This window comes from Xenopus laevis, chromosome 8L (genome assembly GCF_017654675.1).
Source record: "Xenopus laevis strain J_2021 chromosome 8L, Xenopus_laevis_v10.1, whole genome shotgun sequence".
NCBI classification, from domain to species: Eukaryota; Metazoa; Chordata; class Amphibia; order Anura; family Pipidae; genus Xenopus; species Xenopus laevis.
Window position 1 is genome coordinate 79,259,237 of NC_054385.1, and position 56,939 is coordinate 79,316,175.

At 36.5% G+C, this 56,939-nt stretch overlaps 1 protein-coding gene and 1 long non-coding RNA gene across 2 annotated transcripts; one reads left to right on the top strand and one right to left on the bottom strand.

Moving 5' to 3' along the window:
- Positions 1 to 2,947: 2,947 nt before the first annotated feature.
- serpina1.L (serpin peptidase inhibitor, clade A (alpha-1 antiproteinase, antitrypsin), member 1 L homeolog) lies at positions 2,948 to 10,317 on the bottom strand. The gene is given in 5 exon segments (NM_001087889.1): positions 2,948 to 3,178; positions 5,488 to 5,635; positions 7,029 to 7,299; positions 9,267 to 9,976; positions 10,287 to 10,317. Coding segments are annotated over 4 exon segments (1,302 nt in total). The 5' UTR covers positions 9,961 to 9,976; positions 10,287 to 10,317; the 3' UTR covers positions 2,948 to 2,989.
- A 144-nt stretch (positions 10,318 to 10,461) lies between these two features.
- LOC121397083 lies at positions 10,462 to 47,411 on the top strand. The gene is made up of 3 exons (XR_005963429.1): positions 10,462 to 10,684; positions 11,012 to 11,112; positions 45,418 to 47,411. It is a non-coding gene; the product is annotated as an uncharacterized LOC121397083 (long non-coding RNA).
- Positions 47,412 to 56,939: the final 9,528 nt, after the last annotated feature.

Below are 56,939 nucleotides of genomic sequence, written 5' to 3' on the forward strand. Positions count from 1 at the left end.
GAATGGGGAGAGGAAACTTCTGCACCCAAATGGAGCTCCCCTTCTCCATTTCGGCTTGGAAGTTTCCTGGCCTCTTAGGACATAGATTTAGAAAATGCAAAGACCCAAATTACGCCTACGGGCCTTTTCCTCAGGAGTTAGATGGGACATGCCCAGTTGCATAGGTTCATGCTGAGGTAAAGGCACAGAGGGAATAGGGGGTTTGACATGAGTAACTACATTAGGAAGGAAAGACTTAACATTAGAAATCCCAGAATGAAAAGAAGTTCCCCTCTCACCCCTTCTCTCCCTCTGTCTTCTATCTACTTGGATGGCTAGAGACATGAGGTCATCCAGGTTAGTAGATAGCGGGTAATTTACTAGGCTGTCTTTGACAGAGTCTGAGAGCCCTATCCAGAACTGGCTACGAAGAGCCATGTCGTTCCACCCAGTTTCTACTGCCCATCTGCAGTACACCTCCGAATCCCGCTTTCCCTGGCGCAGCTTACGAATCGCGGAATCGGCAGAGGAAGTACGATCCGGGTCATCGTAGAGAATTGCCATAGACTTAAAGAAAGTTTCTAAAGAAAAGCAGGCAGGGTCAGTGGGAAGTAACCTCAGGGCCCAAATTTGGGGATCACCCTGTAACAGGGTCATTACGAACTTCACTTTTTCTTCACCAGTAGCGAAAGAGTGGTGGAAAAAGCTGAGGTATAATTTGCATGCCTCTTGGAAAACAAAGAATTTAGATCTGTCCCCATTAAACTTATCGGGGAACACAATCTTGGGTTCATGGGTTTTAGGTATGTTACACATAATGGCAGAAGAACCCACAGGAGCGGCCATAGGAAGGGTGACTGCTTTGTTGGCGCATTGCGTCAGCGCACATGCGCCAACAAAGCAGCAGGAGCGCGCCCTAGTTACCGGCGCCGAGTAAGGAAGAAGAATGCGGCGGGCGTCCCTGCCGTCCCCCCACTAGACTACCAGGGTGAGTTCTTACAGTAATCTGATCAGGTTGAGCAGAGCATCACATATCCTGAAATGTATGCCATGTTCCAAAATTCTTCTTAATGTCTCCTTATTTACACATGAAGGAAGTTGCAGTTCACCTAAACTGTAGCTTGTTGACAGAAATGTTCATGTATGAATTTTGCTCCAAGCTTTATCAAATAAAAAGAGTCAGAGAGTTCTCTGTAGGCATGATAAATGCCCATGGGAAATGGCTTTCAGTGGTATGGTAAATTTAACATTATGTCAACAAATGACCTTTTGCACAGAAATGAATGCACCTTATTTTTCTCTTTAGGGCTTATTTATGTATGCAAACTAAGTACAAGACCGAGTGTAAAACTTTGAGCAACTATAAAAACAGTGTGCATTATGGAATGCCGACCCTTACTACTCTTTAGAGGAGCCATCTTGCCTGCTCTACCAAGTGTCCAATGCAGTGTTGCCATCCTAGTGTATGTGCATTATATTATTTCCTCAGCTTGTGAGAACAAACAAGATGGTACTTATGTGCCAGGATCCAGACCATCACTGGGTGTCAACCTTTGCTTGCCATTTAATAGAAACGTATATTGAGCTTTAATAACTTGGAGATTTCTACTTTGTATTTACAGCAGAAATTCGATTTTCAGTTTTTTTTGTGGCAAAATAGTGTAAATTCCAGGGGAAAAAACACTTCTTGCCTTTATGGGCCAACAAAAGGCCTCAATTCCAGCTACGTGAAATCAGGGGTCTACTATATTTTCTTTAACCTAATATCTATATAAGGACATGCCCCCAATATTTTTGCCAATCATTGTATGTAATAAGTTGGAAAGTTAGCATTTTTATATACAGTATTAAATATTAGATTTGTTTTCCAGTAAATATTTATTGAAATATGTTTGTGTATTTAGGCAAAGAGCTCTTCTTCACCATGTTGTGAAGAGGAAAGCATTATTAGTATAGAGACTGTGACACAGCTGTTATTTGCACACTCTATGTCAATGATCCTAAACCAGTGGCTCACGAGTAACATGTTGCTCTCCATCTCCTTGGATGTTGCTCTCAGTGGCCTCAAAGCCAGTGTTTATTTTTGAAATCCAGGCTTAAAGGCAAGCTTTAGTTGCATAAAAACCATGTGTACTGCCAAACAGAACCTCTTGTCAGCTACAAGTCCACATGGGGTTACCAATAGCCAATTACAGTCTATATTTGGCACCCCCAGAAACTTTTACAAGCTTGTGTTGCTCCCCAGCATTTTTTACATTTGAATGTGGAAAAAAGTTGGGGATCCCTACTCTATGTGAGCAGCAACCACTGTTACAACATTATGCAAATGATGCAACTCTTGCAGGGTTTTGACAAGTACAGTAACTAATTTAATACAAAATATCTCTATGGGTGGAAAGTTCATACCGTAAGTGCAGGCAAATTAGATGAGTTCTCAAGGCTCTGATAAACTGAACCTGGGCACCCATAAATAACAGGTCTGTGGCATAACAATGTAGTCTTTATTCCCTAATTATATAATTTATTATTAAGCTATATATATAGTGCAATACTTTGTAGAGGTATGGGGTCTGTTATCTGGATACCTGTTATCCAGAAAGCTACAATTTATGGGAAGGCCATCTCCTATAGACTCCATTTTAATCAATTTACTCAGATTTTTTTTTTTTTTTTTTTTAAAGTACCTTGTACTTGATCCTAACTAAGATATAATTAATTCTTATTGGAAGCAAAACAATCCCACTGGTTTTAAATTATTTTTTAAATTATTTGTTAGCAGACAGGTTTGGAGATCACTTTCAGAAAAATACCTTATCTGGAAATTCCCAAGTCCCAGGGCAGTTAGCATAAATACTCAAATACGGCAAAGAACTCCCTCAGGAGATGTGTGGAGAACATGCATCAAATTAGGTCCTATAGTAAGCATACTTCTGTCTAAGACTTATAAGAATGATAGACAAATCCATGAAATATGTTATTTTATTGCACAAACAATGACATGTACTCTAAACTAATTCTTAGGGTTTGCAATTCTTCCAAGAAAGAGGGTGTGTTTTGTCTCCATATCGTAAATAGTCAACAGGAAAGGCCTATTATATTGGATGTTTGGTGGGAGCATCATGGGCATAATCTCAAAAGCGGTAGCTGCTGCAGCCTCTGTTCCTTTCTCATCAATACTCAAAACAGCCTTATGAACTGCCTGTGGGAAGGAATTCAAAGAATAGAATGTCTGTATTAATTTGTATTTGATTAAATTTCTTGATTTAATATTAGTGTGTATTTTTAAAGGGGAACTATCGTGAAAATGAAAGTTTAATAAACGCTTCCTCATACTGAAGTAAGAAACTTTCTAAATACAATTAATTAAATATTCGGCTTCCTTTCCTAGCAGACGAATTAGAGCTTACTCAAACAACTGATTCCAGTACATACAAAATCTAACGAAATAACTGCCTTTTGCACAAATTCTGCATGTAGAGAGACAGGACGTCTGGCGATTTTAATAGAGTGAGCTCTAATACATCTTCTAGGCAAAAGGAGTCCCTATAAGATATATTGGATCTAACTGTCAATGATTATCTGACACCCAACTGCTGAAGAGAGAATAAAGAGAAACAGATGCTTAGAGAGGGATAGTGAACATAAACTTGATTATTTCAGAAACGGTACAAAATTTTTAATTGATTGTATTTCAGTATGCTGAAGCTAATATTAAATTCTCATTTTCGCGATAGTTACCCTTTAATTATAATGATAATATGCACTCAGTATTTAATAATGTGTGTTATTAGTAGTTATTAAGTCAGTTCAACATTCAATCTATTTTGTCTTTGACAAATGTAAGAAGTAGCTGTATGCACATGTTTTTGCAAAATGCCAGACAGAAATGTCACAGCCTAAGAGGAATCAATTTAGGACTAGGAAAGATATTTCAAACTATTTACCCCCAGGTAACAAAGCTTTTACTCTTTCCATACCTTACTACAAAAAACTGTGGGTGATACAAGATACAGTACACTTTCAAACTTGAACGCAAAAATTGAAGCAGAAGGCAAGGTTGTATTGTATGTACCGTATGTCTATCTTTATTCAGAGGAAAGACACAATGTTTTGGAACAGATCCCATCATCAGGTATGATACAGCTTGAATAAAGTTTTGCATCCTTTAGGCAGTGCTAGTAATGAGCAAAATTTTTACCAGGTTTTGCCACAAAAAAAATGCCTATAGACTCCAATGGTGGTCATTGACTTAAATGTAGCAGATCTGACTCCGATTACCTATACACCTGTGTATGAGATGTATCTTATACTATACAATATGATGGCTTTCCAATTTAATTGTCCTTTATTGCTATGCTTATTCTAAGGTGTGGCTTATAATATGTGTTATACCCATTCCTGATTCTGATCCAGAGTGCTGCTGTATCAGTACCACAGAGTGAGGCCCTATTCATTATACTTAAAGAAATAAGCACCTAAATGCTTGGTATGAATATGGCTTGGCACATAAACTTTGTGGAGATTAGTAGATAAAGTATACTGTATAAATTTCACATAATTTTTGACATGACATTTAATATCATTGATGATGTAAAATATTCTTTTGCAGCTATCTTCCTAGCATAGCTGCCAACTACACTACCTTCAGAGACTTACCCTTATTTGTGATAAATACCACTAAGTTTGCCCAGGTACTGTAACCCATTTTAATAGGTTACTACAAATTGGAAAGCCTGGTGTTTTTTTTTAAAGAAACAGTAACATCAAAAAATGGTTTGCCCTGTGCTGGTAAAACTGCTGTGTTTGCTTCAGAAACACTACTATTGTTTATATAAATAAGCTGCTGTGTAGCCATGGGGGCAGCCACTCAAAGGAGAAAAGGCTCAAGTTACACAGCAGATACCAGATAAGCTCTGTAGAACATAATGGTGTTACAGTATCTGTTAACCTGTGTCAAATAGGCTTTTTTCAATTTCTGCCATGGTCATACAGCAACTTGTTTATATGAACTGTAGTAGAGTTTCTGAAGCAAACAGATCAGTTTTACCAGTGCAGGACAACAGTACATCATATTTTCATTACTTTAAAACACTTTCAGTTTTTCGTGTTACTGTTCCTTTAAATTAAATGAATACTTTAATTTAAATTATTAATAAATTAAAGACTGCTACTCAGCTGTAAAACTCCTTCAAAATATTATGTGCTGTGTTTACTTCCCCTGAAAATAGTAAAGAATGTCATAGATATCTAAAAGCCTTGGGTGAATGTGGATGTTTCACCTATTTTATTAAATGACATTTCTTATTTGTATTATATAAAATAATAACTGACTATTCCTCTATTATCCAAAGCAAATTGAATTATATAATCATTTTATTTCCTTAGGATTTCTCCTGTTAATAGAGAGAGAGAGAGAACAACTATACTGTCTTTAAGCAAAATGTAGAACATCGCAACATTTCACAGATACTAATATATTTATTTCCTTCAATGTATTTAATATCTTACCTTAGACACCTTGAGTTTAGCTTCTTCCACAATTCCAGTAAGATCAGCTTCATCTGAAAAAACATCTGTCACTCCAAGTTTTTTAAACACCTCTATAAGATCCAGTTCTGCCGAAATTGAGAATTTGGGAATAGATAATCGTACAGATCTGTGAAAAAGGGTGAAAAACAGAAGGAGTATGTTAATAATATTATGAATTAAGAATACACTATAATGATGCGTTTCCAGAAGCTCTTCAAGTCTCATTCCTAGCAAGAATCATTACATTTATTAATGAAACATTAACATGTACAGTAAGGAACACGAAGGGGCATATTTATCAAGGGTCGAATTGAAAATTCAAATTGAAAATTCTAATTTTCTAATTTTTTTATGGTCAAATCGGTCACATTTGACTAGGGAATTATTCAAATTTTAGAGTTTTTTAAAAAAAATCCAAATTAGATTGTCGAGATTTATCATACTCGTGCTCTTTAAGAACTAGAATTCCACTATTCGCCATCTAAAATCTGCCAAATTGCTGTTTAAGTCAATGGAAGATGTTTACAGCCTTCCTGACATTCAGGTTTTTTTGGAGAAAAAAACTTGAATCGAGTTTTTAAATTCGGGTTTTCGGGGGCGATTTTATTCATCGGAATTTTAAAAATTCTACTTTTTTCATACATTTTGATTGGTTGAATTTCGAATTTATTGGCGTTAAGGGAAGTTTTTAAAAATTCACATGAATTCAAAATTCGACCTTTGATAAATGTGCCTTTACAAGCATTTTTGCTCCCATTTTTTTTATACAATGTGCACTGTGCATTTTATAACAAATTTTGATGCTTGGTTGTATTTAGTTAATCTCAGGGCTAATAACCCAATTAATACAACAGGCTAAATTTCTAAATTTCCATGCATTGTGAACATTCCATTCCTGTATGATGCATTCTGATCATATCGAATTATACTTAGTTGACACACAATTGAAATTTTAAAGTGTCATGACCAATTACAAAGATGCAGAGGGCACGGTTATGTTGAATGGGGGAAATGCCCCTAACGTTTTACTTACCCCACGGTGCAGATTCAGGCATCGGAGTTTACGGGCGCCATCTTCTTCTCTTCGGAAATCTTCTAAATGAGACCGGTGTGGCGGTGCATGCGCAGTTGGAGCAATTATCGCGACAACCGTGCATGCGAAACGCACAAAAATTGTTGAATCGCCGGTCTCATTGTGAAGATTACTAACGTGAACTCTGATGCCTGAATCTGGACCGAGGGGTAAGTAAAACGTTAGGGGAATTTGCCTGGGGTAACACTTAGGCTAGGGGGAGGAGGGAGGGGGGTCTATGTAGGGTAGGGGGATAAGGGTCTTTTAACTTTAGGGTTTAGTTCTCCTTTAAGTTAGAAATATTTTCATTGTGCAGGGACAGAAATTTTCCACAGTTGCCTTATGATAGGGTAGAAATCAGATAAGGTAAATAATAAAAATAAATGGGGGAATAGCTGGTTTTCAGTAAAAACTATACATTGAAGTGTTAGAAGCAGTAATTCCTTACTGATATCTAAACAGCTTTTTCCAGGACATTATTGTTGGCTTTTCTAGCGCTGCTTCCACCTGTTTGAGCTTCCCTTCATCTGGTAAAATAAAGAGTGCTGATGCATTCCCTTTGTATGGGATCTGTACCACAGTGCAGCCCAGTTTTCTATCAAATGCCACATTGTACATGCCAGTTCTGCGCATCATTGGCACTGTCACATTGGTGTTCTCATCCACGTAGAAGATTCCATCCTGTGTTAACTCTTCATCGAAAGGCTTATCCCACTTTCCTTAAAACATAAAAATACAGGGTTTAGCAAACAATCACAACCTGATCTATCAGAGGATTAAACATATTGCATCATTCTCTGGAAGGACTTCCTACTTATATGGTTATGCATTTGAAACCAAAACTCAAATAATTTTGAACATGAATTGGCAAATTGCCAAATCTATGCCATGTGTAAAATGCATTAAAAATGGCACCCACAGAAGACAATTTAGTCTTAACAATTGAGTTATTTAAGCTATGTACAGTGTAGGACCTCATTTGTTCTACTTTAACACATTTAAACATTGTAGAAAAAATATGTGGCATCAGTTTGTTGTTATTCTGCTTTATATCAGTAACAATACTTTACTTTTACCGAGGAGCTGCAAGAAGAGGTATACACACCAGTGCAGTGTAGCTTTGACTAAATTACAAGCATGTAAACAAGTTTTACACTGCAAACTGCCTACATTTATATGGCATGAAAAAAAGGTGAAAACTCTGACACTCTCTAACACTTTCATTTCCTCATTTCCTAATTGAGGTCCAGACTTATGTTGCATTCTATACTGCATACAAATCAATAGACTGAGTGTAATTCAGAGTGCTGGTGCATGTTTATGGTATATGGACCTGAATCCTGGACAGATAATTATACATTTGTGCTAAAGAGGGATGATTCAACTGTTAGAGCTCTCAGTCCAAAAGATCTATATTAAAACACAGTGGTACATGACTCTGATAGATCATGCTGTTACCAATATAAAAGAAGATTTTAATTTTAAGGTTGAAGGGGTTAAAGTTTATTATGTTATAGAGTGGCCAATTTTCACAACTTTTTGATTGTTTTTTTTTTTTATAGTTTAATTATTTGCCTTTTTCTGACTCTTTTCAGCTTTCAAATAAGGGTCACTGACCCCATCTAAAAACAAATGTTCTGTAAGGCTACAAATGTGTTGTTATTGATACTTTTAATTACTCATCTTTCTATTCATATTCCAGTCTCTTACTCAAATCAATGCATGGTTGTTAGATTAATTTGGACTCTAGCAACCAGATTGCTGAAATTGCCAACTGGAGAGTTGCTGAATAAAAAGCGAAATAATTCAAAAGCCACAAATAAAAATTAAAAAAATGAAAAACAATTGCAAATTGTCTCAGAATATCACTCTCTACATCATGCTAGAAGTTAACACAAATGTGAACACCAATTTTTAAAACTACAAACATAAAATTCTGGGAAGACTTAGTAGCTATCAGTGTAATCAGTTTTAATCCCACATTTGCATAAGAAAAAAATACTTTAATTAAAGCTTTTTTGAGAGTTTATAGTTGTTTTACGATTATTTGTTAATAAACTGCTGGTTTTGACTGTTAATACAATGTAGCAGAAACCAACTCTCCTCCAGCAATGCCTTGCTTTTTTTTTTTTTTAAGCTCGAGTGAATAGTTCGATTGCAAAAATATTCAGATTTCAAAGTATTTTTTTTGGGTACTTCGACCATCGAATTGGTCAAATTCGATCGAATCGAATGATTCGAACGATTCAAAGTAAAAATTGTTCGACTATTCGACCATTCGATAATCAAAGTACTGTCTCTTTAAAGAAAACTTTGACTTCATACTTTGCCACATTAAAGCTACCGAAGTGCAATGTTAGCCTATGGGGACCTTCCTTCGTTCGATTTGAAGGATTTAAATGTTCGAATGATTTTTATTTATTTTTTTATTTTATTTTGCGCTAAAATCCTTCAAATTCGATATTCGAATTAGAAGGATTTTACTTCGAGGGTCGAATTCAAGGGTTTTTAAACCCTTGAAATTAGACCCTTGATAAATCTGCCCCTTAGAGTCAGAACCAAGGGACAAATACAGCTTACAGTAGCAATTACATTTAAAAATAAACGTAAAACAAATAAAAATGCTTAAACTTTTGCAATATATGTAGTTATAAAATGACACTAGCAACTCTGTCACCTTGCTTACCTCTGAAGTAAATGTAGTTAATAAGAATTAAAGCAGTGCTTTCGTCAACACTGCTGAGCAGGTCAGTGATTTTGCCATGAGTTTTCTTCTCCACATAGCTGTTAATCTGTTTTTTCGCTTCCTCTGTATTTTGGAAGTCTGTAGAAAAAGCTTCTGAGCCATAGATATTTTTAACATCTTCTAAGAATTTCTGGATTAGCTTCAGGTTATTGCGGATGAAGAGGGCATTTCCACTATTCAGCTGCAATTCACTGTCTGGGTCATTGAGCATGTGAAGGAGATGCTGGAAACCTTTATGGATATCCTCCTCTGATATTTCGGTTGTGTTAAAGTCCAGACCTTCTACAATCTGGTTTAAAGTTTGGCCTTTTGCACCTAATGAGAGCAAAGCAAGTGAAGTGGAAATACTCACTGGAGAAAAGAAAATGTTTTCCGATGGATGGTCTACAGCCACTTGCCTGTAGAATTCGAAAGCAAATTGGGCATTGAATGGAGCTATTTTGTGGCAAGACATGTGTTCATCAGAATGGTGGTGGTGCTTGTGATCATGGTCTTTTCCTTTACCATTGTGATGGTCATGGCCATGATCTCCGTGGTCATGGCCGTTATGGCCATTGTCTTTACCATGTTTATGATGATCAGCCAAGACCCCTGCACAAAGCAGAGCTAGGCTAACAGCCAAAAAGACCTTCATCTTCTTATGTATAATCCTGCAACAAAAAGAAAAGCAAGGTTTTGATAGGGCCTCATGGGAATATAACAACAAGATGGAAAAAATATAACATGTTTATGTAATAAAACCAGGTTATCCAACGTTGGCTGTGTGCATCTCTGTTTTTTTTATCATCATTACTGGGTTCTTTTGGATCATTAACAATTTAGGAAACATAAGAATATGTAAGAATATCTTTTAGCTTGCAGATTAATCTATGTATGGACAATCGTTCTGTATACATCAGCATTTGCATTTCTACAAAAACAGTAAATGTTATAAGTAGCTTGTGGTGTCAGTGTACTTACTGGCTGTATCCAGAAATCTACCCCAGATCAGAGTGTACCACGGCTTAGACTTCTTTTATACAAAACATGCTCAAGATATTGTGAAAGAACAAACCCACCTCTAAAGATTAACCAAATAACCTTTGAACTACCTGATGTCAGAAGGAAAATCCAACTATTCTGTGACACTGTCAGCTGGAGTACATTATATACATTGAATAGCAGTAACAGTACGGGGAGCATTTATATACCAATATACTAACCTGGAGTTTTGTTAACTCTGACTGAATTTAAGAAAAATATTCAGTTCCTATTCAGATTCTATTGATTTTAAACCTATTTGATGCAAGTTCCTGAATGGGATTTTTGGTGCAGCACACTGCAGGGAAATTTGCAGGACCACAACTGGACTAGCGGAGGTAAATGACCCCTCTATCAGTCAGTTAAATAATTCAGTAATGTTACATTATGCATCTTTTAAATCATCTTGTGAATATGTAGAGCTGCCCCCTAGTATAAAATGAATCAACATTTTATATACTTAATTATACAATTTTTTAGGCAGACAGGACCCGCTACAAAAGGAATATAATATATCAGCAGTAGTTGCCTCATCTATAATCACATCTGCTGGGCAATATAGTAATAACAACATAAAGTCTGTAACTGAACATAATTGTATGTTGCACTGGTGGAAGATGCAAAAAACAAACATAATTGCATTCATTCATTTTCATTGCGGACAGGCCCACGTGGATTTTGGGGCTAAAACCCAAGGGTTTGCATTCTGGCACTGAAAATCAGCCATGTGTGCCTGCACCCAGGCCAACTCAATGGTTCCGGCAAGGTAAGGAGCAGATTGCAGCCTGCGTTTTTCACCAGGCTAAGTTTTAGCCCAGTGTGGCATTAGCCTAAGGCACATTTCTGCCACATTATGTATGGCATTTAATATGGGCAATTATCCATACAGTGTAACAGCAAGCTGTGACTACAAACATTAAGGGGCAGATTTACCCTAGCGACAATTCACCAGAAATCCCATCCACAGGGACATCGCCAATTTACTAACAGCCGTAGAGGACAATACCATAGCAAAAGAGACTATCACTAGCGTACGTTCACACCATATCACCACTTTCTGCTCTGGTGAATGGTCATTAATGCGCAGATTCACTAAAGTGAGAATTTTACCGAAAGTTTCCTTCGCCACCTCAGACCAGGCGAACTGATAAAACGAATCTACATCTTCCTCAATCTTATGTCAGTGACATCACATCCTGCATGCCGAGAAATTCATAAAAGTTGTAAAAAATGCTGGCGACTTTTATCTTTTTTAAAGTGGGATTGCCTTCAAAAGTCCTAACTATTAAAGATTTGTTGTTAACATTTTTTTCCAGACATTGGAGGGGCATGCCACATTTGTTCTAGGGTAGGCTCATGCCTAGGGCATTAGAGGATCTTTTAGGTCTTTATTATGGCTCCTTGGACATTTGTAATAAAAAGTGGCCACTTCAAGCATTTGCACCAACACTAATAAAGACACCCATGTGACTTTTACATACCCGCCCTATTAAAATTGATCATAAGAGTACTAACGAAGTTTCGCTAGGAAGAAATGAACACTAGAGAATCTTCGCTTGCACTGCCGAAGTAATGCTGGCAAAAATTTGCTAGTGTTCGGCTGCTGAGGTGCAACTTTACATTTTAGTGAATTAGTGTAGTGGTAGCAAATTTTGCACCTGGCAAAGTAGCCCAGAAGTGTGGCAAACCCATCGCTGGCAAAAATTCACCCTAAATTCTAATTTTTCGGATTGTTTGAATAAAAAAACTCCAACCAACTAAAGTCTATGATTGGACCTTATTTTATTATTAAAAAAGCTAAATTTAATGAGATCGGGGGAAAACTCTATAAAATTGACCCCCAAATCATGTGAATTTTTTGGGCCTTTTACGCCAAAGGCCTGAATTTTTCAGATTTTTGTCTGAAATGCCCGAAATAGTTGTTTTTTAGGGCTAATTCCAATGCAGACCACAGAAACTTCTAAATAGGATTGGGACTTCTCCCATTCACTTATATAAAACCTTGGAGGATTTTCGGATTCAAACTTTTAGCAGCATCGAACTTTAATAAATCCTGAAAAATTTGAGTTTAAAAAAATATGCTTATACATACATGAATAAGGTTACTGCATATTTTAGACTGTGGCGTTATCAGTAGACAAATGGTTACTCTCTGCTGGAGTTGTCAGAAACCTTGACCTGCCTCTGATAGTAATGTTATCTAAAGTGGTACAAAGATCCTGTACTTTATGATAAATACATAGACATTTTGTTTGTGTTTAACAAATGCAAATATTTATTTCCAACGACCTAAAATTTGCTTTGCTTTAAAAAAATGTTCGGCACAAAATCTAATTTACTCTTTGGAAGGCAAAGTACTCAGGGAAGAGGAAGAAGGATAATTAGAAGAAAATGCAAAAACAGAATTGGATGAAATAATTCTTGGGTGGGAAGGGGTAATGAAAAGAGAAAATGTCATACGAGGATGAGGGTAAATCATCTGACGGACCATGGACAAAAGAAGGGAGAAGTCAGACTCCAATACACAATGGCAGTGATGGTCATGTAACTCACATCTCAGACGAAGAGCAAGAAGGGGGGTTCAGAATGCAGCAGTGCCAGTAGATGGTTAAATTGTAATGTTCCAGCTGCCTGTTAAGAAAAAATGTCCTTAATAATAGCATTAGCATATTCATGTATATTTTAGTCAGTTACACGCAGTCCCCGGATTACATACAAGATAGGGTCTGTAGGTTGGTTCTTAAGTTGAACTTGTATGTAAGTTGAAACATATATATTTACTTATTAAATGCAGCAAGACAGATGTTTGTATTACCATTGTATTTATTTTTACCCTTCTGTGTATATGTAGTTTTACCTTTCTGTGCTCTGCAGTAGACAACACACACTAGAGGGGATTGGGACATGTGGTTAATTAAAGTTAAGTGCTAATAAAGGCCAAGAAAACCACAGTGCATTACTGTAATAGCCTCTGAATGTAAGTTTGAGTTGTATGTAAGTTGTGTGTATGTAACTTAAGGACTCCGTGTATTACATTGCCAATGTTGTTTGCGCATAGGGCTGCTTTAAGGTGACGTATTTTTGATGGATAATTTATCATGTTTTCAGCCAGAAGTTCTATTACAAACACTGCATAATTTAGCGAATCCGCAGGAAAATGTACAACTTTTTCCATGCATTATACATTGAAGTCCTGGGGCATTTTTTTTTCGCAGCAACTTTTTGGTTGCGCAAAATATTATAATGGGGTCTTTTTTAAGGGCACATGTTGTCACTACAAAAAAAGGTTTGCTGTAGTTTTACAAAAAAATTCACAGCGAATCCATATTTTACAAAATGGCATCACTATACCACCATTTATAAAAGTCATTAAATGAAAAATTATGTGCAAAAACTCCAAAAGTATTTAACAGCCCCATCTGCCCTGGCATCTGACTGATTTACTCTAGTAAAGGACTTTCTAAGACAAATATTTTAAGAAATATCAGATTTTCTTTTTACCTTGAAATCAGTATTAATCTAATAATTATTATGTTATGTTAATTTGTATAGAGGTTGTGTTGCTCAAAACAATCAACTAATTTTAATGTAGAACAAACAGTTTTTTTAAAACAAATATGCTTGCAGTTGAAATAGTTTCCATCTAACACTCTACAATGAACAACCACATGAATACACTCATGAAATGGAAGCCTTTGCACCTGACTGATAAGGATTTGGAGGACATTGACATAAGGGGTAGGAGTAACTGATATACAAAAACAATATTTATCATATCAGGTGATCATGTCTGATCCCTATTCCCTGTATTTGGAAAGACTTAATATTAGTTACAGGAGGTGAAAAGCCTTTATTAATGAAATATGCTCAAGAGTCTACAGTCATCCTGTTAGAATAAAAGCCTGTACATTTTTTCAACACATAAAAAACCAATTACAAAAGATCTCAGGAGAGCATCTTTGGAATATTGAATGTAGTGTAATTCTGAGAGCTTTTCATAGCCCTTTAAGGTTTCAAGGATTCATGCTTTTCAGGCAAATCATCAGAAATCAGTGTAGGCTGAAAGACCTAGGATTATGTCACATATATGAGTTGTTACATGTAGCCAGGGCCGCCATCAGGGGGGGACAGGGGGGACAAGCGTACCGGGCCCGGGCATGAAGGGGGGCCCGGCAGCGCTGCATTTTTTGAAGATCCGGGCCCCCCTTACGAGCGCCCGAGCCGTACGTCTTGCCTCTTGCGTGGCGAATGCGGAAGTGCCGAAAAGCCGAAGCCGATGCGCCGAAAAGACCCGAAGTCACGGAAAAAGCCGAAGTCACGAAGCGCCGAAAAGACCCGAAGTCACGAAAATAGCCGAAGTCCTGAAGCAGCGCAAAGACCCGAAGTCCCGAAAACAGCCGAAATTGAAGTCCTGAAGCGGTGAAAAGACCCGAAGTCACGAAAGGAGGCGAAGTTGAAGTACTGAAGCCATGAGTTCAATCCTACTGAACACCAGTTTGTGGTTTTTTTTTTTTTTTAATCCCCTGGCCACCAATGTATTATTTTAATATTCTATAGGCCCCTGCCACCAATCTTTTTTTTAAAACTTTTTTTTTGGGGCCCCAATTTTTTTTTTAACTCGTAAGGGGCCCCTTGCCACCATTGTTTTTTTTTTTAAAGAAAAAAAAAATTAATTTTCTTTTTGGTGGCTCCAAATTTTTTTAACTTGTAAGGGGGCCCCTGCCACCAGTTTTTTTTTTCAAAAAAAAATTATTATTTTTTTCAAATTTTTTTTTGGGGCCCCAATTTGTTTTTAACTTATAAGGGGGCCCCTACCACCAGTTTTTTTTTTATTCAAAAAAAATTTTTTTTTTCCAATTTTTTTTTGGGGCCCCAATTTGTTTTTAACTTTTAAGGGGGCCCCTGCCACCAATGTTTGTTTATTTTTTAGTTTTTTTTACATTTTTTTTTGTTGGGGCCCCAAGTTTTTTTTAACTTATAAGGGGGCCCCTGCCACCAATGTTTTTTTAAAAAAAAATACAACCATACAACTTGTGTGGGGGGGGGGTTACTTTTTTAGCGCTGATGTCTGTGTGGTCTTTTAACTGCGATGTGGAGTGGGCGGGATATGGGGTGGAGCTTGGTCGTCAGTGTGGGCGGGGCCCAGGGGGCCCCAAAAATTTTGTTGTACGGGGCCCCGTGATTTCTAATGGCGGCCCTGCATGTAGCTATCTATAAATAGTTTTCATTGTTTCCTATGGAGACGTAGTATCAAAGGAAACAATGATACATTTTTCTACAATAAGCAGTTAGTAAGTGTCACGCATTCCATGCTTAAGGCTTAAGGTTTACTCCAGAAAAGAGCTTCAAAATTATTAGAAGAGAGCAGTCCACTAGCATGTTTCTATCTATGCAGACCCTATAGTCAAACCTACAATACAACAAATGCAAGCTGTCCACGTGTACTGGCAGTAGTTTAAAAGCTGACTCAATGTCAACTTTTGCCAGAAAGTCACCAGGGCCACAGTGAGGCACAAAGCCTATAACTAAATCAAATGATGTGTATGAAACGTTTGCCAGAACCTCATCTATGTCATTATTAACCGACGTCCCACTGGGGGAGACAGATGATTGATTAAACAAAATGTTCCAGTTTCTTTTCTTGTAACAACCCCCAGGGGAGATATACATAAGTTGAACACTTCGGTAGTCATGATGCACATCCAAAGGCTTATGTCCTTGTGTCTCCTTAGTGTTATGGTTGTTAATGAAGAGTTTCTGTACACAACTGGCAAGAGACAAAACACTGTATGGGAATCAGTACCATAAAGTCCATGGCATTTGTACAACCTGCACAATATTTTGGAAAAGCTATTGTATTTGTAGGCATAAGGCTCATTTCATTCATGCACTGCTGCTACCAAGTAGTGACTTGTGTTCATTTCTAGATCACAAAAAGAAAATTTTCCTTTGTGTCTTAGAGAAATGGAATCGACTTAAAAACAGCTTTAAGGGTAATGGCACAAATGACAATTGCAATGGTACTATGTGGTGGCTTTTGCTAGTAAAAAAAGTGCATGTTGCAATGTAATGTTCTTCATTAGGCTTTTACTGCATTGCACATCTTTATTGTGCATTGCGAACCTTTAACACCTGCTTGAAGGTGGCGTAAACTTTTGGAGCAAACATAAATTTTTCATTAAAAAGGTTTTATTACATACACTGCACACTGGTGAAAACTATACTATTCACAATCACTATCCTGTGTGAAGGGAAAAGTGTTCGCAAAGGCAAAATTGTTCACTTTGTGCACATTTATTTGCATTGTGAACAATTTTTGTGTTAGCAACAAATATTACATTTCCCCCATAGAGCTTAAATCAGACACCCCAGTCCTTTGATCCAATGCCCTTATGAATCATTTTTACATCTTTCATCTGAACATGTCTGCCCACTTGTCTGCGCAGTCCATTGTTTTCATAATGCCTAGATCATTCCACTTAAAATGTGTAGAAATTTGACATATGTAATCTATTATGGTCAAAAGTTCCACTCATCATGGTGATTATCTTTAAGTATTTTTATTTGTGAATTATAGTTATGCAAATTATATATCTGCCTGCACAAACACTAAGGGGCAGGACGTCCTCTTGCACTTCTAAAATGCAGTTTCATTCTTAGTAACCCTATAAATATACGTAAATAAGCCTTTTTCCTGCACAACAAATACTCAAGGGCATAGCACATTGCAGTCAATTCCCTGTCTGATGGTTTGTCCCTGTTCTTTGCCAGTTTCAGATGAGTTGCACTTGGGGTGTGACTGTGGTCATTGTAAATTACCCACTATATCAGTTTGTTGAAGTTCAGAGTGTGGAGAGTATGGCATCTTTCTTTTTTTGTATGTGTTGGATGGATTATTCCTTGTGTTGCTATGGCAAAACAAATTCAGTAAAAAGTCCAGGAGGATGATCCTTAGCTGGATGAGATCCTCCAATGCATATTTATGGTATGCAGTGAGTAGCTTAATAGACTTATAGGGGCAAATTTACTAAAGGGCGAAGTGACTAACGTGGGCAAAAATTTGCTAGCAAAGGAAATAGCCTCTAGCGGTACTTCGCTACCTAACGCCTGGCGAATTTGCCTCTGGCGAATGGACGTAACTACACAAATTCACTAAGATGCGGATTTTACTGAACGTTACATCTTGCACCAGACTTGCCTTTACCACCTCAGACCAGGCGAATTGCAATAGAGTAGATAGGAGTTGGTCAAAAAATAGTTGAAAAAACTCTAGTGTCTTTTCCTTTTTTCCGCTGAAAAAGAGCGTAAAAATTATTTTGGGTTAACCAGCTTCCCCCCTACATTTCCTAACATATGGCACATAAACTATACACTGGGATCATGTGTAGGGCAATATAACAACTTTATTTTCTTTTATTAAGGTTTCCTGGGCTTGTGTAGTGTAATGTATTTGCTGCTACATATACGTTCATTGAACTCTAACTTCCCACCATATGCAAATTAGGCAACGCTAGCGCAACTTCGCTTCGGTTGGCACAGTAACGCTAGCGCAACTTTGCCAGCGTTCGACGCCGTGGGAGCAAATTTGTTCCGGCGAATCTATGCCTGTCGAAGTGTTGCAATGTTAGCGAAGCCATAGCTGGCAAAATTTTCGGAGGTTAGTGATTTTGCCCCATAGACTTATTTTCATTTAATTTATATTTAATTTTAATACTTTTTGTCCACATTATAGGGGTTACTTATGACCCACAAGTGCACAACACAACTGCACTTGTGGCAAGAAAATTACTTTCATTAGTTACAAATGAAGTTTACACAATCAAAAGGACTGTGAGGCTTAAATTTTGTTTTTATTGTAATTTTTTTCTAATATTTTTATTTTTCTGCCATTTAACTTCCATCCTGGCATTCAAAATGCTGCCTGTTTGCTTGGGTTATTAATCCCTAGCAACCAAATAGAAGTTAAAGTGGCAATCCCGAGAAACAGTGTTATTGGAAAGGGACACAGACCTTGAACAGAGGCCAAGATTAAAGTAGTTGCTCAATTTCAGCAAACAGTTAATATTGGCTATAGCTCAGGCTCAACAAATTGTTAACCTATAAACTAAGCACCAGTATGATCTTTGGTACTTATGATACAATTTAGTGAACACAAATCTCTTTTTGGAATAAAAGCCTTAATAGGCTTTTAGCACTGTTCTGCCACTGAAACTTGCAATTAATTATTGATATCCATTTGCAGTAGAGCACCTATACAACATCTTTTCTATCATATATATAACTAGTATAGGTAAATCTAAAAACAACTGGACTTGCTGAATAATTTACTCAGCAAGTCCAGTTGTTTTTAGATTTACCTATACTAGATATACCATGACCTGGATGAATGGAAATCTTCATAGTCATCATATATATAACATTATACAAGAATGATTTTCTGTACATGTGACCAAACCCAGTAGTAAAACTAACATTGCAGGGCTCCATTAAAATTCCACCAAATGTTTTCTCTTAACTCTGCTTTTCCCAAATTAAAATGAACATCGCAGACAACATTACTAACAGCATTGTCCATGACATCTTATTTAGCACTAATTAAGCTGCACAATGTCTGGAATCTAGGATGTATGTTTATGAAGAAATATAGAGACCTGTACATTGCATAATTTATTTATAATATTGGAGGAAAAGTCCTGTACTGGTCTGGTTGGACAATCCAATGCCATCTTTTGGAGCTCTGTGGCTATTGGGGTTCCATACTTATATATAAAATTGTATTTTGCAGAGCTAAAGCTGAAGTCAGCCTAAACTCATGAGACATCATAAGCCTATAACAAACAGGTCAACATATGATAAATAATTCTTTGCTTTGCTTCAAGTAAAACACTCAGCTCAAAAGCATCTAATACCATGGCGATTTTTTTTTATTATTATGGCTACACTCTTTAACAAGATCAAATCCACAGTTATTCGAAGAAGTCATCTGATACTTGAAAAAAAGCTTTTAGGATAATAGTAGAAGAACTTAAATATGTGGTTAGTACAAAAAGCTGTGGCTTAATTGCTCAAGAAAACTAGATGGAAAAAGTGTAGAAAGGGCCCCAGACATTATTCATTTTGCAATAAAAACATCAAACATACATTCATGACTCATTATGTTAAAATACATATGGCTTGAAGACATCCCAGGTGTTTCCTTTATTTGTGTATTCAGAAAGTTCATGTTCAGGAGAAATTAGAGGTTTAAAATGATTAAAGGCTAATGTGTGAATTATTGCATTTAATAAACTGCTAATGCTATTTAATCTATCCTATTTGTTTTGGTGACATTCAGCTATCTCATGTGGCTAACCCCGCAGAAATGTATCAGTTCCTCTCAGTTTTTTTCCCCAGTTCAGCAACCAGAGATATATACATTTATCTGATGGTTGTTGGGCTAAAATGCTAAATTGAATAGGAAATAACAAAGAATTAAATAAACTAAAGCTGTGAGAACAAATTTGACCAAGCTAAATTCTTACAGAAACTGATTTGTTTAAAAGGAGTTGATTTGTACAAAAGAACATTGTTAAACAGTCCTTAATAAAGACATCCAGTGCCAGCAGAAACAAATGGAGCTCCAACTAGATCTCCAGAGCCTGGATCATGGTGAATAGACAATAATAATACGCTCAACTAATTTTATGTGCAGAAAGGCTCCTTAAATTCTGGCTGTGCTACAACACTCCCTAGGTGCTATGTCTATAGCATAATTTAGTACTTTGGAGAGATAGGTATGAGAATGTAAAGTCTCATTTAAAGAGACCTTAAAAGAGCAAATTTTGACTGTGACAAATAACATCTTCCGCATATGCTTTACAACAATTTTTGAAGCTTAGTTGTGTCCATATCTGAAAACGAGTCATTTAAGAGTACACTGAAGGGAAACTAAATAATTTGAGTCTCATCCAAACTATCACTCATGTTAATACATGTTTTTTTCAACATTAAAGAAATATAAAGTAAAAGAAGAGAAAAGTTTCAAGTGTAATATAAATTATTTTGCACAGACACATCATCAATCTTGAATGTGATGTTTATTGCACATTTTTACTACTTGTATTATCAAGACTGTTGCTATTATGTAATGAATAGGTAAAAACCCCTATCCTCACATTACCCTGCCCTCTGATTATACTGCTTTGTCTAAAATGCAATCAAGTTGAAAATTCTTGCAGATCCTGATCTTTCAAGATACTCAAAAACTATATTTCATGTTTTTTTTAAGTTCTTCTCTGCTCTACACTTCTGAATAGTGATGGGCGAATTTATTCGCCAGGCGCAAATTCGCGGTGAATTTGCGCGACTCGCCGCCAGCGAATAAATTCGGGAAACGCCCGCGAAAATTCGCGGCAAAAATTCGCCGGCGTCAACATTTTTTTCCTAAAAAACCGACGCCGGCTTCTAAAACGGGCGCTGGCGCAAAAGAACTAATTTTTCGTGAATTTCGCCCGAAATTCGCCCGAAATTCGTCCGAAATTCGCGAATTTTTCGGCGAAGCGAAACGACGCAAATTCGCCCATCACTACTTCTGAATGCTAAACCACTTGGTAAGGATAACCTAGAACTGCAAATTACAGCAAAGGGCTTATGACCAGGTGGGACAAGCCTGCCTAGCAAAGTATTAGCAGTAGAGGCTTAGGATAAAGTGACCAGATTTTTAGAGTTAAATCCAGGGATGGAGGCAAAGGATGGAGGAAAATGATGGAGGTGCACTCTGTGCGCTTTGGTACTTTTTGACCATGCCCACTTTGGGAGACATACCCCCAATAAACCACTCCCTATTTTGCAGATAAACCTTCCAAAAATATATAAATATATAAATTAATACAGTGGCAATTTCATGTATGATACCCAGAACTCATAGCAGGATGACACAGTGGCAATTCCATGCATAACATACCCTGTACTCATAGAAGGATGGCACAGCAGCAATTTCATGCATAAATATCCCCTCTACTCATAGCAGGATGGCACAGTGGCAATTCCATGTAGAACAGCCCCTGTATTCATAGCAGGATGGCACAGTGGCAATATCACATATAAATGAACTCATAGCAGGATAACACATTTGCAATTCCATGTATTATAGCCCCAGAACTCATAGCAGGATGGCACAGTGGCAATTCCATGTATAACAGCCCCTCTACTCATAGCAGGATGACACAGTGGCAACTTCATGTATAAATACCCCAGAGCTCATAGCAGGATGGCATAGTGGCAATTCCATGTTTAATAGCCCCAGAACTAATAGCAAGATGGCACAGTGGCAATTCCGTGTATAAATACACCAGAACACATAGCAGAATGGTACAGTGGCAATTCAATATATAAATACCCCAGAACTTATAGCAGGATGGCACAGTGCCAATTTCATGTATAATACCCCTGTTACAGTGGCAATTCAGTGTATAATACCCCCAGATGATAAAAGATGATAAAATTCAGAATGGCTAATTAAGGCAAGTAATGAGTTAATGGCTTTAGTACAGGAGAAACAGAAAGAGCCAAATTGCTGCTGCAAGATAAGGGAAGTTGGAATAAATTAACACCCCACAGTAAGTATTAATAAAGCTGGAGTAATTCTTTTTAACAACATTCTCTCTCTCTCTGTCTGGCTCATGTGCCAAATACAGGCTTCTGCTTGCTCTTCTGCACCCTCTAGCTGAAAAAAAAAAATCCAGTGCAAGCTCTGATATTTCTGCATGGGCATTGTTATTCTGCCAGACGGGGATGCTTCAATCATGGGGTAATTCTCTATGGGCCCACAGTCCTGAAATAAGGTCTGTCTCTGTGGGATGGGGACAGATATATTATGCTGTGTAAATGAAATTCGCAGTTAAAAAACAGTGTATAAATCTATGTAACATAAATGGAATTTATCAAGGTGTGTTTTATTTTATGCCATACGAACACCAGATTTGCTCCCATTACTGTATATTGCTTTTGCAGTTTTTTACACAGCGAAGCCTGGTGATGTGTGATGTATTATCCTGCTGTTTTTTACACCACATAAAAAATATGCCACAGTTGTGTTGGATGGAATTTAAGGGGTTTTGAACCTTTGTCAGCTAAGAACAGCATCTATTTTGAGAAGAGCAAATGTGAGCCCCAGCTAACCTCACCTTGTTTTCCATTGTGTTAGTGGCCTAAGATAATCGTATACAAGTTATGTCTATGATTTATTCTGGATAGGGGCTGGTCACAGGTTATGGGCATTATCTGGCAACGGGAATACCATTTTCAAATATCCAGTTTAATTGTTTAGGATCTGATTCAGCATTATACTACTTTCGGTTTCCTCTCTGAGAATGATGGATCTCTGGAAGGTGGCAGGCTCGATATCTTTCAGGCATATAACCCTACATGCTGGAGTATTAAAATGGCTGGTGGTCTGGTACTATGGTCATTTCCAGGGACTCAGGAGTTAATTTGTTATTATTGTTAATTTATGGTTGTTATTCAATATCTGTTAATTATTCTTATCTTGTTATATTGCCTTCTTTACTTAATGTCACCAACAAAGCTGTGGCTATTATATTATTATTCCATCAGATTTTAAAGGTATAATTTTCAACTATTTTTAGGTTGTGGGATAGTTTGGGACAGTCGTGTGGTGTGCTGGGCCTTGTAGTTTAAAGGGGAAGGTCAATGGTTATTTGTAATTACAGTTGCAAGCAATCACAATTAGACTTTCCCTTAGAAATATGTTTCCTTCAGACAGATGTGCCACACAGCACATACACTATATATCAAGGGGTAAAGATTATGACTAGTGATGGGTGAATTTATTCGCCAGACGAATTTGCGCGATTCGCCGCCAGCGAATAAATTCGCGAAACGCCTGCGAAAATTCGGCGTCAAAAACGGGCACCGGCGTCAAAAACGAGATGCCGGCGCCGTTTCGCAAATTTTTCGCCCATCACTAATTATGACCATGTGTGGCAGATGAGTAATTAAGCTTGGCTTAATCTGTATATTTGCATGTATGTATGTGTATCTATATAACGCAAAAGCCATAACAACTTGTAAAATGTATCTTTATAAATGGTGTTCTTATTTGTCTCCTTTAAAGGAAAAGGAAAGGCATCCTGCATTTGGTGTTGCCAAATGTTAGGCACCCCCAAGTGATTGTGTTGACTTACCTGAAAACCATGGGCCAGAGCTCCTATCAGCAGAAAACTGAACCGGCCCGGGGTTGTACCAGTTAGCACCACAGAGCAATCCTCTTCCGGCTTCTTCTTGTTTTAAATGCGCAGTTGAACAAAATAGCCGACTTTTTAGTTAAAGTTCAGCTTTTCATTCCACTGCACATGTGCAGCCGCGTGAAGAAAGCAGAAGATGGAAGAGAAGTGCTCCATGGTGCTCACTGGTATAACCCTGGGCCGGTGCAGTTTTCTGCTGATAGGAGCATCGGCCCTGGGTTTCAGGTAAGTCAATACAATCACTTGGGGGTGCCTAACATTTGGCACCCCCAAGTGCAGTATGCCTTTCCTTCTCCTTTAAATTCCATAAAATGTAGCTTTCTGCCATCAAAGGTTTTGGAACTCTTATTTAATTTAAGAGGGTACACAAATAGCTAGAACTAGAATGGATGCAGTGTCGCAGTGTAACCCTTACTAGGAACATGTAATCATAGCAAATACAGTTTTTTGCCATTTTACCCTAGATATATACAACCTCATTCCACAATGTAACATTTTCCCATAATTTTGGAGTGTTGCATCTGCTGCCACTGTACCCAGTGAACTCAATTGTTGTGCCATTTTTACATATCAGGTGCAAATATTGTAAGAGTGATGAATACATCACATTAGTTGAGTGAGGTTAAAACAGCATTAGCATGAGATTCTTTTGGCACAGGTCTATTGCGGCTATTGATGCAATCTGATGTGGGAATATTGGAATTATGATCATGTTTGGGCAATATCTCTAAGGTTCTCTAATGTTAATAGAGCAGACTGGACAGAAGTGCAAGGAGCATGTTTGGATGCAAGTCATCAATTTGTGTAACATTTGTATCCATTTTATTGCATTAAGAAATGAGGCTTAAACAGTGCTCTGATATTAGGATATACAAAATAATTCACTTTTAATGCAGGCTGTTCCACTAAACAAATTTTTTTGGCTCCAATAAAGGAATTCTTTTACTAATTCCGAATGTAAAAATGTTTTCTCTGTCTCAGTGATGGATGTGTGTGCTGCTCAGTATGGTGTCTAAGGACAAAAGCTACATTAAGCAGACACCTTCTTTGCTAGTAGAAATACCCTCTGAGCATTTTGTTGTTATTAAGGCAAGTATTGATCCAAGGGATGAGGACAGAGCAAGTAGAGCCAAAAAATGAACTCAGAAACAAGCGCTAACCACAGAAAAATGGAACATGTCCCAAACACAAAATTAAGATATAATTGTAGTTGAAAATATCATTAAAAAATATTTAACACCTTATGCCATAAACCTGAAATTGTATCTTAATGGAATGGCTAATAGGACTGGTTTTAAAGCAATGCAGAAAGCGAATTCAAGCGAATTTAAGTGCATGTAGCCAGAAATGGCATTATGTCAATGTACAATAATTAACACTGTAATTCATGTTATTATCTTTGGGTTTGCTTTATAATCTCCTTCACTTAGACACTTCCGGGGGAATGTAATTAAAGAGTACCTGTCACTTTTCTAAAATATGCATATACTGTCTGAAATTCACTTAAACAGACCAACAGCTAAGAGTAGGTTTTAAAATTTGTACATAAATGTATTAATTCTTACTCTTGAAAATAGCCAGTCTGGAAAGCGCCATCTTGATTAAATCCAGTTATATCTTCCGTCCTCGAGCCTCTGTGGGTCTTAAATCTCGCGCATGAGCACTGTCCAGAAGAGCCGCTTCAGGAAGAAAGGAGCCGAAGGAGCGAAAGCATCTCAGACTTCCTCATTCCCTAGCGATTAACAGACAGCGAACAAGTGAAAGCACCTCCACCTGCCTTCTGCATTCCAGAGGAGCCACTAACAGAGCGCTGTTTATCTTATCTTATCAGGGATGGGGTGATAATCTGCATCTGCCAGATAACTGACTTATTGTTTGAAGACTAGAAGAGTTTAACTCCTTATGTGCAACTGTTCAGCCTATGAGAATATTAAAATATGGATATTCTAGGTATATAAATGTATTTCCCTGTATTATCAGAATGTGTGTTAAAAATATGCAGTTATGTGTGACAACAGCAGGGTTAATATAGTTGTTTTGGGGGCAGAAGGGGGTTTACAATGTTACTGTGGGGCAGCAGCTGGGGTAATAGTTACTATGGGGCAGCAGGGGTAACATAATTACTGTGGGGCAGTAACAGGGAAACATAATTACTGTGGGGTAGAAAGCAGATTAATATATTTCTGTGGGGCATAACGGGGTTAATATATTACTGTGGGGCACAACGGAGGTTAAGAAATTACTGTGGGGCACAAAGGGGGTTAATGGAATATTCGCATTGCAAATAGTTTTTCCGTTACCGACTTTGATTACATTCCCCCGTTCATGTCCAATCTTGGCTCTGCTGGTCATTCAGTAGTTGCCTCCACTGTACAGTTGCCAGTTACATTATCTCTATAGCAGAAGATGTGGCATAATTTACCCCCTATTGAGGGCCCCTGTTATGGGAACATTGCTCCCTTTTCATTTGTACTAAGACACAATTTACACTGTGGCTTTCTTTGCAACCCATTATGTGTTATGAGGTATTTCCCTTTAGTGTTTACATGCCCAAGCTGGTTGTGATTTATCAGTTCCTGTCTAAGCTAGTTTTCTGTTGTTCTTTTCTGGTTTGGATTTTTGCCTGTACCTTGACTGTGATTAGTGCTGCTAGCCCTGAACATTACCTGCCCTTGACTTCATTTTGCCTCATCCTTGTCTGTGCATTGCCAGTTATTGGTTTGTTCCCTCAGTGGGTAGGTTCCCTGTCAGTTTCCACAGCAGAAAGTTCGGGGCCCCCAAAAGTTCATTGGTGAAGACCAGTGCTGACAGAGGTTCTCCTGCTTCAAGATAGACTAAGAGTAAGACCATTCCAGATGTCACCTAGGGTTTCATATTTATCAGTGAAACTGTTAATTTTCCTTTTGTTAGGATTTAAAGGAACAGTAACAGACACAAAAAAGGTATAGTATCACACCCAGGAATATGAGACCTATAATGGGTACATAGCTATTATAGGACTGGGGTATATACAGGCAGCTACTGCTGGGAGGAGTTAGGCATTGAGATTCTGTTTTTTTGCAGTGCAGCTTAAACTGATAATTGACACCTACAAAATATATGTGAGCAAGTACATTAAACTTAGAATTTCTCTATGGTTTCGACTCAAGATGCCCAGGGAAGGGGGGTGAACTACTTACAAAAGGGAGGCTTTTCATTAGAGAATTTACAATTATAAATGAAAATATAGCAATTTGCATCTTTTTGATGAGGCTAAGCCTCCCTACATCTTTATTGTTTGCTACCTATGTTACCTGGGTTTACATCCAGTGTTGAAATAGAGAATAGAGAAAGAGTGCAGGCTGCATGTTAGTTTAAAAATTTGCAGCAATAAGATAGTTTAGCACTAGATGGCACCAAAGGAAATGTTTTTAAATCACAAATACAGATATTTGTCAGTGTTTTTTTGAGGTTTTAAGTTAACCAGTTTCCTAATTCACTTATTGGCGCTTTGTATGTTTTTTGTTTTTTTTTAAAGATGCAGGGCACTTTGTTCTTAAAATAATATCTTATTCTTAGATATATTATGAATTTCTGTTTTTTACCATTGAAATCCACCAATGTAAATGACAAGGTTTATGAGAGCTAAGTGTTATTCATTATAAGAAGATAGATTATCTGACTGATATTATTATTGCAAGCTACAGAGTTAAATACCTACAATTATCACCTTGAGTTCATTTGAATGCACTATATTTCTGGTGTAAATCTATATAAATCTATATATAATAGATTTATTATAGATTTATTCTCAATCACTGTGAATTCCATATGGTTCCACCGTAAATTTTTATATCTACAACAATATCCAGAATTGTAGCTATAAGGTTTATGAGACGTGGGGTTTTTTATTACCCGAGGTTCCCAAGGTGCAACCTATCGTTAGACGGGGTGCCAGATGTAAAGGTGTAAAATGCATGTATAATTTAATTCATATTGTAGTGGACACTAAACACGGTACTGGTCTCCATTAAATCCTGACAGAGATGGTAGCTGCTGAGCTCCAGTTGGATTTTAGAACCTGGAAAACTATTGTGATGATTGTAGAAAACTTGGGCATGCCATTTAATTGGCAAATGATCTATTAAACTTGCTTCATTCCTTACACCTGTAGAAAATATATTGATAAACCAAGTTTAGAATTCTCTTGCATATTAAGTCAGGTTGAAAAAAGACACACGTCCATCAAGTTCAACCTTTTTACTCTATTTTAACCTGCCTAACTGCTAGTTACAATATGGGAAATAATTGCCTGAATCCTTTTTTTCTGCATGCACATTGCAGAGCAAGTATTCAGACAGCTGATCACTCCATATGCCAGAACGGAAATTGGCACAGGTACAGTATTGTGTTGGATAATGTATAAATGTATAAAACATTTTCCTTATAGGAAAGTTTTGATAAATGGGAAAGATACCAAACTTCTGGGACACTTTGTTTTTTACTTTTTTCCAGTATTTAAGATTAAAGTTTAAAGTTCCTGTCTCTGGTGTTTCAGTCCTGCAGCTCAGTAATCCTGAGACAGAATCTGGCCTATTACAATTTGCTGCATTAGTTGATACATTTCTCAGCAGCATCTGTGGAATATCAGCAACTATTGTATCAATTCTAACAGCTGCCTTTAATGAAACTCAGGGATTCTGCTAAGCAGGGTGTAGTGATCGTACCTGGTGGTCTAGTGGGGGGACGGCAGGGACGCCTGCCGCCCCCTCGGTGGGGACGCCCGCCACGCCGTGCTGGTTCTTCTAACGCCGCAGGCGCAGGTTCTTAGGGCACGCGCGGCGCGCCTCCTTGTAATTTAAAGGTGCAGGCGCGCTGGCGTCATCACAATTGCGTGAGATTTAAAAGTATTTAAAGGTACATTTTCTTTTTACACACTGCCTGTTATAGGTTTTGTTACCTCGTGGTGTTTTAGCTTTGTGCTGTTCTGAATCCTGATCTGATCCTGTACTTTGACCCCTGCCTGATTATCGACTATCCTGAACTCTAGTATCCTGACCCTTGCCTGAATACCGACTACCTTTTTTGCTAATCCCTTCTGATTGATCACCCGGTTTGACCTTTCCCTGCCTGACTACGCTTGTATTCTGCCTGCCCAGACCCAGCCTGTTCTGACTACGATTCCATCTCATGCCTTGTACAGTGACCTTCTGCCCAAAGACTTTTGCTATCCAGTTGTGCCCCTCTGCTTGTCTAGAAACCCTCGCTTTGCACCTCTCATTTTAAGACCTGGCGGCATCTAAGTAGCTGAGGTCTCCTCCCGAAGCCAAAGGCGGCTGCAATAGGCAGAAGCACAAGCCGAGACCAGGTGCTTAGCATCGGTTCTAGATTTAGGGTGCCAACCGTTACACAGGTCTAAAGATAAGAAATGTATCAACTAAATGTACCAATTTAGAACAGTAACAGAGTTGGCGACCCTCCCAGAGCTGCTTTAGAGAGACATCAGAAGGTTAAATATGAAATTTACACGTTAATATTAGAAAAAGTGTAACAAATAAATAATAGTAAATAATTAAAAAACATCTTTATTTCTTGTGAACTATTTGAAAACAACTGAACTTTAAAATATGTTTGAAGGTGAACAACCCCTTAAATGTCTAATTATAAATGTTATCTATTGTGCCTTTAGAACAGTGATCCCCAACCAGTAGCTCATGAGCAACATTTTGCTCTCCAACCCTTTGGATGTTGCTCCCAGTGGCCTCAAAGCAGGAGCTTATTTTTGAATTTCAGGCTTGGAGGCAAGTTTTGGTTGTATAAATACCAGGTGCGAATCCACATAGGGGCTACCAATTTGCAAATCACAGCACTTATATGGCAGCACAAGAATATTATCCATTCTTGTGTTGCTCTCCAACTCCTTTTACTTCTGAATGTTGCTCACGGGTTCAAAAGGTTGGGGATGCCTGCTTTAGAACATGAAACTGTACAATATGCTGCCAATTACATTTCAGGGGTTACTGGACTACAAGTGGATTTGATCAAGGAATTGGTTGTAGATCCTAAATTTTGACACAACTGAAATGCTATTTTAAGGCACTCCAAAGTGATCCATTTATACACTAATTATGGGACATTCATAGAATATAGATTGTAAAATTATAAGGGTATTACAATTTTACAATGTAAGGGTATTAGTAATTACTCATTCCTAGACCATATAAAGGCTATAATTTTATTTATTTATAAGGCGATAACGTCTATAATTTTTTTTTAAATAGAGATATTTCGGTGAGTCAATATGCATTATTTATAAAGATAGGTTTTACATATTATTTATGGTTCTTATGTTAGTATATAGTTTATTATTACAGTTTGATAGTCCGAAGATACTTCCCTGAATTTCACCCCCTTCGTCTTTGAAAAAGAACAAATTATATTCTATCAACAGCCTCCTTTTTTCATAACATGGAAGTCTTACTTTCATTTTTGTTTGGAGCTGCTGAGGAATATTTAACTTATGGCATATAAACAATGCCCTTTGAAAACTATCACTGAAACTAAATCTTTCCTTTATTGCCATGGTTATCTCAGAGTCATGCTTTTCATATGTGCACCAGATTTTATTAACCTTAGCGTGTGTGGAGATTGCAACCTTCTATACAGCCCATGAGCTTGACATATGGACAGAGAAAATAAAAACAATGCTATTAAATGGTCTTGCCACATGTACACACTCAGTTGGCATTTAAGGATTTGTACAAAAACATTGGTTTTTTTCTTAGATCAGAACAAGAATAAAGGTATATAATCTATTATCCAAAATGCTTGAGAATTTCCCAGATAAGGGAATTTGGACCACCATACCTTAAGCCTGCTAAATATAATAATAATAATAATAATAATAAGCTAATATAATAATAATAAATATAAAATGTAATAATTTATACAGCTTAGTTAGGATCAACTACAAAGTACCAGTGGCGTAACTATAGAGGAAGTAGAACCCGCAGTTGCAGGGGGCAGGGGAACAGGGGGGCCCAGATTGTGGGGTCTGCTTCCCCAGCTGCTCTCTTACCTGTAGTGAGGAAGGAGGGTGCAAGTCGGGTGGGAGTGGGCAAAGTCGGGGCAGGGCGAAGGCGGGACGGGCAGTGGGCGGTAGGATAGGGATCAGAGTATTCCAGACCCCTCTGAAAAAATTTTTGCAGGTGAGCCCAGCACACTAAAGTAACATCACTGCAAAGTACTTATGTATTATTACAGAGAAAAAGGAAATTATGTTTAAATATTAGAAATGTTTGCATAAAATGGACTGGGAGATGGAATGGGAGAAGGTCATTTCATAATTTCAAAATAAATCTCAAAAGCACATGTACACGTGCAACAGAATCAGCCAGCATATATCAATATGGATATTCTATCCCATGGATAGATGTAAAGCTTTTCAGAGTATGGTATGTATCCAAATTACGTACTGCTCCTCCCATTCCTTAGTGTGTATTCTAGTTCTATGGATATAATGCTTTACCAAATTGCCTTTACCTGTTATGATATTAGTTTGCATAAAAAAACAGCATTATCAAATAGTGAATACAGGAGTATAACATATGGGGGCTGCACCAAAATGTATTCTATTGTTTGATTCAGTTGTCTGTGTTTGCTACAAATAGATGACAGTGGCTTTGGAATGGGTCTGGACCTCATGTGCAAGAAACGACAACATTTTTATTTACACTACCTGTGTGGCAAAATAAGTCAGCACCATGTAATAACATTTTTCAAGGTTATTAAATCACTCAAATTATGGGAACTGCAGAGCATGCACATCACAGTGACCCAGGTTAGCACCAAACTAGAACAGAATGCAATAAGTCTTTTTAACAGGATGTTGAGGAGTTCACTTTCTGATTTATTGTCTATCTCTGTACATTTCAATGGAGCTGACATTTAGAGCAGTGACTCCAGGTGTACACCAAAAAGACTAAGATGTTTTCTTTACAATTATTCATTAAAATATTCAGTCACAAAATATTACATGGATTAAAAGAGAGAAACTTAGCTATATATATATATATTTATATATATATATATATATATATATATATATATATATATATATATATATATATATATATATATATATATATATATATATATATATACCATATGCATAACATATGGGCCTAATATTTTCTATTGCCCCCAAGATCCTTCTCTATGTCCCTCATCCTTCAGCCTTTAAAATATGCAGTTGAAGTTTTGTATTACATGGGAGTCATAAGACCCAGAGTAACCCAGTTCTCTGTGGATTTGAAGAATCTACTGAGCAATGTCAGTTTATCTTATTATGCTCATGTCACATATTTCTCATATGGAGAGCAGGCATTGGGGGCAAGTACGTTATAGTTAATACCAGAGGTTAGAGAAATGCTTGTTGTTTTTTTGATTTGCTATTTGTGAAACAGAATAAGAAACAAAAGTAGAAAAACATTTGCAGTAATTTATGACATAGATCTTAATGGATCTTTCTTCCATTTCCATGTATTATATAGTAGTAAGGAGAGACGAAGGTGTTGCTTGGGGCAATGGGGTTTTAGGGATAGGAACAAAATGAGGGTAAGAGCAGAGGCACGTGATAATTTTTGAAAGGGATACTCTGTTACCATACCTTACAATGAATGAATTAATAATTAATTAGTAGCTAATGCACAATATCAAATGCATAACATCAAATATATTCATGTTACCTTATATTACAGTGTTGCTGGCCATTGTTCATTGTATACAACAGAGGACTGATATTATTCTGGATTTAAATTAAAACAATGTTAAACCTATGTTGTGTTTTTCTAGTGCAGTAGGCTGAACCTGCAAACCCCCCCCCCTTTCAAAAACTGCTATTTAAAGCAAAATGATTGAAAGTTAATTGAAAAATCTTTTGTTGAAATGCTATTTTTGCCATCTTTTTCACAACAATGCAAGAAAGAGTAGCTAGATAGACAGATAATAGAAGATTAATAGATATATGATGGAGAGAGATACATTATAAATATATACCAATACAAGAAAGATGATAGATAGATAGATAGATAGATAGATAGATAGATAGATAGATAGATAGATAGATAGATAGATAGATAGATAGATAGATAGATAGATGATGGATGGATGGATGGATGGATGGATGGATGGATGGATAGATAGATGATAGATAGATAGATAGATAGATAATAGATAGACAGACAGATGATAGATAGATAGATAGATAGATAGATAGATAGATAGATAGATAGATAGATAGATAGATAGAAGAAAGAGTAGCTAGATAGACAGTAGATTAGTAGATATATGATGGAGAAGAGATACATTATATATACCAATACAAGAAAGATGATAGATAGATAGATAGATAGATAGATAGATAGATAGATAGATAGATAGATGACAGATAGATGGATGATAGATAGATAGATAGATAGATGACAGATAGATAGATGATAGATAGATAGATAGATAGATAGATAGATAGATAGATAGATAGATAGATGGATGGATGGATGGATAGATAGATAGATAGATAGATAGATAGATAGATAGATAGATAGATAGATAGATAGATAGATAGATAGATAGAAGAAAGAGTAGCTAGATATATAGTAGATAGATAGATAGATATTGAAGATTGGTTGAAAAACAGAGCATGTCATTTCCCTGCAAGCTTTTCAGGGAGTAGAGGTTAATCCTCAGTGACCTTGTGTATACATCACAAAACCACCGCAGATTAAGAAAATTGTCACAACTGGAAATCTGATAATGCAATGCAAGGAAAAGTGGAGGTAAAATAGCAAATGTAATAGGGGAGAGAAAAAACACATGTGGAGTTTGCTCTAATTATAGCCAAAATTGTGAGTACTTGGCATTCATAATCACAAGCCGCTAACCCAGGCAATCACAAATAGCAGCAAGCGATACACAATAACAATACACAGTCAGGTCTGATCAGCTCTGAAATAGCTTTACACTGTCCAGTGATCAGAAGTGCAAGGAACTCCCCTGCAATTACTTACACAACTGCAGACACACCAAGCAGCCAAAGCCTGATGTCATTCCTGGATCCCCCGAACAAAACATATATCATTTTCAAAAAAAGCCAGAACTAGAGCTTATCCGCATGCCTTAAATCAGCACATAGGAAAAGTGGATCTCTAATCATTTATTAAACTAGGACAGCAATCACTGTAAGTAGGAATTGCTCAGGTTACAGGAATGACTCATATTTCAGTTGAGCAAAGTGAATCAGAAGTTACACAGGAGATGTATCAAATGACTTTGGGGTGGCTTTACTTGAAACATTCCGCAGCTGACACTAATGCCACACAATGCTCAACTAATTACAACTTTGCTCACTTTAGAAAGCAGTTTGCGTCTGTTTGTTTTCAGGTCTGGGTTCATTTAATTGGTATATTTAATGTTGGGGAAATAGTTTAGAGAAAAAAATCTATCTTCTATCTATCTATCTATCTATCTATTTATATTTCTGTATTTCTATTTAGCATCTACTTTGGGAAAATTAGCTAACATACTGTGGGGGGAATGAACTAAAATTGCATAAATAATAAGAAAAAAAATCCACATTTCACAATTTCGTTTTGAGACAGGTATTGTGAATTATGGCGCCTGCTTCAAGGAAGCATTCTCTTTCTGCACAAAAGTAAGGACTTTTTCATTAAAAGTTTCATTACATACACATCACAATGTAACATTTGCAAACTTTCTTCCACTGATACTAAGGGTGTTATTTACTAAAATCCAAATGGCAAAAACCTGAAAAGATTTGTGTTTTTTTAGTATAAAATTTATTATACCCCAAGGATGAAAAAGTTCAATTCTGAAAATCCGGCATTTCAGACCTGCCGAGGATGCATATAAGTCAATGGGAGAAGTCCCAAAGATTTTTTGATCTACGCTTGGTTTCGTGCAATAATCCAAAATTTTCAGGGTTTTCGGTCAAATCTGAAAAAATCAGAGTTTTCGGGGGAAAAAAAGATTCATATTTTTCATGATTTTCTTTGAATTTTTTCCCGCAAACAAAATTTTAGGGAAAGTGTATTAAATAAGCCAAAAAAAAACCTGTGCAGATTTGGTTATAGTTTTTTTCAGAAAATAGATATATATATAGAGATAAATTCGGACTTTAATAAATAACCCCCATAGGGTCGCTAAATAGTTGATGGGTTTGCAAAAGCTATATTAAAGTATACATTTTTGCATTGCAAATATTTTTCCCAATGATTTCATTCACCCAATATGTTTTTGCCACATCTTATATGAAAATGAAATGAGTAACTAAATAAATGTAAACGTGATCCTCTACAGATTCAAAATAAAATCAACATCATCTATGTATTTCTCTGTCTACCTTTCATTTTCACCAGTGATGCAGATAAAATACTATATATTCATGGGCCAGATTTTGAACAGGATTTGAACAGGCCTTGAACGGGTCTTTCTTTCTTTCTTTCTTTCTTTCTTTCTTTCTTTCTTTCTTTCTTTCTTTCTTTCTTTCTTTCCACATCTCTTTCAAGCTTACATTCAATGCTCATAAAGATCTTTCCCAATTATAGCAACATGCATTTCCCAATTGAGAAATATCAAATGTAATGCAATGAATTCAACCTGCTAAATCCATTGCTTTCTCATATCAATATTGCAGGAAGTAAAATGTGTATCTTCGAGAAATTACATAGTCAGTTATCTGTATAGCAAAATGCACTCCAGAATGTACATTGCAACAGGAAGGCTTATTAGATTCCTATACAGTATGTATATCACCACTTTACCTTTGTGTTTTATTAAGGGATAAAAGCATATTTCCTTCATGGTTTGTTGGCCTCTGTATTATTAGGTGACAAGACTATAGCTTTAACCTTCCAATAAATGCATCCAGAAAGACAGCTGTGATGTAAATACACTTTTACCTCCTATATACAATAGTATGTGTCCTTGGTTAAAGAGGTGAATGGCCTACTATGAAAGTCTCAGCTTGCATCTCAGTCTTAAATAAAAGAGATACTGACACCAGAAATTAAATTAATTACATCTTACATCTATAATAACATTGTCTATGTATGCTATTTATATGCACTTACATTATCTATGTTATTTCCCATGTTCCTCTATGAGAGGGCTGCCATATTTGTGCAGCAGTAGTCTTTTAGCATTAGAAACTGTAACTGGTTGAGAAGGGACAGTCATGTAGGCAAAAACAGTCAGGTTTATCAATGTCAAGTAACAATAAATTACAAAAGCAGAACCATCAGCAAAAAATGATCAACGTGACCTATAGGTAACGTTTAATGTTCATTAATATTTTAAAGAGTAGTTTTTTATTTTCAGTATCACCTTAAGTTTACGTGACAGAATCAGCTTGCAAACTGCCCGTTATATAATGACATTTTATCTAAAATATACATTTCTTCTGTATAAAGTGTTTTTAACTTTTGACAGTATTAATTTCAGACAAGTGCCTAAAATACTGATATACTGTAATTTTTCCCAGCTACAGAAGCATAAATGTTTGTCATTGTAATGTGTTCCCATGTTTTGTATCATTACTTGCTTCTTTTGTTAAAATATGCTGAGAGCTGTGGTTCATCCTTCATAGTGGAGAGCTAAACACTGAGAATTCTTGCATGTTTGAGGATTTTCTATCTACGTAGCAGACTCTGTACCAGTGCAGAAGAGTATATGCCATTCACTTATGGACCTCTTCCTGAACTCCTATATATGCACTGGGTACATTTTTTTGCATGATGCAAAACATGATGATTGACTCCCCAAAACAGTTTCAAACAGGACTCATCATACATTTTGGTCTGAAAAAGTGATGTATTTTACAAATATTGGGTACTTATAATGCAGTTCCCCAATGGTAAAAGTATGTAGTTAGTTGATAGTAAAGTGGACAGTATGTTCGAACAGAAATGCAGGTTTTATGATACACCAAAGTATGGGCAATACACTGTGTGTGGTAGGATTTGATTTTCATATTTCAAGTGATGTAGCAACAGCCATGTATCCCCTCTTTTACATTAGAGCTGTATTAGTGCATAGTATGAGCTTAGATAGTTGCCCAATAGTCACACCTAGAATGAGCAACCCTCATCTCCACCGAGGATATAGTGAGAGTGATATAGTGAAGTCTGCTAGATACAGTATGGGATGTACAGTAGGAAGTACTATTCCCCAGTGTGAGTGGTCAGCATTCTTTATGTAGTTAGGGTGGGAAATGTTTCTGGGCTTCTATGCATTGGATTTAGCAGCTTGACTGTTGAACTGCTGAAATATTCTGAGCTAAAGAATTTAATATAGCCTTGTCATCTATAACACTAGAGATCACTATCTATGGCTCGGCTGTATTTGCAAAGTGCTAGTCTGGGACTTGCCGGTTTTACATGCTTAAAGGAAAAAAGTGTAATTGTAAATAGTGTGTCACACATAAGCATCTCCCTTGCAAAACAGACCCCTTCCTCAAAGCATACAGATAGAACTAATAATTCCTCATCACAATTTTAACAAGTAAAATCAGAGATCCAGTAACAGTACAATGTAAACAATTTCTGAACATCAACTTCTGGAGATCCCCTAACCCCCTAAAGATCCTCAACTGCTGGAGATCCCCTAAATACCCAAAAATCTGCCTTGATTTTTTTCTGGTTCAGTTTTTTAGGGGGAAAATTCAAATTTTTAGAGGAAAGAAAAAAACTAAACCTTTAGACAAAGCTGCTAAAAATCTGAATCCAAAAAAACTCTATCTAAAACCTGTAGAGGTCATGTAGAAGTCAATGGCAGATGTCCCTTTTACAATTTGAAGATGTTTCTTGACATCACGATCTGCACTGATTTTTGTACAATAATCTGAAAAAGTCAGAGTTTTAAAAAAATGTACGATTCGGGCATCAAATTAGAAAAAGTGGTATGATTAGAATTGTCGCATGATTTTATCTAGACTTTTGCTGCACCGACTTTTTTGAGCTGATTTTTTGATAAATTAGTTAAATGTATGGATGGGAGTTAGGTCAACTTTGTTTTAATAAAAAAAATGGGATAAATTTGAGTTTTAGTTGATACCTCCCCTTAATATGTGTTTATGCATTTTACTCTTTTGAGTTAGTCAGGTGATTAGCTCTATGACATCTCACCAAATAAAAGAAAAAGTATTCTCACAGCTTGCATATTGCATATTTACTATATGTTATTACATGGCATGGATCTAGTTTCTTGTGGTGATTTGGCAGCTGCAAGTCATAACACTATTGTTTTGCTGCTTTATTGAGTCTGTTTCTGTCAATTCTGTTAATAAAGACTGTATAGATACATAGATGTCCCTGAACCAGAGAGTCTGGAATTCGGATTAGGACTGTGATTGGAGCACTCCCCAATGATTAAATGATTCCCACAATAACTGCTAGTTAACAAGAAAGAAAAAGCACTGAAATGGCATCAACTTTATTTTGAAAATCACCATATACAAAAGCCATTTTCCTACAGGGATCAGATATACCCCGTTCATCAGCAGACATGATGCAATGGTAATCAAAAACACTCAAATTAAGCCATTACTAGAGAAGTAGCTCTCGCTGTTGGAAAATCCTTGTGCCTCTACTGATACATTTTAGAAATGCAATATTGTTCCAATGACAAACGCAGACTGCCAGTGCAATAACTCTCCGGCTATGACTCCATTTTTTCTTGAAGCTCTGCAGACTCTTAATTAACATGTTTAACAGGAAGCTTCTAAATGGCTCACCAGCTTTGAATTTGGCAGACGCTCACCCGCTCTCCGAGTGAAATGTGTTTAAAACTGCTCTTTAGCATGGCTGCAAAGCAATATAGGGTCGTTCTTTTGGGACTACTCTATTCAATAAGAAGCTGTCTGTTGTACTTGGAATGTATCAGTCGCCCATTCAAATTTACCGGTAGTAAAAAGACACATTTTCAAATTCATAAATCAAATACCTGTCTTTTTACTAATAAGACACAGCTGTACATGTTTTTGCCCCTGTTAGCAAAAAAACCCCCATTGAACTCAAAATGTTCAGGTCATAGGAAAGTCTGGGGTAATTGTGAGAAATGTGTACAAATGTGCTTTTCAAACCTGAAAGACCATGAGTTCAGATGGGAATGCATGTCTGTATGTGAGAAGACACTGCACGTAATATATTTTTTTCTAATTTAGATGGTACATGTACATAAATGAACATACTAGTCCATAAACACAACTAGTCTGGGTGCAAATTATCTAAGTCCTTCACCAAACGATCTAATAATAATAATTAGATTGAAAAAATAAAAAAATAATCTAATGCATGCAGTTTACATCCCAGACTCACCAACTGTTATGGGTAGCCTGGGTTTCAAGGCCTGTAGAAAGGCGGTAGAATAAACTAGAAGCAATGCAGAAAATAGCAATGCAGTGGGGGGCAAGTATCTTTCTGACTGTGACCCTGTTTACAGAATCATGCAGTCCTGCTTGTCACATAATCAAATCATTGCAAATTAAAACTTCTCAAACACATGAAAAATAGGTGAGGAGCAAATTAAGTTTTTGAAACCAACCCTTGATCCATGAATTGAAAAAAAACTGCAAAGGAGACTTTTAATTAATGGATTGCTGCTGCTGCTTAAAACCTGCCCTGTATTATCTTCCAAGTCAGTGCAAAGATTTGTCGTTTTATTTTTTGGCTTATCTGCACACTTGGAGAGCAGCAAGTTCACCAGAGACATTTTTTTTTAAATGTTGTGAGTCTCAGGGAGTTACATGGATTAGTCTGGGATGTCAGGCAGGTTTTAGGCACTAATGACATTCAGCTCATATTTCTGCTGCTCTGTTTAAAGCCAGACTTCTAGTCAAGGTATAGTAATATTTGTCCAATATAACTTACAATATGACTTACAATTTTTAATATTATCAAGGGGCATACAACTTTGTTACAACATGTAACTGCATTCCAAGACAGGATCAGAAAGCCTTGCAAAGCTCATTGTTTCTGCCTTCGTTTTTCATTTTCTCTGCTTGTGTTTCGCTGCTTTGTTCATCAAATATCACTTCCCCCAGTGGCCAGACACTGCTTTTATCTATTATAACTCGCGCGCCAGTGACCTTGCAAAGTACATACCAAACAAATAGGTCATTCTTCACTTATGCCTTTGTCCCTACACTGTTAAGTATATAAATACAATATATATAAATACAATACTGTACCTATGTATGCAGCTACAAAAGTCCCTTTTTTATTTGGGTGAGGCAATAAAGTAGTTAACAACCCTCTTCAATTGTCCATACAAGAGCTTCAAGCTGCTCTGCTTTAAATGTGTGTGGGTATAATGCACAAAAGCCATGAATATCCTATAAATTATATCCTTATAAACGGCTCTAAGTGATGTCATCACTGAGCTTAGTGATATCATTTTTGTCACATGACTCACTAAAACTTGTGTATTATAATAAATAACGTACCCCTTGTTGGAAAATATGAGTATATTAGATGTAATCTCGGAGTTCCATAACCTGTATAAAGCCTGTATATGGTCATGGAACACTTCAGTGACTTATAATATAATTATATTTTACAATAGGGGTAATTTAATCACTATATATATATATATATATATATATATATATATATATATATATATATATATACATATATAAAACTATTATATCTATATATTTGTTATACAGAGTCAGACTACTGCGCATGTGATGACTTGAAGTACAGTGTCTTATACCTGTGAAGATCAAATATCAGGATTAATAATTAGCATTTGTGCTTTGTATTAAATAGCCTGCTGTACATTGGAACTGTAGTTGTGTGTATTGATACATCTGTATAGGTATGTGTGTGTATATATATATATATATATATATATATATATATATATATATATATATATATATGTATATATACCAGTGTTTACAATAATAATAATTGATAATAATAATTATAATAATATTCAATAATAATAATAATCAACTATATACGTTATGTACTTGGGAAGCAGAACCAACCTCAATGCTACTTAAAACTATGCAATAACCATTCGTGTCTGTATTGTAGTACATTCAAATCAACTGCCATAAGCTCTTCTTCAGTTTAACGCTCAGTATATTATACTGATTCATTTACCAAAGTATTTGAACTGGAAAATTGTGGCAAAACATAAACTATATATTTACGTATTTAAAGGAATTTTTCACTGTTTTCTGAGGTTGGATATCAAATACCTTATTTAAGGCAGTGTGACTTGGGAAGGGTGGGAGATAATAAAGGAGCTTATTGGGAGTAGTATATGTGTGGGCATGTAGTAATCACTGGGGCCCTGGACTGTCTTGTTCTGTCACAGAATACACCTCTAAATGTTTGCAGATTTGAGGTTTGGCTTTGGTAATAAATCCCTTCTTGTTTATCCTTACAGAGCTCAAGTGGTTAAATTCTTTTAGGACGATCTTCTGAAATCTGATATACGACTATTCAAATAAAATAGATGGAGTTTTTAAACGTGGAATGATTTTACGCAAATAAATATAAAAATTGTATTCATTTTCACCAAACAAGCATTAAACCTTCTGAAAGTAGAAAGTAGTTTGATTATTTTCATAGGTGTTTTTTGTTATTTTATTTCTGTTTTTTGAACTTTTCACAGTGTTATTTGGCTGGGATTCTAAGCCCAATCGAAAAAAAAAAAAAAAAGACGGATACTTAGTAGAGTACAGATGTATGGCATTATGGTGTGTGCTGCCAAACCAAAGAGAAAATGTCTAAGTAATTGGATGTTTCTTCATGGTCAAATGAAGCCTGGAGGAATCCACTGTATACAAAAAAGTCAATGCCAATATGCAAAATAAAATACATTCCTGGAAGAAAAACGAAATGCGCAGACCACGAAGGACTTAGCACTAACTTAAATTATTATTAGATGTTCCCTCAAGTTATTTTTATAGGTGGAACTTCAAAGATATAAAAACAAATGACACAATTCTGGCATCAAATTCACAAAGAGAGAGGCACTTGCTGCATAAACACCCCTATAAATGGATGATCCTGTACTCAATGCAAAACATACTTTGCTGTAAGCTAAGCTGTTACAGTGTTAATCATTATGTCATGCTCGCTGAAATCAAAAATGGAGGGTGTCACCTTTTAGTGTGAGGGGATGAGTACACAAGATAGAGCACTGTTCAGCTGTATTCATTGCTATGCTTCATATTATATGCAATACTATTATGTAAACTTTCCACTGTACTTATGAGTGATAGGGATATACCTAGGCTCTTCTTCAGATATTCATTTGAATTGGAAACTGGTATGTCTAATGTAGCCCTCCTCTGCTTACAAGAGAAAGAAAAGTTCAATCACAGGGAGTGCCAAATATTGGGGACCCCCCACACAAGTGATTATAATCTCTTACCTGATACCCAAGACAAGAGAGGTGCTCCTGTAACTGAGTCCAGCTTTTCACTCTACTGCACACACACCCATGCAAAGAAATAAAAACCATGGTTGCTGCATGGTGCTCCCTCTGAATTCCCCCTGGCTAGAGCAGTTTACTGTTAACAGGAGCAATGGCCTGTGCCCTGGGGTATCAGTACCAAGTAGTTAGTACAGGGCAAGTTGTTGATCAGAGAACAAGACAGAGGAAATCTGATGGGATGAATAAAGGTGCCCCTTTAGTTCAATAATGCAAGGTGGTTCCAACTGAGATTTCAGCATGGCCCAAAGTAAACCAGCCACTAAGACCTTGGTGCAATGCTTCATTGTACTACTTTCTACATTCCTGGATGCACTGTAAATTATCTAATTGTTTCCTTGATCATCCCCACTTTCTGGTCCTGGTAGCCTTGCAGTAGTGATGGGCACGAATTTGCGCCAAATTTCCACATTCCGGCACTTGCGAAACTGCAGCAAAAATTTACCTCTGAAAATTTGCTGGCATCAAATAATTTTGGACGCGCAACTGAAAAGTCGATCGCATTAAAACCGACATTATTCGGACACCCATTGACTTTAACGCCGGCGTCAAAATTGATGTGAGTGTCAGAATTGACGCGGGTGTAAATTTTTTTGCTGTTTCGCGACAATTTGCGGGACAAATTCGCCCATCACTACAAAGAGGTCAAGCTACAAGTATTTAATGTTATTATCGTATTGGAATCACATCAGCATTTTGGATTATCCAGTAAAGTAAATTCCTTCTAGAAAAGGTGTAGTTCAATGTTTACAAATGTACACAGAAATAAAGTGTAAGAAGGCAGCTGTGCAATGCATCATCCACATGAATCGTTGTGTCTATAGTTGTCTTTGTAAATCCTCACCTCTGGCAGCCAGACTCTCCCAAACACCCATGTTGCATGGTTGCTCTGGTTATGCAATTAAATGTCATTAAATACTCAACATTGACTCCAGAAACACATTTTGTAACCAACTATGGAAAAAGGAAAGCCAATTCTTAAAATAATTGGTTACCAAAGGATCACATTTAAACTGTTTCTGGCAGCTACTAAGTAAAAGTTTAATGTCATAAATCATTTTCTAAGTCAGACACAAGGCTTATTTTTCTTTAACCCCTCCATATGACAAGAAGTCCATTTTATGAAAATAAAATTGTTAATAAACCATTAATAAAATGAGAAAAAAAGCTGTAAATGTTATAGACACCTGTACATTTTTAGTTTTGTATTAAAGAGGTAACACAAAGAGAGAGGGACAAACTTTTCTTTGCAAGAACAGGACACGGTGAAAAGGAATTTAATTTAATAATGTAAAAGTGATAAGCTTGTTTAGTAGATTGGAAATGTCTCCTAATATTAACATTTATGGTCAGTGGTTGTGAAACCATCAGGGACCTTTACTAAGTTAGAATAGAGAAAAGGTTAGTAAAACATTTAATTTTTAGTCAAGTGGAAACCCTACCAGTAAGAAGGAATTGGACTGAGGCTCAAAAGGGTAGTTAGAATTGAAATAACCAAGTAACTAGCAAGTTGGGGGTCATTGGTGTGCAACAGTTTTTGCAGTCCTTGACCCAATAAATAATGAAATTGGAAGTAGGGATCTAGTGTGTCAGGTTACTCCTACTCAGTATGAGTCATAGAGAATAATTATTGGTCCTTTTAGAGTTCTTTGGTATTGCACAGGGAGAAGGTAAGAAGCAATTGTTTAATATTCCTGCTTGGCTCACTGCAGGCTCCCATGTACAGTATCCCCCTGCCCCAATCACCAAACTACTATATCCAGTAATTAAAGTCTCATTTTGGTATTTTACTTATTGATTCTCTGTATGTATTCATACCTAAAAAGTGTTCATGCATATGCCTTTGAAAAAATGTTTTTATTAAAGGGGACCCATCATCCAAAAAAATTATTCAAAATCCTATTTTATCACATTAGTCAAGCAAAATGAACTTTAATTACACTGTATAAATTATTTAAATCTTGTTTCCTTCAGTCTGGGAATTCAAAATTATAGCAAGCAGGCAGCAGCCATTTTGTGGACACTATTATTAAGACAAGCCTTGCATCATCTCAGAGTCTTGTTTGTGCACCAGAATGGGGGACCTGATGTACATCCCCATGTCCTGGCTACACAATTAAATGGTAAAGAGAACTGGGGGAATGTGTGGGGAGCAGTGACATCTAGAAAGTGCTGAATGGAAAGTGAAAGTAATTGTCTGCCCCGCCTCTATGCCACTGGCATAGAGGAGTGGCAGACAATATTTGATTGACAGCTGAGATGTTTAAATGATCTTACAACAGCTATGAATGCTTTAATAAAAAATAGAAATTGGATTTCATGTTTAATTTGAAAAGGACTTTTATTATACAGATTTTTGTGTCTGGGTGACAGGTCCACTTTAATAAATATTCCAAAAAAGAGTCAGTTATGTGCTGAAAACATACATATTACATACAAACACAGAATGAGATAAGAGATTAAGAGCTTGCCTTTCCTCACCAAGACCACTGACTAATTTGGTTCTAATCAGCATTAAAAACACACTGTGTGCCATAACCCTAACCAAAAAGGCTGCTTAGTCAAGATTTTTGAATAGTTATGGTATCTTCATTTTAACTAAATGTAAACTCATCTCTCTCTCTCTCTGTATGTATATATATATATATATATATATATATATATATATATATATATATAATATATATATATATATATATATATATATATATATATATACCGACACAAGGTAGGTATATTCATATTTACATATCCTGCCCATTTTCCTATTTATTTTAAAGAAAAATATTGAGTGAACTAGGATGAGACTATAATTCATCAGTGACAAGCATGAAGGCTCTAGAAAGGCATGCATTCATAAGTAACACGCCATTTATCAACAATGTCTCTGAAAATGCGTCACCTGACCAATTTCTAGTAATGTAAGAGCTGCAATGTTGAGCTCAATGCTGCCTTTAACTTGAAGCTGTTCTGTAGGACTGATGCTAAATTACATTTATTGCTGCCCTTCATGTCATTATTTTCCAGCTAAGGAAAAACACAAATCCCCAGCTTTGAATTTTTGATGTAGCCTTTATTTATTTATTTTGGTTTGTTTCTTGGCGTGTGCATTAACTCTTGTCTTGATAATACTAAAACATTCTTACTGGCTCATCCACCAACTGTTGTTAAGAATTATTCATAAACTGCAGATCAAATATTTTCCCAGTTATTGAGGCTTTTTACAATTTTTTTTTCAGAATAAAAAAAAATATGACAATCTGATTTATTTATCAAAACATTTACCCTCTTCCTCCATTGTTTTTTTTTCTCTCCAGGTGCGGAGGAAGTGTTCTCCAGCGTTGGACACTCAAAACCCATTTTATCCTATGAGTCAAAATCTTCCAAGACGGCTCCAAATTCAGTTGCAATGAAAACTGTGGAAAAATTCACTCTATGGGAAATTTAGTACAATAACAAATGATGATAAATTACTGTAATTTAAGAAGTGCTATTCTGAGACAATTTGCAATTGGTCTATTTTTTGAGCTGTAACCTTTTCTATTCCAGCCAGGGTCATTGACCCCAACAATGAGAAGCAGATTCAATCTGAATCAGATTGATTCAGATTGTTATCCTAAGCAGATTGATTCAGAGGGTTATCCTAGCAACCAGGCACTGGTTTGAATGAGAGACTAGAATAGAAATAGGAAAGACATCATCTGACATCAGTAGGAATACTCCATAAAAGACAAAAAGCCTCTCTCCTTGCAACTGACTATTTGGTCCATCAGAAGCAGGAGCATAGCTCGACCATAGAGGCGAAAAGTTGTTTTATAAAAAATGTGCAGTAGACCTGATACAGAGCTGTTTTGCTCCAGAAATAACAAAAACCCATTTTGCTCTGGATTTGACACATACCATTTTGCTTCTGAAATTATATAACTGACATAAAGTAATTTTATAATGGAGACTTTTTCCATTCATTTGGCTCTACTAACAAGTCATTTGCTAATGATACTGCATTATATTTATTAAATGCAAGGTCAACACCTTTTTTCAAAAGTTTCCCCCTTCGTTTTTACATGATAAAGAGATATATTTCCCAACAATTAATGTGCAACAATTAAAATGGATAAAATACCTTTGTGAGAATTATGTCTAAGTCAAAGTTATTTTTGGATTCCTTTTCAGGCAGAATGTAAGTCCCTATTTCCTGCTCTCCCCATTACACACTAAGAGAGGAAAAGTCTCTCTGCAGAGACCAATGACTTTATACTTTTTACTATTTTTGCTATGAGGCTGGCTTAAACATCTAAGAATATTCTCCAGAAGCATGAACTTTCATAATATTAGGCAGTTTGTTCAGTGTTACCCTGCCAGAGGCATGTGGGTGGCTTGCAGACTAAAGAGGTGCTGCTAGCAGCAAAAAGAAATTGTGGAAATGTTTCCATTTTTTGAATACCACATTCGACGCTGTGCTGTAAGTCAGAAATAATTAAACTCTCAATCTGAGGATCAAAAGGTTGCTCCCATTGTGGTTTTCATCAAACATGTTAAGAAACATCAGAACTATTCAAAAGTTGTATGAGTTTTTTGAAAGATTATTTTCACAATAATTACTTATTTTCCCATCAAAATCAAAAAGTTGTAAATCAGTCTACCTGCTCTTAAATATTTACATTTTTCCTTGGGGCTGCCAGATAGCTGCTATTTTAGATTCTGTTTCAAACCTGCTAAGCTCTTAGCTAGCACTAAAATTATTAAGTTGTTAAGGGAGTGCAATATATTTACAGAATAGGAGACCCAGTCTGTGGGAAAATAAGAGACATTCCTAACATTTCACTAACATAGCAGTGAAGCAACATGTATGATGAGAGCCTGAGGCATGCTCCAAAATTGAATAAGGCCTAGTAGAACTGATTATAAATTAAAATATTCTAGGAACATACTGTATTTATTGTGATATAGAGGTCTCTGTGTGTACTGTACTTCTCCACAGCGTACTAGGGTGTCCGGGGCCCTCCGGGGATGCCAGTGATGGAGGCCCCCACTGCACCCTCCACAAGCTTTACAGCTCCCTCCTTCCCAACTCATATCTCTGAGTTGCAGCACTAATTTCCTTGCCACCTGCAGGTGGTGGGGGGACCACCATGTTTTTTCCCGGGAACTCTGACAGCCCAGTTCAGAGTTCAAATGAATAAGGGATAGGAGTTCGTAAAGAGGTCATGTCTAAGTAGCACTTCCTGCAATGAAGTATTAGCACAGGTATGGGACCTGTTATCCAGAATGCTTCAGACCTGGTGTTTTCCAGATAATTAATTAATTAATAATAATAATGTAATTTGGATCTTCATTTCTTAAGTCTACTAGAAAATCATGTAAACATTAAGAGGGGGTATTTATCAAGGTCTTAGAGGTTTGTGAGGTTTTTTTATACCTTGAATGAGGAAAAACCTTGAATGGAAAAAACTTGAATCAGTGATTTCTGAGTGAAAAAAAACATGAATCAAATTTTCAAGTGCAACCCACCTGAAAAGAACCCGAGTATCATGAAGGCATTTAACATCATAAATGCTTCAAGGGACCTCTGCCATTGATTTCTACATGACCTCGACAGGTTTTAGATGTGTATTTTTGGATTCAAGCTATTTCCAGTTTTGGGGTATGATAAATCTCGAAACACTCTAGTTTTTTTAACTGAAAAATTCTAGATCTTTTTTAACCCAAAAATTTGAGTTTTAACTGAAAAATGCCCTCAAATTTTTTGAGTAAAAATCAACTCAACCTTTAATAAATAACCCCTTTAATAAACCCAATAGGCTGGATTAGCTTCCAATACGGATTAATTATATGTTAGTTTGTATCAAGTACAAGGTACTGTGTATTTATTAAAAAAAGGAAATAATTTTTTAAAATTTGGATTGTTTTGATAAAATGGAGTCTGTGGGAGATGGGCTTTCCTTAAAGGGATACTGAAATCCATTTCTCAAAAGAGCAAACCGATTTTTTGATATTCAATTTTGAAATCTGACATGGGGCTAGACATACTGTCAATTTGCCAGCTGCCCCAAGTCATGTGACTTGTGCTCTGATAAACTTCAATCACTCTTTACTGCTGAACTGCAAGTTGGAGTGATATCACCCCCTCCCTTTTCCCCCCAGCAGCCAAACAAAAGAACAATGGGAAGGTAACCAGATAACAGCTCCCTATCACAAGATAACAGCTGCCTGGTAGATCTAAGAACAACACTCAATAGTAAAAACCCATGTCCCACTGAGACACATTCAGTTACATTGAAAAAGAAAAACAGCAGCCTGACAGAAAGCATTTCTCTCCTAAAGTGCAGGCACAAGTCACATGACCAGGGGCAGCTGGGAAATTGACAAAATGTCCAGCCCCATGTCAGATTTCAAAATTGAATATACAAAAATCTGTTTGCTCTTTTGAGAAATGGATTTCAGTGCAGAATTCTGCTGGAGCAGCACTATTAACTGATTCATTTTGAAAAAAAATATTTTCCCATGACAGTATCCCTTTAATTTGTAGCTTCTGGATAACGGATGCCTTACCTGTACCTAGAAAAAAAATAGCTTTTAATGAAGAGTTAATGTGATCTTGCTGGCAGTAGCTTTAGGAAACATTCCAAGGACAGATATTCAAAAATAGTGACTTCTGGACATCAGAAAGTGTTGGGAACGTGGGATGATAATTTATTTTAGGTTCTGAAATAAATTGTTTGCAAAACTCTAAAGATGAACTTGCCTCTTCGATAATTGTTCACAACAGTGTCTTATTGTTTACAGATCTGTTTGTGTGTGGCAGATCCTTCTTATTGGATACATTTAACCTGGAGCCGTTTCTGGATATGTCTTCTCTATGGTGAAGGATTATGGAGATGATTCCAGGAAACAGCCTGTTCATCTGTTTTAACAAATACACTGAACTTAAATGCTTCAAAAAAAAAAAAGTGTTTGTTTTTTAACTTCTCAAACCATCCCCTGATTACACTAATGTTTATTCATCCAGTCCTCTCTCTAGAAATTGTTCTGGCACAGTCACTAAGCACACAGCACTTTACTAAGATGGAGAAAAGTAATGTGAGCAGTTTTGCAGTTTTCTGTGTAAGCACAAATACAGATATAAAGCATTTGGAGGGATCAGAGAGGGACAATTATTTTTTAGAAATGTTTACTACGGCTTACTAAAACTTTATTTAAAGGGATACTGTCATGGGAAAACATGTTTTTATATTTAAAACGTATCAGTTAATAGTGCTGCTCCAGTAGAATTCTGCACTGAAATCCATTTTTCAAAAGCGCAAACAGATTTTTTTAAATTCAATTTTGAAATCTGACACGGGGCTAGACATATTTTCAGTTTCCCAGCTGCCCCCAGTCATGTGACTTGTGCTCTGATAAACTTTAGTCACTCTTTACTGCTGTACTGCAAGTTGGAGTGATATCACCCCCTCCCCCCCCCCAGCAGCCAAACAAAAGAACAATGGGAAGGTAACCAGATAACAGCTCCCTAACACAAGATAACAGCTGCCTGGTAGATCTAAGAACAACACTCAGTAACAGGTTTAAACTTTTAGTGGTAAGTATGAACCAGCTTTTGCTGACTTGCAGATTTACCCCAGACCAATCAGGTTAGTTGGATGATACATGTGTACCTCAATTTTTAAGTAATGCCTTGGAGTCTTTGTTGTATTAAGACCTGACAATTGAAGGACATTTGCTTTTTTTTTGTTTTTAAGCCACTCTGATGTTACCTTGGCCTTGGGTTTGGGATCATATTCTTGTTGAAAGATGAATCTTCCCCAAGCTTTTAGCAGACCGGAAAGGTTCCTTTGCAGTATTTCCATATATTCTCCCCTACAGCATGATGTTGGCTCTATCAAACCACTTTTTTTGATTCTCAGTGCTTTAAAATAAAATGCACCTTTTGCTTATACTTTGCAATCATTTCATCTCTACCTCTCTCTCTCTCTTTTGCACTATTTCATTTTTTCTTACTGCTCCTGGAATGTCATAATTACTTTTTAAGTTTCCTCTTAAGCTGAGCTCTACTGTCTTTATTTCTCTGTCTTTCCTATAGCCTGCCCTCCTCCTATCTGTTGCTTTCTTATCCTAATCAAGCCCCTATTTAACCATATTTAGCACATCCCCTTCTTTTAACCAAGATGCTGTGCAGAACTTTACTTTCCTGCCCAATCTCTAGCGTGCTCCCTACTGACAACATAAGTGACATCATGGTTATCTGATTATGGCAGCCTGGGTTATGAACAGTAAAAAAAGGAAAGACTTTTTTTTGTTAATGCATGTCACATGTGTAAAAAATAGAGCAGTAAACATTAAATATGTTGGCAGCTTGAATTATTGCTCATGTATCAAACAATATATCACACTATTAGTTTAGGCATAGTTTTAATTGTAATGTGATTAATGATGTATAGCAACATTAAGCAGACTGAAGGATCATACTCCTAAAGCAAAACTATAGCTGATGTGTTCTGATAGCATTCTGTCAACAATATACTTCCGGCTGTCTCATTAGACTTGACATCATTAAATTCCCATTTGGAGCATCATCTGCTTTCACTTCATTTTAGCTGAAAGAAGAAAAAATAAGCAAAGGGCCCAGTTATTAGAACTGATTTTGTTCCATGTGAATTTCATTTACTTTTTAGTTTTTTGGCCTAAGTTAAAAAACCATAAATTGCATGTGCAGCCTTTTATTGACAGAGTTATGATTATCTTTTGGAATGTAGATCATTTTTAGTAGATTTGCACAACTGTTTCACTTAACTACAGACATAGCTAATCTTTACTTAGGCTCCCATATCGATGAACATCTAGAGACTAAACTTTTAAGGCTATGGGACCATCAACAAACAGGAAGGTCGACAAAATCTTAAAATTTGTAATGTCTTCCTAGATCTTCAGTGGCTTAACATTTACTATGGGGAATCGCCTAATGTAAATGTATCATTAATTTCAAACCTTGCTCCTTTCATTTTGAATCGCTCACTTAGCAAAAAAATTCCATTGAAAGTTGAAGCATATGATTCTTTAGCTCCAATTTATAGCACCTTCCCATGCATAGGTTTTAGGTTTTCAAACAAACCTGTGATTCAGATTTAATATTTTCAGCATATTATTAATACAAATGCAATACAAAATATTCTACACACATTTACTATTAGTTGTGCTTTTACATATAATTTGTAGAGCTTTCTGCTACCAAAGTACCCAGAAATAGGTGTGGAAATAGCAGTGCAATAAAATGAAAGCTTAATTCAGGTTCCCCTAAAAAAAAAAAAAAGTAACAATTACTACGTGACCTAAACTAGACTTGAACTCTGGTCTCCAGGGATGGAAGGTGAGGAGTGGACGAGTAGGGGCATCCAGTGTTTGTATAAGAACAAATGATGCATTTATTTCCTTTAATGAAATCAAAGTATTTTATTACATGTTTCAGATACTAAAGTACACTGTTATTTGTCAGAGAGCTAAAATAAAATGAGCTCTGACTGTTCTCGGGACTTTGTGCATCCTTAAAATATTACAGCATGTGGTGAGCAAGATAAGACAAAAATATCGTTTTTCCTGTTTAAATGTCAAACTTTGTTCACTTAAGTGTGCTCACTTGATGTTCAATTTCGCATGAAACATGACCTCTACCACGGTATTTCAATTGTATAGTACAGAAGCTCATTTTCATGCATTTCTTGGTCTTGATCTCATTGTTTTATATATAAACATCCTCCTTGCCAAAATTAATTATACAGCTGAAGTTCATTAGTACCTTTAGGGCCAATATTTATCTAGTTGATATATTTCTGTAGAAGCACCTGCATAGTGACTGGATATAGAGAGTATATTAATACATATTTTTTAACCTCTGCTTCGAATAGATTTACCATAAAAAAAACACTATGCTCTATCTCTTTGGAAAGTTTGATATGTACCTTCTAGATATTATCTTTAGTTGACGGTCAGCAAGAATAAGCTGGTATTGTGGAAGGGTGGATTAAGATAACCGATGAGCAAATTTTTTTCGCCAGACATGGATTTGCATCAAAATTCTGCAAATTTGTCACTGAGACATAAAAGTCGCTATAAGAAAAAAGCCCCATTGTCTTTAATGCATAAAATATTGGCACGCATACAAAAAAATGGATTTTTGCTGTTTTGCAAATTTTTGCTAATTTTCTGGAGAAGCAGATTCGCACATCACTAGTTAAAATAAATAAACTTATTAGTGCCATAGATTATTTGCTTCTAGTTTACACTTTATTGTATGTAGAGCTGCCATTGTGGGGTACAGAGGGTATTGCTGCCAGCGGCCTCATGGGAGAGGGTGGTCCATTAGATATAAAAGTGTGATTGCAAAGTTGTGATGGGGTGGATTGGGGCATGGTCATGCTCACAGTGTAGTTTTCTTTAATTAGGGCCCCATTTTACTTGTTGGTGGTGCCTTTGCCAAAAGAGCCAAGTGAACAATGGATTAATAATGTAACCAACTGGGGGAGGGCCCTGCCAGCAAAACAGATTGAGGCCTAGTAATTCCTGATGGTGGCCCTGAATCTGTGCTACATCTCATGTTCTTGGCACTAAAATAGTTACAAGTTAAGAGACTGCATTTTTTCTACAATTTACTACAATTGTGAATATATTCCATTCATGATTTATCAAGCCAAAAAAATTTCTGAAACCTGTTATCCAGAAAGCTCTGAATTATGGGATGGCCATCTCTAATAGACTCCATTTTAATCAAATTATTCACATTTTGAAACATGGTTTCTTTTTTCTCTGTAATAATAAAACAGTTCCTTGTACCTGATCCCAAATAAGATATAATAAATCCGTATTAGTGCCAAAATAATCATAGAGTCTATTTAATGTTTAAATGATTCTGTAGCAGACTTCTGGAGATCCAAATTACAGAAATAACCCTTATCTGGAAAACCACAGGTCCAGAGCATTTTGGATAACAGGTCCCATACCTGTACTTTGTTTTTAACCACTCCCTGTTACAATGAATTGCGTTCTTTATACAGTCATTTAAATTATGCTTTTTTTAAACTTATTTTACAAACATGCTGATGGAAAAAGAAAATGTGTTTAATTCTTTTAATACTTTGGGGAAAGTGAATCACAAATTCCATCTAAATTTTCGTTGGATACCAAATTTGTTTGTCCAAGTAGAACAGAACCCCACAGAAAAAAAGGGGTCAAAGTAATAATACCCTATAGAGAAGCAGAATGCTTCTACATACCCACTAATCTAGCAACACATATGCTCTACTAAAATGCAAATAGAAAGATTAATGGCCCCACTTTGACATCTAAGAACCTTTTGGATGCTTTTAGTATAAAAACACTTTATAAATCATTTTTAGTGCAAAGGTATTCCTCGAGTCCTATTTAATCACATAAATTACAATAGAATACTGACAATATTTCATGTAATTTAATGTGCTTTAAATAACTATTAGTTAGACAGTAAATCTCTCCATTCTCTCTACCAACCAACTCTCTACCTTAAAGTTTCACTACAGACATATCATTTTAGTCCAGAAAGGCTTATTCAACTTAATATGTTTTTTGTTACTTTGCAAGTCTGATTTATATTTTTGAACAACAGAATTTATTAAAAAGAAAACAATCCAGTTTAAATAAAAGGCACTGTAATTCAGTAAATGTCAGATTGGAAATTGCACACTTCTAATAAGAATAATCATTTATTTCTGTGTATTGCTGACAGGATACAGAGCTCACTAAAAAGAACTTACAGACTCTGTGAATCTGTCCTCTGAAAAGCCAACATTCAGTTTTTTTTCTCTCCTCCAGATATAGGGAGATTAATGGCGTTATATAATAAAAGGCACTAAGTTTGTCCAGGAACAGAAACCCATATCAGCAGCAGGTAGCATTTACTGGTCACCTGTTTAAAAGCAACCATCTCATTAGTTTCTATGGGCAGGGTCAGACTGGGGGTGCCTGGGGCCCACTGAGGCTGCTGCTTCAGGAGCCCCTCCCCCTAAAACACTGGCCCCCAACCCTAGCCACAAAGGCCCTAAAAAACGAACAATTATTTACCCCACAAACATCACTTGTGATACACCTTTAGGTCATTGCCACCTTAAACAAGAAGCTAAGTGGTAGTGTTTGAACAATACTTGGCCTTTTTTTTTCAACTAAAACCCAACCTGAGAAAAACGTGCTCATTTTATCGGCTGACCAGGAGCTAATGAACTCGGTGAATTCAGAATAAATGTTGGGTGTGGCACAAACCCATATATTCAGAAAAAGTTTAGGCCGCTCCAAACTCACCCCTTGTGTGTTCTACTTAGTGCAGCTCCATTTGATGTCCCAGGTGCTCCGCCACCAGCGTTCCCACTGTGATTAGATGTACTTGGAAAAATTGAAAGGCAGCACTCCGGATTAAAAAGGATGGTGGTTTATTGCAAAAGATCACAGACCGTCACCTGACGCATTTCGGGAGCAACTCCCTTAATCATGAAGCCTATGATTAAGAGAGTTTCTCCCGAAACGCATCAGGTGATGGTTTGTGATCTGTTGCAATAAACCACCATCCTTTTTAATCTGGAGTGCCGCCTTTTAATTTTTCCAAATACGACAAACCCATATATGCCTCATATGTTTGATGTATATTCTGTTTATAAAGACTGCCTAACATAACTTAAAGAACCCACTCAGCTCTGCCTACTGCATTTTCTGCCATTTTGGTTACAAGGTTCTTTAACTCCTCTTATTTTATCCCTTACTGTGTCTTCTTGATCCTGCCACACAAATGTCCTCTGTGCCTATATCACCTCCTTTCACAAATTGTTTAAGGGATCATTCTTTTTATTAGCAGCATCATGTATACTTATTGAAATTTCAAGCTTCATCAACAGTCAAGTCCTCCACATGCTGAATGACTACTCCTTATCCTTTCTCTGACTACCTCTGGAGCTAGGAGATTTTTATATTTATATTTTCCCTATCATACTGGTTCACCAAAACAGACTGCTTTTAACATACGGTGCTGTATGGTCTGAATATTAAACCCTGAGAAAAAACAGTCAATTATTACTGGACAAAAGTGTAGCTGAGTATTTTTTTAAAGTACTTATATTCTTTATCTACCCTTATTTTTATACTTAAGTCCTGCATTCCCCCTGGTGTTAAAGTTTTAAAAGAAAACACAACCATGCACAGTGAAAGGCAGAATATATCTCCTGCCAAAATGGATTCAATTAACAAAGGTTAGAGGTTCATGTCCTTAGACAATTTGGCTTAGACATTCTATGTGGTTTATACGATCAGGGGAATCAGACTAAAAACCTGTCCAATTACTGGTTAAAATATGGAGCTTTCTGTTGTTCACACCTAGCTTAATCTTTTATAGTTTTTTTTTTACTTCGAGAGAAATTCCCTTTGGATTTAGTGATCAGCCTATAAATGTGACCACTCTTCAAACCATAAATGATCTTTTTTTGATAGGTTAGAAGGAGCATGGCTTGTGTGACATGCAATTAAAGCAATTTCAGCACAGAATTTGCCATACTGCTTTTCCAGTGCACTTCATTAACTGGGATTGCCTTGTGCTTTTCTTGAGCACATATTGCTGAACTGTGCTGAATTGCCTTAAATTATGTGCTGATGCTGTGATGTGGCCAGAACTCCACTATGGGCTGGATAAGACCACCTATTTCACGGTCAAGTTCCGCAGAACATTTATGCTCCTAATTTTCCCTGTACAATTCCTGTGACTTTGTATCTATCATTTCTGCAGAAAAAGCAGATTTGAGGCTTAGAAGATCACGCGCTTTAATTGCAGATGCTTGTCTCCTGCTTTTCATCATCAGGCACCCTCATTAACCTGAGCTCACATCTGATTGATAGATTAATACGTTTGTCCTCTTGTGGAGCCACTGGGAGAACATTCTCATCTTCTGAATAGTGTACATTTGGAAACTGATAATAGGCTATTAGATTATCTGTGAAAAACAAACTTTTTGGATTCTGTTGTTGAATAGGATGAACAGAGGTATGACACCTGGCTGCTTAATAGCAATCAGTTCCTCTATTTTAAGGTTAATTATCTGGACATTGTCAAGTTGTCATTTTCTTTAGTCTGAATTGTTACTTTTTTTTTTTTTTTATTGTGATACAGTTTTGAGTATATAGTGTTGATTCTTATGCAGCTGTGTTTTTTAATCATCCCAAAGATTTTTCCTCTATTATTCCATTGTCTCAACAATCGTTTGTAATGGTACAGTATATGATTATGAGCGTATTATTGTGCCATAGCATAAACATATCCTAACAAAAATTTGGTCTATAACCCCTAGGCGCTTGCCTCAGGTCCCTTTAGTACATTGTACATTCTACTTCTCGTGCTCTAAGTTTCACCTTTATACTGATTTAGAGTATAAAACAATGATGTGATTGTGTAGCAAAACGTTCTGCATATTATAACATCATGCTACTCAGTCAAGTATGAAGAAACAGGATAGTAATAATGCCAGAAGTTAGTACTCAAATGCATCACTTAGTAAAGATGACAAAGCAGGAAGTTCTAGGCTAAGTAGGCTAATTTCTCTATGAAAAAAACTATTCAACCAATAAGTAGAAAAGGATATGAAACAGAATAGAGACAATGTCATAGTAGGGAAGATTATGTTTAAGCAAATTGTATATCTTTATCCCTTCAAATGGTTTCTCATATACTACTTCTTGGAAATGAAAAGGTATATTCAGACCGGATTTGTGCATAATTTCAGGGGCGGCATGCCGCCTAGTCGCATACTACGAAGCAGAGCCGCAGCTCCTCAGTGAACCG